The following is a 50809-nucleotide window of genomic DNA, read 5'->3' on the forward strand; positions in this document are numbered from 1 at the left end:
AATAACTAAGCCAAATTGGATTTCCTAGCAGTTGACTGATTGGCGGTGGCCAAATGGAAATGTAGATTATAGAGTTGAAATCTCCCTATTCTTAATGTCGCCTTAGGTTTGTTAACCAGTCAGCGATTTTGGCCAATAGTTTTCCACGCTCCGGTAATTGTCTACAGGAAGATCTGTATACCTTTCACGTCAAGACTCCTTGAACGGGACGTTGTTAGAAGAAGAAATCGCACCAAGTATCCTAACCGATGTCATGTGTGCATGCTAGGAAAACTATTGGCCACTCTCCGGTACCCATTAAATCTTGTGATGAGTTAATTATCACCGGAATGTACTCAAAAGCGACTATAGAGTTGAGTCAATTGCATTCCTCACATGTCACATCTTGACCGACCGGGATAATTTATTACGGAAAGGAACTGAAACCACCAGAAGTGTGCTGCAGGTAAGCTAAAGCTCGTGGAAGGCATTGCAAGTCTTTCATATATACAGTCAGTTCAGTAGCAATGGTCAATACAATAGCCATGACTAACCACAAGTCCACAAGACTACCGAATAAGCTGCTATATATCGTGTTCGTGTGGGGCGTGGAGTGACCGATCAGGAACGACTCAGGAGTCGACGGGTCAAGTGCGTCGGATACGGGCCCGGGTTGGATCTCGGACAGGCAAAGCAAAGTAAAAGGAGCCAGTGCCAATAGCGGCTGGGCAACCGCCACTTTCGATGTTCCTGCTAGTCAGCGTACCGTCCGGCAACCGGCGTACAGAACCACGCGCAAGACCACCGGGATGAGTACTGGCAGCTGCTCACACACTAGGAGAAGTGACATTTCGTCCGATACGTTAGTACCGACCACATTTAGATCCAGCATTCGTACCGAACCTAATGCTCATCAAAATTTTAATATCGGATGGTAACACCAACCGGTGCTACTAAAAGGAAAGCATCCCTTTCCAATCGCATGTGTTGTACATGAGATGATAAGGAAAGTTCGCGCGATATGACTAGAGGTCCCGGGTTAGAATCCCATGCACCGCGCACGCACATATTTCACGTGAAAAATCACGCATATTTCACCGAGGCTAGAGGGGAGAGAGAGCGGGGAGAGAGCAGGGAGAGGGTCTGCTCGGGATGAGGGGCGAGCTTACGAGTAGGCCGCGGAGAGCGATGTAGCGCAAAAGCTCTGAGCATGTAACACGCACCGATGTGAGCTGGTGGACCATCTGCGAGTGGGGGGCAGCCCTCTGCGGCTGACATGGCGGAGGGGTTGACCAGGTCATGCTTGACCAAGTCAAAGAGAGGATGTGTAACGGAGGACTGTTGGTGGATAGTCAACAAAGTTATCAAGTGTTATATATTTGCAAACCTTGATTGATGCTTCATGATGCATTATGATGACATGATTAAGGCTGTTACACCATGTGACACAATTATTTCCATAAGAGCACATCCACGAAGTCCTTCAATGAAATAATGAGGTACATTTTGTTTCGCACATAAATGATTAATGAAAATGGGGTTATTATTGTCAAGAGTTCCACAAGTATCACTCAATGGTCCAAAACTATATACATCATTCTTCGGCCTTCTCGGTTAGTTTAGCTGTATGATAGTACTCGCTGAATGTTTCTTGGACAATTGTCACCTCATGAATCTCATCATGTGCACCAAAGTCTGAAACTTATATGATGATGAAGTTATCATCCAATTGTACATTATACGCCTTCATGTCTCCATGGCAAATCGTCATCGCAACAGGTAATTGCATATAATTAAGTGCCCATGTTGCTTCCATCGCAACCCTTATACACATGTCGTCATCCCATGATAACAATTATTTGTTGTAATATTTGTTTGAAAAGTCATACAGTGTGCCATCTGATACGAATTGCAATGGCAGCTCATCATCTTGGCAACACCCAAAATGTTTCACCAAATCGCGGGGTATGATTTTAGACAAAATAACCTCATTGATGAACTGGTCCATCTATGTTTGGTCTACTATTTTGGACTTTTTTTACAGCCACCACATGTTGCTCCAATAGTCATCAGGAGTGAAGCTAGGATTCAGACATGGGAGGGTGGGGGTGGAGAGCTGTTTCCTGCTGTAAAATCGTTATATATTAATTACTGAGGTCATTATTGCCTCTCTTAGCAAAAATCCTCGTTGGGAGGGGCGCACTTGCCCCACCCCTTTCATCCATCCTGCCTTGCGTCTCTCCTGCGTGCCATGTCTTTCACTCCAGTTTTTCCAAGGAGAATATCTTCATTTTACTTTTAGTACTTAATTTGGAGAGGTCAGTTGAATTAATCAAAGTTAATATTATAGGCTTCAATTTACATAATATATTACAAATTTTATATACAAATATATACTTTGTAGAATCTGCTAGGGTTCCGTTACTAGAATTTGATATTGTCGGGCAAAAAAACGATCCTAGGATCCTGATCCTGACAACCTTGTTTCATAGGACAAGATTTTTAAAGTATGACCACACTTGAGTATGTTGGATAATATTTTCTTGAAAACATATTTTATGAAGGTGGAATATTTTCTGTAAGTGCATGTAAAACAATTTTTGGACCGAACCTTGCTCAATCTGAATCGAAGTAAAATAAAGAAAAAATAGGGAAAAAAAGAAAACGGAGCTAATAGCTAGTTGGTTCATAAATGAGAAAAGGAACTCTAGGTGGCTGATGGAGCACGAGTACATTGGTATCGTCTAATAGGCGGTCTTATGCATGGACACGTAATTTTGAGACGGTTGAGCAGACAACCCGTACAATAGGTTGTCTTATAAGTTGTCTGGTAGAGCTATATAGTTCCTTAATTTATGCATATGAAAAAAGAAATATTATGAATTGCATGGCAACAACAACTCGTACAATGTTTGTTGAGTTGTCTCGTAGTCCTAAAATTTAGCTCATGAGGTAGTTGTTTCACGAAACAACGATCTCTTTCTCTCTCCTCACTCTCTCTCCTCCACATCATAAAAAATCACATGTGTCTTTTTTTTTGAACGAATGGGCACGAGACGGTGCCTATTTCATTGATAGAGTAGGTTATTACAGTAGTGTTTCATATTATGGTATGCTTACATGATTACTCTCTAGATAGAAAGGTCGCTAAAGCTTTTGCCCCTGCTAAGATCCATGTGCCTGCTTCCTCCTTGACTTTGGCGAGCAGAGAGGTTGTTGCCATCTCTTGATGGTTGAAAATGCGCCTATTTCGCTCCTTCCAGATCTCCCATATTAGCAGCAACGTCATAGACCATGTGCCCTTTCTAGGCGCTTTGGTCCTTGTAGTCATATTCATCCACCATTCCAGAGCGGTTTCGGTTGGGGGCCATTCCGAGGGTTGTATGCTTGGTTGAGATGTCCAGATGGCCACTAGGCTCCATATTCGCTTGGTGTATCTACATTGGGCCACTAGATGATGCGTTGTTTCTTGTTGTATACGGCATAAGGGGCATGTAGGGGAGTGAGGCCATCCTCGTCGCGCAAGTCGATCAGCCGTCCATACACGGTTTTGGAGAATCAGCCATGCGAAGAACTTGCATTTCAGTGGCGCCCAGCAGTGCCATATTGTTTTGTAGTGTGGCGCAGAAGTGGATCCCAGGAACTGCGCTTTGTATGCCGATGCCGCTAAGTATTTTCCGTTAGATGTGAATTTCCATTGAATTGTGTCTTCCTCTTGCGTTTGCATTTGTGGCCTCATTAGAGCTGCTAGACGCCATAGTGTTACCAATTCTTGGAGGTGTTGTATTGTCAGTCCTTCATGGAGGTTTATGTCCATCACCCAGCTATTGTTGTATAAAGCTTCTGCTAGTTTTTTATGCTTTCCCCAGGATAGCATATATAGGTTGGGCGCAATGTCCTTTGGTCTAGTTCCTTGTCCCCAGGCGGAATGCCAGAAGCTCGTTTTGCGTCCATTACCCACTGCGATCGTTGTGCAAGCCGCGAATAATCGTTGATCGGATTCGTCACATGGTATCTCCGTTCCAATCCATGTTTTCTGCGGGGATTCCCATTTGTGCCATATCCAGCGCAGTCTCAATGCTCTAGCGAATTTGTGCAGGTTTAGTACTCCTAATCCTCCATTTTCTTTTGGTAAGCAGGTTTTAATCCAGTTAACCTTGCATTTGCCGCCTGTAAGCGTTGTGTCTCCTGCCCAGATGAATCGTTTCCTTATTTTGTCTAGGTCGTCTAAAACTTCCTTTGGTGCTTTTAGGACGGTTAGCAAATATAGTGGCTGCGCTGAGAGTACCGCTTTGGTTAGGCAGACCCGTCCTGCCTGGGATAGATTGCGACTATGCCATCCGGAGAGCTTCTGTGCTGTTTTGTCCATTAGGGGCTGAAAGTCCAATTTCCTTAGGCGCCTTATCGCGAGTGGAAGTCCAAGGTACCGTAGTGGGAAACCTGTATGAGTAATTGGCCATTGTGAAAGGATTTCTTCGAGGTCTATGTTGTCACAACTGATGGGGGCCACAGTTGTCTTTTGTAGGTTGGTTTTAAGCCCAGTTGCCTCCCCGAAAAGATCCAGTAGTTTTGTTAGGTGTGCGACGTCTGGGTGTGTCGGCTTGATGAAAATGACCGCGTCGTCAGCATACATGGAGATGCTGGTGCGTGGCGTACGCCCCCCGATCTTTTTTAGTAGTCCCATTTCCGTCGCTTTGTGTATTAGTTGGTACAGCGGATCAATCGCGAGGATGAAGAGTAGGGGGGATAGCGGGTCTCCTTGTCGTAGCCCTCGTCCGTGTACGATTGGATCAGATGGAACTCCATTTACCAGGACTGTTGAGGTTGATGTGGCTAGTAATGCAGTTATCCAATCCCGCCATCGTGTGGGAAAGCCTCTGCACTGCATCAGCTCGAGCAGATAATCCCAGCGGATAGAGTCAAAAGCCTTTGAAATGTCCAGCTTCATTAGTAGTGTCGGCGTTCTATGTCTGTGAAATCTTCTAGCCATATTCCGTACATACAGGAAGTTGTCGTGTATGCTTCTTCCTTTGATGAAGGCGCTTTGGCTTGGTGATATCAATTTCTCGAGATGTGGCTGCAGTCTTGTTGCCAGAATTTTGCTAATGATTTTTGCAATGGCGTGTATGAGGCTTATCGGTCTAAAGTCCTGGATGCTTTCGGCTCCTTCCTTTTTGGGTATTAGGATGATGTTGGCCGAGTTTACTAGATTGAGGTCGTTGCATCGAGCGTTGTAGAAGGCATGTACAGCTATTATTACATCAGCTTTGATTATGTTCCAACATGATTTGAAGAACAGACCAGTGAAGCCGTCCGGTCCCGGCGCTTTGTTTTTAGGCAGGTCGGTTATGGTGTGTAGAATTTCGTTGTCCGAGAAAGGGTTATCGGTTCCAGTTAAATCCACCTCCGGGAGTTGCAACTTTTCCCAATTTAACGCTTTGGTGCGGTTGGCTGGTGTGGACATAACGTTGTCGAAATGATTTTGGATTATCTGCTGCTTATCCATATGAGTTACGGCCCAGCCGTTTTCTTTTTTTAGTCTTTGGATGAAGTTTTTCCTCTTTCTACCATTTGCCTTCAGGTGGAAGAATCGCGTATTGGCATCACCCTCGCGCAGATAGGTTATCCTGGAGCATTGTTTCTTCCTAGCCTTTTCTATGGCCGCCCATCCTAGGAGCCTTTTTTTGAGCTTGCTCCGTAGGTCGTGTTCTGATTCGCTGAGTGTTCTTGTTTCCTCCGCTATGTCCAGGCGCATGATAACTTCTTGGGCCATGTGCAATTTTAAACGGGCATCGGAGACGTGCTTTCGACTCCATGATCGCAGTGCTTGAGCTGTTTTGCGTAGCTTGAAGCCCAACCTATGGAATGGTTCGGTGTGTCCCGTCGTCTTTGACCATTCCTGGGCGACAACCTCGTAGAATCCTGGTAATCTCGGCCAGAAGTTTTCAAATTTGAAAGGCGTCGGCTTGCGAGGACCAGATTGTTGCGCCAGTAGTAGAGGACAATGGTCCGAGTGCGAGGAGGAGAGAGCGTGGAGGATATGATCATCAAATTGCAGGTCCCATGGTTCATTGCAGAAGACTCGGTCAATTCGCGACAGCGTCGGTTGATGTCTTGCATTGCTCCAGGTGAATCGTCTGTTTTGTAAGTGTATTTCTTTGAGTCCGCAATGATTTAGCGTTGCTCTGAAGCTCCTCATTAATCTTCTGTTTAGATTATTGTTATTCTTGTCTCTTGCGCTGTAGATTAGGTTGAAGTCGCCCAGTACTAGCCATTTGGTGTCATCATCAGGCCGCATGGCGCGCAGGTGGCGTAGGAATGCAGTCTTCGCTGAGTGTCGTGATGGGCCATATACCGTCGTGAGTCGGAAATGTAAATTATTGTGTTTAACCGTCGCTGTTGCTGAGATAGAGTAACGTAGCAATGTGTCATTGTATAAGACAATCTATGAGACTACTAACATGTAGCAATATACTTCCTCTTAAAGGTTGCCGTGCCTGTAGCTAGGGCCGAAGAAGTGGTAGCCATATTCTAAGATCCTCCGAGTAGTTGCTTTCATTGTTAGACGCATAACTGTCCTTGTTCATTTGGCCACTTTTACAGCTTGGTTGATCCGTGATGACAATCTCAAGCCATACACGTACACTTTGCAGACCCCTGGATTTTATCCAACTCGAGTGAAGATCGTTTGCGTGGAACTTATAATACCCTGTGATAGAATAACCTTAACAATAGGGAGCACTTCACCATCTGGCTCTTCTATTGCCGTCTTATGTGGCGGACAAGTTTGAGCCAAAAGGATTGTATCGCATGCCCCGGTACTCCCGCGACATTCTACCCCCACGTTTGATTATTTCTCCGTGGTCCTTCTCAGCCTTCTGTCATCAACTCAACTACTTGTGCAAGCACCGATCCGATCGTCAGTATCATGGCCAAACATGAAACATGTAGAGCTCAACATTTCAAGCTTGCAGTTGCAGACCACAGCGTACAAATCAAAGTTATCCATCGAGCAAGATGCTGAAACAGATAGCAGAAACATAAACACCATTGCCGTCGTTATAAGTGGTGAAAGTTGACCTAATAGTGATGGTTCCCAAATTTAGCATGGGAGGGATTAGGGAGGATGAATCAGGTCGGTGGTCTTCCGCTTTGTAGATGCTCTGCAAGTGTGGAAAACGACCAAAGCAGCGAGAATTACAGAGGTTACTATCAATGAATCAATCAGGTCTAAGTGCAGTGGGCAAGGTGGTAGCACCCTGACTCGATCACCGTCATCGTTCCTTGGGATGGAAAACGACAACCAAAATACTTCGGTTCACGCCAGCACGCCGGCGTTCTAAAGCAATCCCAAAGGATTATATCCTTCGATAATGCACACTAACATCAGAGTCTCACTTTTGATTGAGCAGACGCATCGCCTCTCAATTTTCATAGTGAGGAGTGACGTTAGGCATGATGATTCTCCTGTGTCTTCCGCACCAGAGAAACGGGATGCTAACATAAAGACTCGGTGGATGCAGTATTCGTACAGAGCGATGGCCCAGTCACCTACGGCGTGACTATGCTAATTGCCAGGCCCTGGAGGAAATGACACACCGGCCTGAGCAATGAACAAAGCGATGGCCCAGTTTGATAAGCACTATTGATAGAACTTCCGGAGAGGGTAGCATTTAAGCATTCCTGCATTCCGTACCATGATCCCCTCACGACTGTGAATTTAGAACAAGCCCATTGCCTCTTACAGCAGGGATGTGCTCATTGGATTAGCGAAGAAGCGCTTTCTACACTTGGATGCTTCTTTACTGGGGTCTTGCTTGAACAGGCCCTGCAGCATGGTCGGAGCTGTAGGCACAGGTTCTTCGAACACCCGAACGTTAAGGTGCCCATCAAGTATCAACTTCTCCAACAGGGTCCGGCAAGTCTGCAATAAAGCAATGCAAAGCTAATCAAGCAAGAAAGCAGCACCCCAGCGGCTCAGAACATGGTTGTATTTGGCCTTTCTTCTATCTGATGAAATTTGGTTGGCATCTCTTCTGCAAGACCAGTACAAAAGAAAGTACAGGAAAGAGACAAAATTAAGCAGATACCTGAGGATTCAATACATCCATCCGATGGATAATATCTTCCTATAACACAATAAGAGCAAAGCACACAATTAGAACCGTTAAATTAAACAATGGCAAAAACAACAAATGCTTTGTTTTATTTTTAAAAATTGAATAATGGAACATTAATTTAAGAATGTTTTGGGAATAAGTCGTTTTTATCAGTGGCAACATAGAAAGGATAACCTGATGAAGACAAACGAGTTATATCACATGACAAGTATCTATAATTGAGTTGTACACATTTACATGCATCACTGGAAAATCTTATAACAGTGGAGCCAAGGTTTTCAGGATGATGCACAAGCTTACTGGAGCACTGTCCAATGGAAAAGGGAGTACAAGGTACATAATTTCAAAATGTCCAGCGGCTTACATTACGATTTGTACCTACTGAAGTCAACATATTAAGAACTAAAACATGGTGCACATGGTCCATGTATGAGCATGCAAAGATAACACGTCTACAATCTCCCATCCACAGATATTTGTCAACTTTGAGCAAATGATATTTACCAAGGGAACACCATCTTTATACTGTGTGACCAAAATGCTCTTCATCACAAAAGTGACTCTTTCAAGAGCATGCAATATACCAGTTCTAAATTTAAGTCAAGACATCTTCATTTGTATTAAGATGTCATATGAAAATAGCATGTATAGATACAAACTGGAAATACTTTCTTATTTCATAATTTTATTTGGTCAAAGTTGATGTTTTAAACCATGTCCATGTCCAAAACATCACCTTTCGTCTAACTGGAGGGGTTATTTGTGCAACTAAATAAGAAAATTGAACTAAATAATGAGCCCTAAGCACAGCAAAGGATGGAGAACACGTGTGCTGCCTAGTATTGGTCAACAAATAAAGTGGTAGAAGATTAGTAGCACTCTCAAACTGATGAGGTACCAAATACCAAGTACTATATGAAAGGGGAAAAAAAGTGGGGCTCCAGCTAACTACTCCATCTCTGAACCTTAAGCATTATGTTAGTTCTTTTATTTTTACTGGTTTCCAAAATATGTGTAGAGTACTCCCATCAGATTCTCACAGCTAAAGCGATTTTTAGGCCTGCTAATGGGGCAGGTTGAAATGGGTTTTATGGGGCGGGTTGTGACGCGGGGTGTGTTTGAATGGGTTAAAATGGGTTTTGTATCTAATGGGTTGGGGCGGGTTGGGTATATCGCAAATGCGGGTTGGGATGGGTTGGAAGTGGTTCTCTTTTTGTTTGAGTTCGTATGGGTTTCACTCATAGGTTTAAGTTTCAAGTTTCGGCTCTTGATGTCGGATCCATATGTGGATTTAGTCACAGTACTTTGCATAAAGTAGCGGACTGTCAAACTGATTCATCTCCAGCAAATTTTGATCAATTTCTCTAAAATTTTAAGGTGTGAACGCGAGGTTTTAGTTTTAGGGTCCGGCTCTTGATGTGGGGCCCACATATAAGTCCAGCCGCACTACCTTGCACAAAGTAGCGGACTGTCAAACTGATTCATCTGCAACAAATTTCAGTCAATATCTCTAAAATTTTAAGGTGTGAACGCAAGGTTTTAGCTTTAGGGTCCAACTCTTGACGCGGGGGCTACGTATAAGTCCAGCCGCACTACCTCACACAAAGTAGCAGACTGTCAAACTGATTCATCTGCAACAAATTTCAGTCAATTTCTCTAAAATTTTAAGGTGTGAACGCGAGGTTTATATAAACTCATAGGTTCATATACCAAACCCATGGGTTATATCAATTGGTGGGGCGGGTTGGGTTGGGTTTAGACAATAGAATTATGGAGCGGGGTGGGGTGGGTGAACGAGTTAATTATTGCGGTTTGGGGCGGGTTTCAACCCATTAGCAGGCCTAGCGATTTTCAGTATTCCGGATATTCAAACATCACATATGTTAAAATGGAATAATTCCAAAGGTGGTAGTAACATGTCTGGAACTTGATTTGATATCCTAAATTTAAAACTCAGGACTGAATTTGATGTATGCAAATTCAAATATCGAACATGTACACTCCTAGATAGTTTAAAACTTACCTGGTGTCTTCCTAGATGCTACATACATAAATTCTTCCTAAATAAAGGATATTGTGGCTAGGAATGTCATACAATGTAATGGAAAACTTATTGCAGCATACACGAGCAAGCAAAACACCAGTTTCCTGTTGAAAAAAAAGGCATAAAAAAAAGCAAGCATACCTCCATTACTCCAGGATAGTGCATGACATAACCAATAACCCGGCGACTTAAACCTTCATAGACAGTGCTATTAGTGCTACCATCACCATTTATCCATGGTAATATAGGCTGATAAATATGCCCTTCGCAATCATGATAGCAACTACTCTCCTTATTGTCTTCTCTTGAAGTAGATAGCCTTTCGTCATCCCCAGGATTTTTGCTGTAAATATGAGGTGAGCTCAACTTGCTTTGAACATTGATTACGGTCACCGTGTGCCCATCACCAAGCATTTTTATAGGCCCATGAAAATTAATAGGTATGGTATGCTTCTCTTTCAGTAGATTTTTGGGGTCTCCATTATCCACAACTTGAGAAGTTGGAGGACCTGAGCAGCTGCAAGGATTGCATTCTGCAAGTGTGGTTATATGATACTTTGACAAATGCAACGAGTCCACGATCTGAACACCATCATATGCATTGACCTATGAAGCAATTGAATGAATCCCACCCATTAGCTAATGGAGGACAAGTGAATAAAGAAAAAAAATGACAAGAAAGCAGCACGAATAGATTGTAGCATGCTTATAATGCATTTATAACCAGAGGAAACAACAGTAGCATTTAAATAACACCTACAGGACTAATATATACTTAATGTTACCGCTTTACCTTAATGGCCAGCTGAAATCTCTTGAGCGTATCAACAATTCTATAGACAAATTGCATGGCTGCACAGTTAAGAACAAAAGACTGTAACAATGGCTGTTATTAAGAAACTATGGAAAATCTTTGCGCGTAAGCATATTAAGTACCTAATGGATGCAGTGCCTGTGACAATTCTTTCCAAGTAACTCCTTGTTCGCCAGCTTTATGAATAACACAAAATGCATTCCTGAACAGATCAGAAGACCATGTGAACGATTCCTTTTGGTGATCTGATACTGATGGTAACTCTTCCACATAATTTTTCATAGCATCCCATGGCCATCCACAATAAGAGTCTTCCAACTGAGATTCAGACAATAAATGCCTATATGTACTTGAGTGATTTGAAAATGATGGCATGATGCATCTTTCTGCATGCAAATCACCATCCTTGTTACTCATTGCCCTGCTTGAAGTAAAAACAAGGCATTCTTTATCATGTAATTCTTGCATGTTATTGCTTGTTTGAATTCTCTCAAGATCTAGACCAACTTGGATAGCAGGGAATCCTTTCTCCCGGCGGTAGCAAAAGTCACTTTCTATCTTTGGCAAAGGCTTGTGTTTCTTAGCCTTTCCACTTTTTTGTTTCATTGTATCAGCCTTGCGCTTCTGAGTGCTGTCAACCAATCCGCTGGTGTCTACGACTAGAGGACTAGAGCTGTTAGGCTCCTCAGCCTCGCCAACTCCTTCACTAGGCAAGAAAGGTGAAACGAACAGCTTTCCCGACAAAACCAGGGAGAAAAGATGAACGATTTCTCCACATTGTATATCTGGATACAGATAAACTCCATTGTCTGTAGCATTCTTTTGCTGCGCTATAAGCCAATTAGAAAATTCAGAAGCCTTTTTCCCTGAACCAAATGGGAAGGGTGAAATACAAGCATTGGTTAAGAATTTTGAAGAAAGGGTGTATGGCTTCCCACCACTCCCAGTAACCTGTGAAATGGGGAAAAAACATGAATGGCAGTTCATGAGTAACTGGGGCTTTAAATTGCGAGTCATCATACTTTACAAAAGTAGCGCACTATTCGGCTAGGTAATAAGAATTAAATGTTCCATATCCTTCGTAAGATTATCTCAAATAGCACGAACAAAGTGTTAAATAGAAAAAATTTATGATCCTTTCAGAACAAACTAAGAAATCCTTAGAAGGTTCTTCAAAGTGGTTCAACTGTTTATACTATAAGGAAAATAAAAGCCATAGTAAACTACAATAAGAGCATAAATGTATGTTGGTATCCAAGTGTGGGCACTGAGAAAACCTAACTTAGATCCCGGTTCACTGCAAGATAAAACAAGAAAAAACTGTCTGGGTATCAAATCAAGCTTACCTTTGAATATGTATTCTCAGTTTAGCATGTAGCCATCTATTTGTCATTCTGCATAAACTAGGGGCTGTTTGGTTCAGAGCCAACCAAAACCTTGGCAAAGTTTGCTATTACTAAAACATACTGACCGCTGTTTGGAATTTGGATTGGCACCAAGTTTGGTGTTACCATGGAAAATTTGGCAGCGCAAACAATGCTAAAAATGCAGGCAGAGATCATGGCGAGCTTTTTGCTGCGCAGTCTGTGGAGCTCTCGTGGGTGATGTGGCAGGTTCTGCTATTCTGGTTGGTTGCATAAACTTTTTAAGTTTTGGATTATTACACTTGAAACGAATTCATCTTATGAAGGATATAATTGATTTACGATCTGTTTGCATCATAATATTCTTTGTAATAAAATCTACAAAACAAGAGCCCACTTGGCTATATTTTGACGAGAAAAAATTTAAATAGCCTGTGGTTACAAGATCTCACTTTGGCATGGCTACGATCCAAACACTACTTTCTCTACCAGTTTTAGCATTTCCCGCAAATTGGTATGGTATGGCTACAAACCAAACACTCAAATTTTGCCTATACCTTGGCATCGCGCGGGACCTCAAGTTTTGGAAGAGCATAGGGCTCACCTGGGTCATACACCACACATACCCCTAATGAAAATCAAAATATCTAAGTTGGGCACAGCATACTGAAGAACAAATATACCAAAGGAAACATGAGTTCACAAATACTAACCAAGAAATTTTTTTCTTTCAGAAGGGAAACTGCAGTAAAAATCTCACTCTCTGAATAAAGCTGCAGGGTTGCTGCTAGTGAAGCTTGTACATCTGATCCTGATGATCTGCTGAGGAATACTAACTTCAAAAGCTCCAATGCATTTGCAACGGGCAAGGATTCCCGTAAACCTCTTTCAATAATCTTATTTCTGTGGTCCTTAATGATTTTTTCTTGAGGTTTGCAGTGAATGTCCATGCTTTCACTTGGTTGGACTTCATTTGAATGTCTGCACATTTTTTCCTGATCACAGAACCCACTTTCTGGAACTGGAGTTTTGGTTTTACCTCGTGTAGCCTGATTATTCTGAAGTGGAAAATCATTATTAAAATGATTATTCTAAAGTGGAAAATCATTATATATATTTTGGCAGTTGATCTTGAATGTAGAAATTACTTACCAATAGTTCCTGCGAACTTCTTGTGTCCTTTGTGACATCACTATCATTATTATTGTTCTTTTCATTCTTGGCCCCAACTCTCTTGGTCTGGTCCACTTTTTCTGTCCGAATTAATTCAAGGACTTCACTAAGTGCACTCTTTATTTCCGGAACTTCGAAGTCATCCCAATTGAATTTCTCAGAATCTGAATCCAAATTAGTTTCATTACTACTTTTTGAAATCTGGGGAAGTAATCTTCTCTTTTTCGATCTCCTTTCCTTTTCAAGGTATCTAGCATAACGTTTCCCAAGAAGATTACATATACACATCACAGCTCCTCTTATGTTTTCGTTTCCCTTCAATAGTATTGCCATCCTTCTACGACATGTATTTGGTGGAGCTGGAAGATCAGAGAGAGAGTTCCAAGCTACACGATAATATCTTGCTCCAAGTATTGCACGCATTCTAATGTATATCATCAGCAATTTTCTGCAAATAATAATAATAAACAATCAGGACTATCACGCATAACCTTTAACTCCAGTATTGAGATTCAGAAATCAATTTGAAACCAGAATAGAAAAAAAATACCTATCAGATTCATACGTCCACAAGAATCTTTTACTTCTCATGCAGCTTTTTCTTAGGATAGTAGATCGACTGATCACTGGACTGCTTTCCTTATCTTCATCTGCATGGTTTGTGGAACTACTGCTAGTTCTGGACACCGGCTGATCACTTCGGTTTGTTTGGTCAGTGGGTGATGAAGAGATTGTCTCTGGTACTTCCTCATCAAGAGTAGACTGGTCCGGTATTTGTTCGACAGATCCACTTGCTTGTACTTTTCGTTTAAAAAACTTCTGCGTGATCTCATCAGCAGATCTCTTTCTTTTCTCGGAAGTTAATCTAGAACTAACTTTTTGCTGCTTTTGTTTAGCAGTAATGCTGGGCTGTTCACGAAGCCGAGATTGCCTTTCATATGAAAGGCGAAGCACCTACATAAGAAACCAATCATGTTGACCAGTACACTGAAAGGAACCATGTACGGAATAAATAGATAAAAATGCCAATCAGTAGGGAAAGATTGATAAATATAACAAATCAATCATAGTGAAAACAATTCCTTTGTCGCGCAATGTGCACTACTGGACCTAACTCTGATGCCTGAGAGGCAGAGTGAGAGATATGCAAGGCAGCTTTGCCAGCACGCTCACAAGTTCGAAGCAGCCCATAAATTGTTAGGAACTTTTGCAATTTGTGTCCAATTGTTCCAGCGATGTTGCAATTAGATTTTTTTTCTTTTCTTCCCAGTTATCTATTCTATCATCTGTAGCACTGAGTTGTTATCTACTAATTAAACCAAGCACAGATACGTTCTTGTTGCAACTTGTTCACTTGACCAGGGCATAGAGGAGGTTTCACCATGTATCCCTATGCCCTTGTCCCTTACCCAGCCTATCTCTCCCTACGTTGTAGGTTGTGGCAGGAACTGTTTCGCTAAATATACCATCTTCCCTCTCAACCTTCTGCAGCATGCATTGTACAAATGCGTCAGATAAGATGCCCCCTTGTCCATCACAACCCCACGACATGAGAAAGTAGGGAAGCATCTAAAAGGGAGAGAACAGAATAATGATACAATCAACCAAATAATACAAAGTAGCACACCCTCTGTCTCGCGTTATTTGTCTGTTTCCTTGTGAAGCGTCCTGCCACAATGGCTGGCACAATGTTTGTTAGTCAAGGAAATCAAAGATTTGGTTATTGCAATACTTCCACTCTCGACTCCTACTTTGCTGTAAGAGAATTTTGGTGGCTTGTTCCATGCCCAATTAACACCATGCTCAAATAGATGTCGTCTATGAATGTGTGCAGCCAAACTTTTGACCTCCAATATACCAATAAGTATTAAAATTTATCACATATAGTATTAGTAGATTTGTCATGAAAAATACTTCGTGCCAATTCTATTTTCAATATCTTTTATAACAAGTTCTCAGGAAAAGTAATGGTCAAAGACAAGCTGGACGCATTGTCCAAAACTCCAAATCCAAAATGAGAAGTAAGAACATGGAAGGAGTAGCTTTAAATTTTTTCCATATTTGCTATCCCCTTGGTTTGTCTGCCCGGTTGACTTACACATATTGCTAAAAAGAGCACTTGACTAGAAAAGGCATAACTGCAGCACAGATGAACCTGGTTTTTCTCTTTTTTATCCTATGGCTTCTGAATCTTGCAGGTATCCATTTTCATATCATGAAGAAACCATCAAATCAGCACACAAAACTTTCATAGTTTGATTAAAGAAATACAGAAATGCAAAATGTGATCAAATAATTATAGTACTTCAGATCACTAAATGAAAATGGGGAAGATCTCAAACACATTACACATACCTGCTCTACAGAGAGATTCAATTCCCTTGCTATTCTAACACAATCTTTAAAAGGAATTTTCCCCTTCTCGCTGACATTCATAATACGCTGTTGCAATTCCAGTCGTTGTTCAGTAGTCATGACTCTAAGTGAACTCCATGAACGAGGATGAGAAACCTACATGGAACAGAAGTATCCAATTACAATGTAAATAAAAGCTCTGATCAAGAGACAGCTTATAAACTAGCCACTTCCAGCTAGTATTGTTTCACAGTGAGTGTAATGAGGTTCAGTAATAGATAGTAGAACAACTCTGACAAATAACAAACGATGAATATGCTTGCAGCTGCAGAGCTGCCTATATATATAGTCAAAAGGTACAGACAAGAAATAGAGCAAATATGATACGAGTATCGAGGTCCTGGAAATTAGTGTTTCGAATAGGGCTAACAGTAGTGAGATTTTTGGCAACAGCACTGCAGCAGTTGGTCATGAAAAATGACTTATCAATTAAAAGCAACAGCAGCAGCAGACATGTAAGGTACTGAAATCAAACCCTGATGGCAGAAGCGCGAGGCTGTGAACTAGCAAAGATAGAGACAAGAGTCGTCCATTTAAATTAAATGCAAATACTGTTACGTGGGACTGCACTTAAGCTAGGCACCACAAGAAGGCTAGCTTGGCTCAAGCTGAGTAAGCTGGTTAGATTAGGATGCTGGCTATTTGCTTAAGAGTCAGGTTCAGTAACATGAGATTGGTTTGTTGGGATAAGAGTTTCTTTGTTAAGATTGGTTTGTTGCAGCTGGCCTTCTCTATGTAAGGATCAGTGCTGGTGGCCTGCAAATAAATCAACTAAGAAGTTAACTTCCTATCTCTTCTCTATGTCCCTTCGGTAACATTTTCCCTTGTACTGTTCTCCTCCACCATGGCTCCAGGGAGATGAGGCTACATTATCCCATCGTGCACAATTATGATCTCAGATCCAACCCCATAACAAACATGCATAGTTCAGTTGAAACTATATCAGAAGGAAGAAAGGAGAACATTTCATATAAATGCGGAATATGAAGATAATGATTAATGAAACATATGTTAAGTGGAAACAAGCAGCACTATGCAATTCGTCCAGACAACATAAAGAAGTCAAAATTTGATAAAAACATAAGTTTTTTTTCTAAGCACAGATAGGGATTAAATGAGAATGACAAGTACAAAGCTAACGCTTTGGACATGACAGCCTCCAATAAGCCATTTTGGCTATGAAGTGTTTATGGTGATATGCAAGTTAAATATATAAAAAATTCATGAAACACTTCTCATGCCAACTGCATCATAGTTGCCAATCTAACCAAAGCTTCCCGCGGACAGTAGAGCATTGAACTCCAGGGGGTTGATGAAACCCCTTGTAACCAGCCCCGGTTTGAAGCTGAGGTTTTTAAGACAAAAATCAGAGGTACGTCTCTCCTCTGGTTGAGTCTTTCTTTTCATAGTTGCCAATCTAAATAGTTATCTATATATTAGCTGTCAAAGTTGAGGAGTTTAAGCATTCAGGTTCTAAGTACATTTATTCTTCAAGAGTTCCAAGAGTTACAGGAAATCATCCAGGGACTACAAGTACAAGAAAATGAAAAGGACTGTTGGCACTATGTGTGGGGATCCAACAATTACTCATCTAAACAATTCTACAACCTACCCTACAAAAACATTAGACCTCCATCACCTTTCTTATGGATCTGGAAGTCAAGATGTAGTAACAAACTCAGAACCTTCTCATGGCTTCTACTCATGGATAGACTGAATACCAGAAACCTTCTAAAGAGGAGGCATTTCAACATTGAAGACAACAATTAGAAATGCATCCTATGCACACACAATATGGAGGAGACTGCCTTTTGTATCTTTTTCTCATATAACCTTAACAGATCCTGCTGGCAAGCCATTGGCATTGAATGGGTAAGAAATTTTGGCTTCTTCCAAATGTTGAAGAGAGACCAACAGGAATTCCATCACTGGTTCTTCATGGAGGTTTTCATAATTGCCACTTGGCACATTTGGAAACAAAGGAATAATCTCATCTTTGAAGGGAAAAGACCAGCAGTCCAAGACTGGAAGTCTAATTTTATAGATGAGGCTAGACTTCAAGCTCATAGAATCAAGGAAAGCAAAAGGCAGACCTTCCTTAACTGGGTCAACAATGTACAGATTTAGCCCTAGCTCTTAGCTTTCTTTGAGGCCTTCCGGAGGGTTTTTTATTTTTGGGGCGCTATGGTTCCCTTTGGACACTTGTCCGTGTACAGTATTTTTTTCTTTGCTTACTAATATGTCTTACCACAGTGGGGGTCTCCCCCGCTGTATAGTTTCAAAAAAAAATACATTTATTCAGAATGGAGGGAGAGTATTAGGTAATAGGCCTATGCATCAATGATGTACAACAGATGTGACAAACCTCAGGAACAGAACAGCCAGGGAAGGCACTCAACGGCTCAGCCAAGCCAGCTGTCAAATAACAGCACTCCAATGTTTCCCAATAGGCATCGACGTACTCCTGCTTTAAAAGCACAAAATCATGCCGAATTTTTCGATGATTGTTCAGTTGGGACGATGAAAGAATTCTTGGTATAGGTTCTTCAATGTAAGGCCTGAGCTCCATCGAATGTGTAGGAATCGCATCTGAAGGTACACCACCATCTTCTACGAATTCTTTTGCAAACTGAACCAACTGTCAAACACATAGAAGTGTTCATCAGTCTGCTGCACCCTAGTCACCTATGCAATTAAGTATTGAACAATGTAAAAGTACTGACAATCTTACATATGTAGCGAGTATTAGCATGTACAGAATGAGTAGCATTTCAGGTTTGTGCTTGGTAAAAGTTTTTAGGATAATGCCTAAGATTGTAGATTATCATAAGGTTAACTGCAAATATTAGAAAAGAACACCAAGTGCATTACCTTGAGCTTGTCTAAAATATTTATTAAACGTGAGAGTCGGCCCTTGGCATGGGTATCCATGAGCTGGTTGTATTCCTCGGTAGGAATTTCTGAAAGTGTTTTTCCAAGCCTACACCAAGTTATCATGTTATCAATCTTCTTTGATGATCCAACAACTTGTAGAAAGAGTTCAAGAGGCATTTCTTTTGTAGCTGCTTCCATTGAAAATAACAGGTATGATTGATTAAAGCTCTTATCATAATGGCCTTCTTTGGCACAACCAAACGCACTGCACCAATCTGGAGAAGCATTGACATATGCCCACAGAAATTTATGCAAAAGCTTTGCCCGAATCATCTTTGCATTAATGAATCCATTAGCATACATAGCTTCTAGTAGTAATGGTTTATAAACATTAACTCTGCGTGAAATCCTCAGACCAGGTATGGCAGTCATATGTTGATTTTGCTTCACTTTAGCTGCTGCAACTGCACGAGATTCAGTATCAAAGTTCCTTTGCCTGATCCTAAATTGATCCACAAGTTCCGGTGACAATTCTCCAACAGAAGAATGCAGTACTACATCAATGAGACGACTGCGAGTATAATTTGTGACCAAAGGAACACTAACTTTGATACATTTACAACTTCCCTCTTTCTGAAGCTTATTCAATGTGCGAGTCAATGTCTTCCTGTCCATTATTTTTCCGTCCTTCTTTTCAAGCCGCTCTAACCATTTATGTAACTCCACCTTTAGTACAAATTTCTTCTTCTGCAAGGGCCCAAAAGAAGGCAAACATAATGATTAAATGTGATTAGACATGCTAAAGGCACACCAAGGACTAACATGAAGATGAGCTCACAAAAAGGAAACATAGGAAGCAGAAAGCTGCTCATCGGAAACAAAAACGATAAAAGAGAATTATCTAAGTAGTCACTATCACTCCCTCAAGTTTGAAAATATATCAGGTGGCCTCCAATATGCAACTTTAAATATATATTATATGAAAACGATAGTAGAATTGTAAAATTGTTATATTGTTAGAAATATTTTATGATGAATCTAATAACACCATTTCCAAAAGACCAAATCATACAGTTTATTTAATTAGTTTATGGAAGTTGGATGCTTGGCTGCAAAACTTTTTAAACATCATATATTTACGATTGGACATAGTATTGCCTATGGCAACAAGGGCAAGAATGCATGTAATTCATCAAAGACAATAATCAATAGGGTTAGGATCTGTCTCATGATGACCACAAAAATATTCATGGTCATAAATATGCACTCCCTTAAACCTTCTCAGAAGAAATGTAATGATATAGAGCAGTCAAAATAGGTTTATTTGGAAGAAAAATATAAAACACTAGAGCAATTGTCGGCAACATATCACCATGCCATATGCAAAAAAAACAGGGCAATTTATCTTGAATCATAAGAGTCTACTGTCCCCACACCCCCAAAAAAGAAATAATTAATAAAACATACTGGATTAAGGGCAACACACCCGAAAAATTAAAAAACCATCACCTAACTTGTTTCTGCAGTTGCAAATTATGGACACTAAAGGTAAATAAGTAGCAATAACAATAAATGATAATAAAATAAATAAGACCAGCACATCAGATGTATGCATACACCTGCAACTAAAATATGAAACAGGCAGTGCATCAAATATAGAGGACAAAGTATAGAATATATAACATGCCATGAAATTCAACATCGAACTATCATAAATAGAAGAACTACATTACAGCACAGTTGCATTAGACAGAATTTTTATGCGAATAATCTTGATTGACAAATACTTGGGAACCAACCTTTAACATGTGCAGAATCCTTCTATGGCGTTGATCATCAGAAGTTAATGGACGGCTCCGACGCCTCTTCCTCTGACCCAAAGCAACTTTATCTAGGACAAAAGCATGTGTCACTTACATTGAGTTGAATAACATGTTGTCTGGAACCTAAATTACACAAAGACTAAAGAGAAGTAGTAGTTCCAAAAATCAACACACAGTATTACTTGAAAGAAAAATGATACAGATAACTACTGATTGGCTGAATAACTTTTAGATTTGTGAATCTAATAACCTACCAAAAAGCACGACCTTTGTTATGTTTGGAATTTTAAATAGGACTATTGGGGGAAAACAAGATATGAAGAATTTAAAATGGATCATATTGCTCAACCATGGGTGCATCTGATCAGATATAGACTTTAAGTTTCCTTGGATCAAAAAACATAAAGCTCTCTGGATCTATTAGTGATCTTAAAGTCGAAGAATGTCATCTTTTAATCAGTACTCCCTCCGTTCCAAATTGTAGGTCGTTTTGGCTTTTCTAGGTGCATAAAAGCTCTTATTGCAGCATGGCAATCCCAGAGATATTAACCGCAGAAGATAACAAAACAAACAGATACTTATGCAAATCTAGGTTTACCTTCTTCAACTAATTGACAAACTCTAGCAGAAGCATCAAGGTCGTTCTGGATATGATGTTCGATTGGTTCATCGTGGCTCTCTTGTTCAAGCAAGAGTAAATTGCCATGTGGGCTAGAAGAATCCAATTCTTTCGATGGAACTAGGGACCACAAATCTGGACAATCATCACAATCTTCTGACAGCGCCCCAAAATTTTGCAGAGCAGTACCAGCTTTGTAGAGTGAGAAGTTTTTTGAAGTCCAAACTCGGTACTGTGATGTCTTGTCTGGAACTTCTGCTTCCCAAGTTAGATTGAACTTTTTGAGCATGGATGATACTCGTTTATGGAGCCTTTTGGAATTGTTGTGTCCAAGACGTTTGCCGATCTAATGGGAAGTTGTATGAGACGTCTTACAAATTTCAAGATAAATAAGAAAAATATCATCACATCTCAGATGACATAAGCAAGCACCAATTTGTACACAATGATGTGTACTCAAGCTCCTCTATATACTGATAATCATAAATACATTGTGGGGTTCAAGACACGAGCTTTTGCTCATGGATCTTTTTTATTCACTAGGAAGCATACTGAGTCAGCAAAGAATGTTATTTCTCTCCCCAGGACCTTCTCTATGTTTGCATGGGAAATTATTCTTGTTTCCAGGTCTATAAATAACATAACCAATTGCTCAAACAAGTCCATAACCAAGCAAAATGAATATCTTCAATTTGGTTTTAGGCAGTAACCATAATCAAGTATCAAAGAGAATAGTAGGTAAAGTGACATGTATAACTAGAAACGAAACAAAATAGCACTGCAAACATATAATACAGAGTTGCTAAGGACTGTAAAGAGAATAGCACTGTAAACAGAGCTTCACAGAGTTGCAAACACAATAGCACTGTAAACAGAAGCACCATAGATGCTAAGGAGTGTAGCGTATCATCAAAAACATATAATACAGAGTTGCGCCAATATAAGATTTAAGAGAAGTACCTCAACAAGTGTTATGCCTTTTGTCCCTTGGGCACTGATCATATCATATATACAGTTCTCAAATGGAAGTTCCAGAACTTGATCAGTGGCCTGACCTTGTTTGCCAAATTTGTAAGTTGATGCTGTACTTTTCGGCTGAAACTCATTTGGATCAAATTTTTTCAGCAGTCGCAAACAGCGGACGACCTGAAAAAGGAAAATAATATTATAGCTTGTTGCTTAACAATGCATGTGAAACAGAAAAAATATTAAAGCAGGCATGGTGCAGTACAGACTGAATCATCTATGTAATTATAAGCCTAGCCAGCTAATCAACAATATCTTGCATCTGATTTGTTGCAGCTCTGAAAGTAGTTGTTGCCAAAGAAGCAAGCTCGGAGGGTGGATAAGATGAGTGAGATTGTGCTTTCTCTCTCATTTAGGTCTCTAGTATAACATTCCACGTATTTGGGTTGAAATCCACAAAGTCTCACCTTGTGTACTCTTTAAATCTTGCTTAATCAGAAATGGAATTGCAGATTGTTGCGTCTTCAGTGCAAAAATATATGCAAGTTTAAGGTAGAATATAAGCCAGGGTACGAAACCATGCTAGTAAACCATACTCGAGTTACTGGAAATCCTATCACGAATTAGACTTCTAAAAGCCCAACAATTTTCGAATTAAAGGTTTAAACACTTCAATCCTGACAGGAAGCACCAGGAACTGAGAGAATGAACCCCAAAAAGTAGAAAGTTGCATTAAATAGCAAGTGAAAATTTAAAACAGCAAGAAAGGTGAACATCACCTTATCATCAACTTGAGCATCAAATATTTCAACAAGTTGTGCATCTCTTAGCCTATGCAATACCTGAGAGGAATAGTTCATCTTAGTAACAAAACGAGGGGAAGTACCATCAGTCCATCATAGATTATGTAAAATAATGGCGTGTTTGGTTTGAGGAGCAGAATGTTGAATGAACGATCCAAACATAATCCACTTGTTTTGTATGAGGAATTGAATTAATTCACCCAACACCACCTCATCCCTCGTAAGCAAATGCCGAGTATAAAATGAGTAATGATGCTATCCCTTCAAAATAGTGGGATGATGAAAATGTATAGGAAAATTTGGTTCCTCAAACCAAACACTCCTTAAGTGATTTGAAGCAGGCTTACATTTCTCCATGCTCTGTGCCCATATGCCATTCTGTAGTCGAGATCGACTTTTATATCTGACACAACAAGAGCCTAGGGGAAATAATCATGCAAATCAGCAAACTGGAAAATCAAAAGCAAATACCAGTAGAGCTTCAAATGAGAAAAATGTGAGCGCAGTTGACCTTTCCGCTAGCTTCTTCAAGTTTATCACATATGGCTTTCATTGCTGGAAGATAATCATGAATAGATATATCATTCTTGGAGTTAACACCAGAAGTCCCATCTTCTTGCAAAGCATCTACATTGGTCTCTTCATTGCTCAGTAGTAGCTCTGGCTTTGTAATCTCAATTCTTTGTTGTGAAGTCATGTTCAAGTCTTTGGCATATCGAGAGAGATATAGCGAATTGGTATTGATAACCTGCTTATTCTGTGAGGCATCTTCCCTATCAGCTCCATGGTCTTTCATCTTTATGATAGTTGATTGTCTAACAATTAACCGCTGTGATTCAAGACTCTTTACAATAAAATGGAAATTGTTTCCTTTCATTTTAAAAATTTTGCAGAGATCATTCTGCGTTACACCAGAAGTCCTACAACAAAAGCAAATATGTAAGAAACTGCAAACAAAATAGTCAAAGGCAAGATAAAAAAAATCAATGAACATACCCCATTATTTGAACAAATTAAAAATTGGAAACAGTACAAACATGCAAGAAAGGCATATAGCCATTCTGTTGGACGGTGTCAGTTATGCTAATTTGCGGATTAATGAAACAACTGATAGTGTTCATAGACATATCACATAGTGTTAACAACTCCGATTTCTGAGTCATCATATGCCCGTGGATTTGGACAGTAAAACCAGATATATATATATATATATATATATATATATATATATATATATATATATATATAAATGTTAGGCTCCCTATAAAGATGCTCATGTTCCGTTGAGTCAGGCTTGGGCCATTTGAAAACTAAGCACAGGGATATAAGTGAATAAAATGAAACTACCATCAATCAAACAGAGACCAGCCGAAAGAAAAGAAACAAGGAACTATGAGCATCAACTGTGGAAAAAAAAACTACTATATAGATGGCAAAGAAATACTATAATCCATACTTAACTTCGAAGGAAATTTCTACGTGGTGTGTATGACTGTAGAAAGGTAACAAATTGCTGTGGCTTAAAAATATTTAAATTATCCTTTGTAGGGTAACCACATAGGAGTAGGCAGGTAAATTAAGTGAATTAATATTCAAAAATCTTCCATTCCATAAAACCATGAGCTCGCAAATCGCAAATGACCCAGCTTCCAAGACTGATTAATGAAATTGAAATGAAAGGCGTGACAATAATATTTGCCCAAAAGCCACGGCGGATCGCACCTGCTTGCTGCAACACACTCCAATGTCGCCTTCTGAACGGCACTCAGCTCCGTTTTCGCGAACCTGCGTTCATACATCCCGAGGAAGTTGTCCCTGATCGCCGCGCTCGCCACCAGCCGCACGCCCCGCCGCTCGGCCTCCTCCACGTCCTTCTCCGCGGGGTCACCGGCCGGGACGGGCGCCCCATCCCCATCCCCCCCCACGAGATTGACGACGTGGAGCGCGAGGAGGCGGGCCCACAGGGCGCGCTTGACGGGCGGGCCGAGCGGGAGGCCCGCGACATCGAGCGCGCCGCGGAGCGCGGGCCAGAGGTCCGCAACGTGGATCCCCGGCGCGAGGCGCGCGCACACCTCCTCCAGCGCCGCCGACACGAGCTCATCCATATGATTGTTTCGGGGGGTTCAGGGCTTTAGGGTTTTGGTTATGGCGGCATCGGGCACGGGGAAGAGCGATATCGGGGAGGAGAACCCTGCGCGACACTGCTTGGTGGTTCCGGGGAGGGAGGCAACGCCGCCGCGCGGCGAGTTCGCCGGTGACCGCGCGGGAGGGAGACGCGGCGGACACGGCCCCCGGTGAGCTGAGCTGAGCCTGAGTGAACGGTACTCTTTCCTACGAGCTCGGTGGGTCGATATGTTTTGGGCTTTCAAGTTTGGGTCCGTTCAAAAAAAAAAGTTTGGGTCCGCGATACACGACTCAATTAGGCCCGGTACTTACATTCCGGACGCGCTACAATGGAAGTACTGGGCTGCAAATAAGCTGCATCCGGCTTTTTTTACTGTTTGAACAGTAAACACGGAGAGAAATAAAAAAAAAAGCCGGCTGAACAGTCGGCTACGGCTTATTTTGGGTTATTCGAACAGGCCCAAAACCTAGCGCCCCCTCAAAAAAAAAAAAACACAAAACCTAGCGGAGCGAAACCCAACTAAACCCTCTCCTCGCCGTCACCCCGTCGCGGCGTCGCCGCCCACGAAAATGGCTGCGCTCGCGATCCTCCTCCGCCAGGGCCGCCGCGCCCATGCCCACGCCCGTGGCCTCCCCCTCTCCCGTGCGCTCTCCAACACCACAGCCAGCAGCGACCCTGGCGCCACCACGGGGTCCAGCGCCAGGCGGCGCCTCCGCCGCGAGTTCGATCCGGACCGCGCGGTCTCCATCCTGGAGACCATCGACACGGCCTCCATGTCGGCCGGCGCCACCCGCAACACACTCTCCGTCGCCGCGCGCCGCCTCTCCGTAGCCGGCCGCGTCGCCGATGCGGAGGCGCTCATATCCTCCTATCTCGTTGCGTGCACAACCGAGCCCTACCTCGCCGCCGTCCTGTGCTCCTACGCCTCCGCCAACCTCCACGAGAAGGCCCTTGACGCCTTCCGCTCCACTGCGCCGTCCCTCCCGACCCCCATCTCCGCGCTCCCATTCAACGCCCTCCTCTCCACCTTCCTAAGATGTCGCCGCCACCACCGAATCCCTGCCCTCTTCGCCGAGCTCTCCAAGGAGTTCTCCATCACCCCCAACGACACATCCTACGGCATCCTTGTCAAAGCCTACTGCATGAACCGCGACGATGCTAAGGCGAAGCAAACCTTGGATCAAATGCGTGAGCAAGGTATCTCGCCGACCACCAAAATCTACACCCCATTGATCGATTCAATGTATAAGCAGAAGAAGACAGAGGAGGCTGAGCTCTTGTGGAAGGAAATGGTAGAGAGTGGATGCAAACCTGATGTGGCGGTGTATAATGTGAAGGTCATGTATTACGGACTGTATGGGAAGCTGGAAGAGGTTATGGAGGTGATGGAGGAGATGGAGGCGGATGGAGTGAAGCCGGACATCATCACCTACAATTTCCTCATGTCTAGCTATTGCAGAAATGGAAAATTTGTGGATGCCAAGGCTGTGTATCATTCACTAGCTGAGAAGAGGTTCTCCCCAAATGCTGCTACATACAAGTATATGTTGGCAGGGCTGTGTGCCAATGGCGACTTTGATGCTGGGTTGGGCATCTTCAAGGAAAGCTTGAAGAGGAACAAGGTACCAGATTTTTTTACAATGAAAGGGTTCGTTGAGGGATTGGTAAAGGGAGGGATGGTGGCTGAGGCCAAGAAGGTTATTGCAGATATGCATAAGAAGTTCCGAGTGTCTGGGTGGAAGAAGCTTGAGAAGGAGCTTGGGTTGGACTTAGATAGCGGGGACACTTCTTGTTCAAAAGGTACATCTGGAAAAATTGTTGCTGAAGCAAAGTCTGTTGCTGCGGATGCAGAGGCACTTGAGCTTGAAGGATCTGCTGCCGAGGAAACTGCTGTATCAGAAGAATCCAGTGATGATGAGGTGCCTGTGCCTGGGGAAATTCCACGAGGTCCCACCTAAGTGGGTATTACCATGTTCTTCAAGTTTAATGTGTTTAGGATTTGTGTATCACTGTTTAATTTGTGGTTAAAAACAAATTGAATAGTAGTTCATGTCAGGAATGTCTGAAATCATTTGGTGACAGATTTGACAAAACCTGAATCACTGAATAAGATTTGGCATTGCTGTTGCCTTCTTGACATTCCTGAAAGCTTATGACAGGTTTTAAAAGCTTTCAGTGTGAGTATATTGCTCGGTGGATTTGGAATGTTGTGTTGAGTCTGTCTAGCCCATAAGCTTCCAGACTCATGCAGCTGGAAATTTTTTATATCCTACTTATCCAGGAAATTTTGGTATGCGTCTTCTGTTGTATATATTTTCTGGTATTTTTCCTGGCTTGGTTTGATTTGGCCATTTGGGTTTGCATAATTACAAGAACAATCAAATGGGGATGATGGAGAGTATGATCCATCATCAAACATTTGAAAAAAAAGAGCAATAAAGATAGTAACCTGCCAGATTTTAGGGAATGGCGAGCAGCTTTATGGATACCACAAGCAAATTCGTGTTGCTTGCTCAACATGGTGTCATGTATCTCGACAATAATCAATGCCTGACCACTGAGCCTCTCGAAGCTACGATCCATAGCGCTGTTCGCCACTGTCGCCTGCTCAGTGTCAACGATTCGCTGATCCCTGCTGCTCATGCTGAAGTAGCAGACATGGGGCTTGTTTAGCTCGCAGAGGCGGTGCTGGCTTTCATAAACTTTGCTGCGAGGACTGAGGAATGAATGATGGATGTAGGTAGGAGCAACAGATCACGCTCTTGCCTTGGACGCGCTCACTCGCTGGCTACTGGCCGGTCTCTCTGGATGGAGAGGGGTTCTGGGTTTTGACTTTTGACACAGCTAGGATGTGACGTGCTAACAGTGATGTCCCACCCCGTCAACGCCGAGCTACCTCTACCATTTTCTGTGGGTTGGTGTAGAGTGACTACAGTTTTGTAACAGCTGCAGATTCTGGTTCTTGGGTTGCCGGTATTCGGTAGCTTCCTGTTTTTTTCCTTTCTTTGAGTGAGAAGCACTTAGGTCCCGTTTGGATCCCATTAGGATTTTAAGAATCCAGATAGTTGAGAGAAATTATAAAAATCTGGATTCTAGATAGTAATAATCTAACGTGTTTGGATCCTAAGATTATAATCTGGATAGTGGGTTGGTTGAGAAAAAGAATTGTCTATAATGCCCTTAGTTTGGATGGGGAAGGATATGTCGTAGGGGTACAATTGTCCCTTTCCAATCCATAATCCCCAAATAGCTAGGTTGGGGTGGGGATAGTGGGATTATTGGAATTTAGAGGGCTAGATTCTTATAATCATAATCCACACTAGAATCCACCCTATTTGGATCCTCTAGTTATTTTTTTTATCCAGATTGTATAATCTCTGGTGATCCAAGCGGGCCCTTAGGTTCATGCCAATAAACACTGGAGCAGCGCACTTGATCCTGAAACTGTAGTTACTGCTGGATTGAAAAAATGCAGGTTTTCAACAGGTTGCCTGATATATTAGAGTGCAAAACACATCTGATCTACTCCTGCTCTTCTTTGGGGATTGAAGTGCTAAATGCCGCTTGGCGCTCGTAATGTAAGCATTGGAACATTAGTACAAGTCCCCATGGAAGTAATAGATGCATGGATCGAAGGGGTTCTAACACTTTCGGAGTTTCAGCACCCACTCGATTGTAGAATCGCAGATTCTGAAGTGGATTGGAGACTCAGATTAAAGATTCTATCTGACGATGTACTGATTAAAACAGTGAACAGGCATGGGACAGCTTTCAGATTTTTTATCGGTTTCAGTCACTTCTGAAAATAACTACTGGGTATGGAACTACAGTTCCAAAAGGTACTTGCTACGACATAGGAAAAAAGTTAGCCCCATGATCGTATGGAACTGAAAGACGATCAATGATTGTAGAAGAATTGGTAGTCTCCTCGTGTACAACTTTTGTATAGATTGATTTTACAGTCCAATTCGTTGGAGGAAGAGAATAAAACATGCCTAATAATCTTGAAAAAACAACCGCTTTTCCTCTATGAAACACGGGGGTTTATCTCATTTCCAGTATGAATGAACTTAAATGTTTCCTTTTCCACAAGTAAACCGTTCCTGCTAAATTTGAATGGAATTATTACATTCCAGACATGCTCTTACATATGTAATTTTCTTCCACTGCACCTCCCACCGGAGATGCACTGACTGAGTTCAGACGGCTTCTTCTTCTTTTTGGTTAACAGTTCAGACGGCTTCTTCATTCTGTAGTGAGACTACGGAGTGCCATCTGGGAAATTGACACGGTGACAAGGGAAGTGGTTAATCAGAACATGATCAGACAGCGGCTCAGATCAACAGAAGCAAAAGCATGATAACTAAACTGATAATTACACAATATCGAAGAGGTATCCCAAATCCAGGCATACAATTTTGATTCCCACAACATATGCAGAACATTTGCCGCTGCAACATTATATCCTATAACATTAAGGGGGGCAATAGAACAAAACGAGAGAAAACAACAAAGAAATAGTGTCTTGAATGATGTCACACAGATCAGATGATCAGCATGTAACTGGGTGATGATGACTGTCGATGACCCTCAGGCCCATGTTGCACATCCACCTGCAACACAGTGCAGACACTGATTTTGTGAACAGGTAGAGCTTAAAATTTCCAACAAAGATGCAGCATTTGCTACCTATTTGGTTTACTATGTTTCATAGTTTTTGCAGGGGAATCATAGTTTTTGCAGTGGAGTCTTTATTGACAGCAGTGTATTTGGGAACAGGGGGGTAACTTACTTCATATAACTGTTCTGCTAGGGAGCAAAGCATCCTTGATCAGTGACTATTCCACCTTTGATAAGGTACCCATTTCTCTCCCTAGCAGCTTCTGGAACAACATCAACATTGATTATCTACAAATCAGAACAATCACCGCCAAAGAAAATGTGTCTAATGCAATGCTATTACGGTTTAAATAGACGAACCACAAGTTCAGGACTATTCAGATGATCAGACTCTTCTGCTCATGACAAGAAAAATCAAATGCAACAACAAGTCTGTCCAACAATGGCAATAACAGAGCAGAGAAACAACTGGATCGGGATATGGCAGGTGTTTTGGGATGGAACATGAATGGCACATGCATGAACCGTACTGCAAGCAATCTGCATTTTCAGATTTTCTTTATTTATATTTTACAACAAAAACTAATTTATGACTCGTTGACAGCTTTATGTTTGGAACACAACTTTAGCTTGATTTCATCAGTTAAATACAGGTAAAGAGGTCAAATGAAATTTTCTGCAGGCAAAGACAAGTGCACAACGTCATAACTATATAAGCTATCTTCCATGCAAAATGGTGAAAGAACATGCAAATGTATTTCTATTTTAAATTAATGTTTTTTCAAAAATAAATGCAGAAATTGACATGGAAAAATGACATATCATTTATTAAGTACATATCATGTAATATCCCAAGAAAAAATAGAAACCAATAGATTATTAAATGTAAGAATATCAGTTTGGAATACCTTCACAATATCTCCAATTCGAGCATTCTTATCAACGGTTGCTCTTCTGATGTGTGAATTCTTCACAATAGCAATAGGAATGCCAGCTTTTTCAGCAAGGAGTTCCTTGGTAGCTTCAGTCTGGGTAAAAAGAACACCAGGGTTTGAGTTCTCTTATTGCTCTGACAGCAGCATACACATGTATATATTTTACCTCATAGTAGTCAGCACCCATTAGTGAAGTGTCCTCTACAGACACATCTTGCAGTTCTACAAGCATAAAAATCAAGATAAAGAATATGCTAAATGAAGTATACGAAATTACTTTGGAAGAAATTAAAAGGCATATAGAAATGTAGTAAAATATGCTGCATTAAAACAAAACACTACTTAATTTAGTAACAAATCCTTGACAAATAACATTGTCTTTCACATTAGCATCAAGAACCTTCGAAGGTGGCTGTGTTGAGGTTGTTTATAAATTGGAGCAGAACTGTCATAGAAACTGCATTTAGATTGAAGGCAAACAATAAATGAGAAGAGGCCAATTGAAATTGTAAGATGATATGGGGATTGATATACAGATGAGGAATGTTTTAATTCTCGATTGGCTATTCATGGCCTATGTATGGTTGTCACTTGGCAGTGCAACTTGACAAGTGCTGCCATCGCTTACATCCATCTCTTTCAGTTATGCCTCCATGCTCTTCTCTGAAAATTGTACGATTCCCCCTCCTGGAGCTGCAGTGCATCCATCATTTTTTCACTCACTATCCTTCACATGGTAGTATACCAGTGGTATAATAATATAATGAGACCTTAAGAGAAGAAGCTAAGAGCAAACATGAAAAATGATCAAGTGAACAGTTCAAAATCAAGGATCCATAAAAAAATGGATATTGATATCATCAATAGGCCTCCCAAGGATTGCAAAATTAATGAACTGCTTCAGAGTAAAGCTTACTAATTCACTATGGCATCATGAATGATCAAAGTTTTGGTATTGTAGTCAAAACCTACATCCAGATCATCTTTTAAATATCTCATCAGTATAATATGAAACCTTCATTATGTTCACATAATAGCAGCAATGGACAAAGACACAAGTAGATGAAATTTCAGCAAGCAGAGCAACAGAAGCTTGCAAGATCAGCTTGATTATCATAATAGAGTACACTGAATTTTCAGGCAGATAAATTACAAATGTAATGCGATACAATAAAAATGTAAAATAAGAAAGTACATGTGTGATTCTCACTGTGCTGAATCAATAAACAGTTGACAAACAAAGCATTCGACAAAAGTTTACAGCATACGAGAGGCCATTAATATTAAGATGGCAAGCTCGCTATTGCAGTTCTGACTCACCCTGGTCCCCAAGACCATCTCAGAAGCACTACTATCCATCACTATGATGATACAAAGAACGAAACAGGCATCCACATAAGCACAATTAAGCATTGCCAGTTGATCAACATGCGAGAAAGAACTAGAAGAACTAGCAAGGCGTGACTTGATAAAAGAGAACACAGCTATTAATAAGTACTCCAAACTCTCCTGTAGGACTGCTAAATGTTGAAAGTTCATGCAATAGTTAAGGCACTTTAGCAGCCATGAATTGGTAACCTATTACAAGCACCAACTGCTCATATCAGCAAATGAAGTTTTGAAGGAAAACATGGTAAACCATTTCCAGGACAACCTTGGACATAGATGTTACTCATTGACATAACCATCCTTGCGCCCCTCAAATCCAGGGCGCATAAGCTTTTTCTCACGCTTCTCAATCTTGCGCATCTTCTTCTGGTGTGCCCGCTCCCGGATGTTCTCTGTTCTTTTCTTCTGCTTCTCCTTCCTCTGATTGTCCACAGTTTTCTGCCTCTCCTTCCACTGAGCAGCATGTTTCTGCTGCCGCTTTTCCTCCTTCTTCAAGCTCTCCTTAATCAACTTGGGGTCATCATGCACCTTCTCCCCAGCAGCCCGTCTTCTTGCGGTATCCCACGCGATCTTGTTCGCCTTCTCAGGATCCTGCTTTGCCTCCTGCAACCGCTTAGCCTGCTCCAGCTCCTTCTTCTTGTTCTTAATCCTCCTCTTCTTCCTCCTCCTTGCTTCCTTTGGGTCAACAACCACGTTCGCATACATGATATCTGGCTTCTCCTCCGCCTTCTTGGCCTTTTTCCCATCCTTGTCCTCTGCATCCTCTGTGCCATCATCACGCTTTCTCTTCTTGCCTTCGCCCTTTCCCTTCTTCTCATTCTTCCCCTTTGCCTTCTTGCCCTTCTCCTTCTTGGGCTTATTCAAGAACTCAGGCCTAGTGCACCGGTTGCCACGGAGCTCCGCGATGCGGCGATGAAGCCGCTCCCGCAGCTCCTCGTAGGTCACCGACCGATCCTCGGACACCACTGCCGCCGGCGCAATCGGCATCTCATCCTTCTCATCCCCGTCTTCCTCATCCTCCTCTACCTCATCACCATCTTCATCCTCGGAGCTTGCCTCATCCCCAGATTCCTCGCCCTCTTCTCCTGACTTCCCCTCCTCATCGTCGCCATCTTCTTCCTCCGCCGCCTGGTCGGCAACGGACTTCTTGAGGAGGTCCAGGGTGGAGGCCGGCGGCGCGGAGGGGTCGAGGCGCGCGCGGCGAGCCGCCTTGACGTTGGCGCGGGACTGGGCCTTCATAGCCGCCTTGGCGGCCTTGGAGAGGCCCTGGTACCAGGGGCGGTCCTCATCGCCGGACGGGAGGTAGAAGCGCGGAGGAATGAGCTGCACGAGGGCGTCGAAGAAGAGGGCGTGACCGTGGACGCCGCCGCAGTCGGCAGCGGCCAGGAGGTCGGCGGGCATGGTGGCCGCGAGGGATTCGTCGTCGGCCGTTGCCGCGGTGGCGGCGGCGGCGGCGGAGGGTTTCCTGCCCATCGCCGCAAGGGTTTGGACAGGGTTTCGGCGAGGGAATTGTGCGCGTGGGTGGGTTTGTCACGTTGTCTTATGATTTCCTTGGTGGGCTAAATGGACTACGAGGCGATGACAATATTATAACTGGGCCTTCAATGAGATGTTCCTACCGTGGGCTTCATTTTTGCATCTTGTGAGTTGGGCTACTCTCTACCTTACGTGCTTTCAGGGCTAGGCCTGTAGCCCACCCTCACTGGTAGATATTTTTTAATTCTTTTATGGAAAAATCTAACCTATCGCAAGCATTCATTGGAAATGTTCCGAGCATACAACGACGGAATACTATGGTGCCGAATTGTTCGATGCAATAGGCAATAGTTTACAATCTTTGTCGAGCGATAGGAGTTACAAGTGAGACCGCAGAACTATATGCTTCCGGTTAAACCATCTCCAGCAATCTTCCTCTCCCCAATCCAACTACATTGCAAGAGTTGATAAGAAAATACCCAATAATTATTAGGACAACCCAATAATTTAACCCAACTCTTCCGAGATAAAGAAGGAGTTGTGACTCTCCCAATACAATACAATAGCTGGATTGGGATGCGATTATTGGGAGACTGCAAAAGTAACTCTCCCAATAAAAAGATGAAAGTGATATTGTGATATCCCTATTAACTTAGTTATTGGACAATATTTATTGGAAGATTGTTGGAGATGATTTTAGATGTATTTTATGTTCTAAAAATATGCTCTCAACTCCTCTTTGGTAAGTTATGTAACCTTTGAGAATATGAACTTATTGAAAACAGTTTGTTTGTCTTCTAACAGATTTTTACTGCGTTTCAATTGTGTGCTATTAATGGTCCTATGTGCCTCTATTAGATTAACTACTGCCTCCTAAACAGAAGGCTTGTTTTTTTTATAAATGTCAATTTTAATGTTGGCTTAAAAAAAATTACCCCTCCGTTAAGAGAAAGGGCTTGCATGCTTCCAAGGACGAGCAAGGCTAGCCGTAAGTGACTCGCCTTTCATGGTCGTGTTCAAGAAGGGTTAATGTAAATTTTCATTTTACGATTTTATATGTTAGCATAACATTTAAATCTTTCTCCAAGTGACCAATGGGAGTTGATGTATACGTGGAGATGAAACTCAAGTCCTATTAATGGAGTTTCATTCTAGTTTCATGGCTCTTGGTAACTGTGTGTACGCCTAGTTTCATCCTCATGAACCCAATTCTTCTATATCCTCTTAAATTCCATGTTTTTGTATTATTTTTTTTTCTATATGGCATGTTATTTAATGAGAATGAAAATCACGTGACACTTGCATTGAGAATGGCCTACTCCACCATTCATGTACTACAATGATCGCTGGAAACTTTCATGTCATGTGAACTTCATAGGAAACTTATTGTGTTAGAACCACTTGGTAGTTAGTTTTTAAAAATAAAAATCAATTTGTACTTTCTCTATTCATCTTTGCAAGACGTATTTTGTTTTGATAGGATAAGACTTTGACCGACTATTACTCCACTAATATGCTACTGCTACGATAAAAAAAATGTAACAAAAAGTAATTTTTGGAACACTGGTATAATATTGGTGATTGCCTTATCAAAGGCTCGTCATACCGATACGTCTATGTAAAGATGAATGTGGTCGAAGCAAAACTCAAATGACCTCGGTATGTTATCTTTTACTTACAACTTATCCTATGGGGACACAATTGAGTTTTGTACTGAACTGAATTTCACAAATTTTTGCGCTTGCTGTATGTTGAAATTCTTGTTATACAGCAGGAGTACTTACCGATGTTTGTTATCGCGTCTTCCCCCCACGTGACAACCAGGATCACGCACGAACTTTGCTATTGCTGCGGTTATCCTCGGCGCGCGGGCATGCTCCGATCCGATCCTCTCCTCCCGGCTCCCCACCAGGACGCGGCTACCCGGTGTAGCCTTTCGCCGCTTGCGCGAACCGAGAAGCTAGCGGCGGGCTACGACCCAAGACGGCATGGATCCCTTTCGAACGACGCATGGAGCAGCTCGCATTCCCGCGCGCGCGCGCGCAAATGCGGCAAGCAAGTTGCGTTTGAAAAACAGAACCCATGATCACGAAGCAACTTGCACGGCCTTCTCCCCTGATTTCTTTCCTCGTTTCTCTATTGTCCAGAAAACTCCCGTCCCTCTCAAATCCAGCGGCGTTACCGTCTCGATGCACCAAATCTGACTCCGCCCCGGCGCAGAGTACACGAGGTCAGGTCACGAACCCTCGTCGTCTGCTGGCGCGGTTGCTTTCGGCTGCTCGCATTCGTGCGTGACGAGTGAAAGCAACACGAACAGTGGGTTGATCGGGTCCCGCTGCGACTGCGAGAAGGTCTGGGCGAGCGAGCGTGGCGTGGCGTGGCGTGGCGTGCAGCTTCGGCAGATTCGGGGGACATTCTTCCTCCGCGATGTGGTCTGGTCTCCTCCGCCCTGCTGCCTTGTTGATCCATCGGCGCGCTGTTTTACGAATTTACTAGTGGCGGAATGAGCCCGTGGCTTGATTAGTTTTATGGACGTGAAACTCCATCGAAATCTTCAACAGGACGACATGGACGCGCCTAACCTTGTTCGGAGCAGGACGACAGCGACGCTGCAAAACAAAATTGCCGTCGACGCCCATTCGTCAGACACGACGTCCGCTTATGTCATCCTACCTAGAACTAGAACAGAGGGTACCTTCCCCCAAGAATATATCCGCCCCGCACCGTCGCTGTAGCACGAAATCCGTAGCGATCAGATGCAGATTTGCAGTGGTAGGTTCGGATCCGAGGAACAGATGATCGAGCAAGCTTAGGCTTAGCTCATCCAGCCAGGACACCAGGAGCATGGGCCGGCGCGCGCGGCGGCCATCAATAATGCACGGGCGGGCACGCGAATCCAATCCCCGATCTCGCTTTCGCTCCGGAGCACCGGGGCTGGGTATAGCATTCCTTTTCGCGTGAGAGAACGATCACGAGCAGAGTAGCGTAGCATGCCGCAGCGGTAGCGACCCGTGCCCGTGGGGCGCTCGCGCGCGCTGCCGACTGATCGCTTTCACATGCGGAGCTATCTGTCCCCGGATGAATTGAATTATTCACGAGCCGAGGAGAGGGAATTGGAAAGAAGGTAACGGACACACACACACACACTACGACCTCGACGAAGAGCACGCCGCCGCGTTCCGTAGATGTACGTGCGTAAGTGTGGCACCGGCGTTTCCCGGAGGCAAGCCGGAGAAAGCAGCGCGTTCGATAACGGAACTGGGGCAGGGGACGGAAGAACGTCCTGATCATGGGTTTGTGCCTTCCAAAAACTGTGGTCCACCGCACTGGGCATGGGTGTGGTGCACTGGTGCCCGTGGCGTGGCCCCCTGCCAGCGCTCCAGGCGCTGGCAGGCCGGCTGCCCGGCTGTCGAAAGACGTGAAGGTATTGCTCCGAGACGATATGTTTCCGTTCGGCTTCGGCATCTAAAAAGATTTGCCGTGGTGCCATGCCTTGCGGCCCTTGCCCAGTGCGTTTCGCTCTCGACGGGACAGCGACAAGTTCGCAAATGATTGCCACCAGGAAAAAGTGAGGAGATTAGCTACTACTAGAAGGTTTCATGCGATGGACTGACAGTGCAGACGAGATAAACATCGGATATAAAGGCATAAAAGCTAGTGGTGATAATACGCTGCCAGCCACGGCCTGATGTGTTTGTCCGCTCTCGGGAGCCCAGATTTTTTTTCCTTATTGTTTTGGAGCCAATCGAGATCTAAGAAGAAAAATAAAAGAAATACTGAGACAAAGGGGACAGTTCCGTTGCCCCCATTAATTAATCCTCTCCAGGTTGCCCATTAGCCCATCACGGAGCGGTCAAAGTCAAACCACGTCCATACTTCCCCCGCAGCACCCCCCCGCAGGACTGTTCGTTCCGCCGCCGTCCGATCCCATCGGACGGCCACCATCTGCCTCGTCGGTAAGGCCCACAACCCCACGGCAAGCGCACCGGCTGCTCTCCAATAAATATCGAGGACTGCACGAGTTCGTCTGTACATACAGCCACTTCACAGCGCATCATCCCCCCAGCCTTTTTCTTCCATTCTCCCGGAAGTCTCTCCAGCCCCGGCCGTCCCTCTCCAAAAGGCAGCCACCCGCACACCAACCCGAGCGCAGGCGAGCCGCCAGCCAAATGGCACCTCACACCACCACCGCGGCGGGAGGCGGCGGCGGGGGCGACGAGGAGGTGTCGGAGGCGGCCGCGTCCCCGGCGCTGCGGCACCGCCACGCGGGCAAGGGCGCGGGCGAGGCCGGGGACGACGAGGGGATGTGCGGCAATGGCACCGCCGGGGCGGGCGACGCGGCGTCGGTGGAGCGGGTGTTCGCGGACAAGGCGGTGCCGTCGTGGCGGGAGCAGCTCACGCTGCGGGCGTTCGTCGTCTCCGCGCTGCTCGCCGTCATGTTCAGCGTCATCGTCATGAAGCTCAACCTCACCACGGGGATCATCCCCTCGCTCAACGTCTCCGCGGGGCTGCTCGGCTTCTTCTTCGTCCGCATGTGGACCGCCGCAGTCGAGCGGATGGGGTTCCTCCGCCAGCCCTTCACGCGCCAGGAGAACACCGTCATCCAGACCTGCGTCGTCTCCGCCTACGGCATCGCGTTCAGCGGTCGGTAATTAACCAGTCCCCACTCCCGAATTAAGCTTCGCTAGTACTACTTCGTAATTTGCTGTCGCTACCGTTGTCTGCTTGATTGGGATTGCTCGTAGGACTTGTAGCGATCTTGCTGTTAGGAGCGGTTGTCGCGTCGATTCCATGCTCAACTTCGTATGAATCGATGATGTGTCGTTCGAATTGTTTGAACGATCAGCAGAGCAAACGCTTTATGTTTGGTTTGGTTTGTGTGTATCAGTGGCTTTTCAGATCGTTGCGCTTTTCGATGTGGGAGTATGACGCAGATAGGGAGGGTCACGGGGGGAACATAGCGTTTTGCTGTAGTTGGTGAGCTTCAAACATCATGGAATCGATTGTTCTTTTGCCCCAAAGGAAAACACCAACCAGTCGTTTTCAATGTCGACTCAAAAGTAGAGTTTCGGGCAAAGAGGGACGATTGGTAAAGAACTGGACAACCAGCGCAGATGAACGATTGCTAAAGGACTGAAAAACTCGAAATCTCTTCTTCTTCAGATTGGACTTGTAGTTCACTGTCACTGTTAGGTGGACTGAAAGGTGATTATGTGGTCTCAAGGAGTGCATGTTTGATACGATAGTCACACGACTGATTGAGTGCTAAAGTGACTAGGACAAAATTGGCGAAAATTCGTGGGTGGCTCATTTCCTGAATAAACAGTGTGTAGGAGGAGTCAACAATATATTTATATTTTTATTTTTTGGCGCCCATAATTAGGTGAGCAACTTTCGCCAAGAAATTGCCATTTGTATTCAGGATAAGCTGGAATGGATGAGCCTGCATCGGTTGACTCCTCCCCTTAAAAAAAATGCATGGTGCATGCATTGCTTTTCTTTTTCTTTTTTGTTTGGCAGACATGGCACATGCATGTGAAAGCATCGGTCGAACATAAACAACTATCATAATCTGCAGGCTTATTTGAGAACCATGTTAATTGGTACGTTCTATCATGTGGCAGCTACTGATTTCGCAGGCACACAATAATTTGAAATTTTGCAATGAGACTGTCCACATGTATAAGTTGCTCTAGCTGGAGAAGTTACTCTTATCAACAAGTTTAAATTCTATATTTTTTCCCCTTGCAAAGCGGCAAGGTTGCAACAAAGCTTCCAGGAAATTGGGTGATGAATGATTATCTGTGTTTGAAGTGGTCAGTCTGAGGAAATCATTTCATGCATGAGACAAGTGGCTTGTTTCAGTGCCTTATTTGTCCAAATCTAATCATTTTATTTATTTTATCTGATCAGCCAACTTCATAATTGCATCAGCTGGTATCTTGCAATAAAACCAAAATATTATGCAAACTGCTGGCTTATAGCTTTTGTTCCAATTGATCAGGTGGGTTCGGCAGTTATCTATTTGGAATGAGTGACAAAATAGCTAACCAAGCAACAGAGGCTAAAGATGCTAATAATATAAAGGACCCACACCTTGGCTGGATGATAGGGTTCTTATTCCTTGTCAGTTTCATTGGGCTATTGGCACTTGTGCCCCTAAGAAAAGTATGACTTTGACTTTTTTCTCCACTACATTCTAAGTACTGTATGCAAGGAAGCTTCATTTTCATCAGCTGAACTATTGTTTCAGATTATGATTGTTGACTACAAGCTGACCTATCCAAGCGGCACAGCCACTGCATATCTCATCAATGGTTTTCACACACCTGAGGGCGCCAAGCTTGCAAAGTATATATATATATACAGTTCTGCTTTTGGCAACTTTCAGCTTGCGAAAAAATAGTTCTCACCACCTGGTTCATGTTGAACAATTCCACTTACAATGATAATGATACATTTCAGGAAGCAAGTAAAGACACTGGGCAAGTACTTCGTCTTTAGCTTTTTCTGGGGCTTTTTTCAGTGGTTCTACACAGCAGGGGATGACTGTGGATTCAAAAATTTCCCAACGTTGGGTCTTGAAGCTTATAACAACAGGTTAGAACTGTGACAGATATAACACCAGTAGTGACTGTACTGTGTCCAATATCTGAAATAGCTTATACTTTATCTATCTGGTAAAACCATGAGAGCTTGCAGATTCATCTGTGTCGTCTCTTGGCAAAGGGAAAACGATGGTTATTTATGTCAAGCATCTGAAACTTGTTCAGTATTTCCATTTGGCTTACTGTTAATTCTGAGGTATTCGTCTCTCATGCTGAACTTGGCTTATTGTCTTTCAGGTTCTTCTTTGACTTCTCTCCTACATATGTTGGAGTTGGCATGATCTGCCCATACATTGTGAATGTGTCTGTTCTGCTGGGCGGTATCCTCTCTTGGGGTGTAATGTGGCCTCTCATTGCCAAGAAGAAGGGGAGTTGGTACCCAGCTGACGTTGGAGACTCAAGTCTACATGGACTGCAGGCTTACAGGGTAAACATTCATCCTGCTTATGGCTGGTCCTCTTCTGCCAAAGCTACATCACTCAGTGTCGCCTTAACAGAAATCAGTTTCCTGACCAAGAAATGTCTGCTGGTTCCTTGCTACTGCAGGTTTTTATTTCCATTGCTTTGATTCTTGGGGATGGTTTATACAACTTCATTAAGGTGCTGATCCGCACAATCGCGGGCTTCATATCAATGGTTCAGCAAAATTCAAAAAGCATGCTTCCCGTTTCAGACCATGGCAGTTCCATGTCCACTGCTGAAGCTGTATCCTTCGATGAAGAACGTCGCACTGAGCTTTTCCTGAAAGATCAAATTCCCAAGTCAGTTGCATATGGAGGCTATGCCGCAGTTGCCGCTGTATCGATCGGCACCCTTCCTCAGATCTTCCCGCAGCTCAAGTGGTACTACATTTTGGTTGCCTATGTCGTGGCACCTGTGCTGGCCTTCTGCAACGCCTACGGAAGTGGCCTCACCGACTGGTCTCTCGCCTCCACCTACGGCAAGCTCGCCATCTTCGTGTTCGGCGCATGGGCCGGCCTCGCTCAGGGCGGCGTGCTCGTCGGCCTCGCGGCGTGCGGCGTCATGATGAGCATCGTGTCCACGGCCTCCGACCTGATGCAGGATTTCAAGACCGGGTACCTGACGCTGGCGTCGCCGAGGTCTATGTTCATCAGCCAGGTGATCGGAACCGGGATGGGGTGCGTCATCGCGCCCTGCATCTTCTGGCTGTTCTACAAGGCGTTCGGCGACATCGGCGAGAGCGGGACGGAGTACCCGGCGCCCTACGCCATCGTGTACCGCAACATGGCCATCCTCGGCGTCGACGGCTTCGGCTCGCTGCCGAAGAACTGCCTCACCCTCTGCTACATCTTCTTCGCGGCGGCGATCGCCATCAACCTGGTGAGGGACCTGACCCCGAACAGGGTGTCGAGGTTCATCCCGCTGCCGATGGCGATGGCGATCCCCTTCTACATCGGGTCCTACTTCGCCATCGACATGTTCCTGGGCTGCGCGATCCTCTTCGTGTGGGAGCGGCTGAACAAGGCGAAGGCGGACGCGTTCGGCCCCGCGGTCGCGTCGGGGCTGATCTGCGGAGACGGGATCTGGACACTGCCGCAGTCTATCCTGGCTCTGGCCAAGGTGAAGCCCCCGATTTGCATGAAGTTTTTGTCGAGAGCAACCAATGCCAAGGTGGACAGCTTCCTCGGATTGTCGTGATTACAGGGAGAGCTACGGCAAGTAGCGCGCTTCATCCTGTAATTATCGGCGCAAGATGTTTTGCCAGGCGACTGCTTTGCAGAAAAGCAAGAAATGTTTTGATGTGGAGTGATCGCAGCTGGTCCGTGCAGTCTCAAATGTTAAGAGCTTGTACTCCACATCCCTATGCGGCAACGCCTTTTGAGCTCATTCATGACTTGGTGTATTTCACGTTTTTCTTGAAAAGGAAAAAAAACAATAGGCTTGTATATAATCACATTTTAGGCCTCGTTTGGAGTGCTAAGCTTTTGCAGGAATTGTAGTTCCGATGTTGCCTATCGTCTCGTAAAACTTGTGAGAGGTCTGCGTCGATACGCTAAGAATAGATAAACAAAACATGGGTGATTACACAGGATTACTAGAATGGCAAACACAACAGATGTCCTGAAGGGAGACCTAGCCTACTCACATCACGTGTCCATTACTCCATTACATAGATAATTGCAATAAGGGAACTGTACTCAGCTACACAGCTTAACCTAGCCGTTAAGCTGTTGGTTCCCTTACGAATATGCAAGATATGCGAGGCAATCCTGCAGAGTGCTCACATTTCTTGCTTGAAACAGCTCCACGCCTACACGGAGGAGCCTGACACAGGCTTGGAACATGATCAGCCATTCATGGCGGACCTGTAATGGAGATCATCGATCGTGTTGTAAATGTTGCCATCGTCAATATGTTTTTGCATGACCTCCCTGCGAAAAGGAAGCAAGATCGTAACTCGTGATACCAAATACGAACAAGACGTGTTTTGACCAAAGTATTACAGTTACAGGTTTCCTAAGTAAAAGGCATCAAACAATTTAATGGTTTGTTTGCATCATATTAACAGTGTAGACCAAGCTGAACGTATTGTGATGAAAATACGTACTTGATTACTTCCTCTGGTAGTTTAAGACGATCAATGATATATGCCACAGTTATCCCATCCTCCCGGTCTCTGCAGATGAGATCATCAGTCTATTTCTCAACCAGTATATTCTGATTATTTCCTTACAGTAATTAACTTGCATTTAAAATTTCTACTGGGAAACCAGCAATACAAGGAGAATAAACATTCAGAAGTTACTGCAAAACGAAATTTATGCAAAACCCATTCAAATAAATGCAACACAAAATTAGTCTCGGATGGCATTCATCAAAATCAGTGTCCACCAAAATGAGAACTCAAATATCCTGAAGAAAAAAAATTTATCCTTTTGATTTTCTCGTTATTTCCAGGTCAAATTGTTACTAAGTATGGCATTCTTTAGTCTTTACCATGGACAAAGCTCTGCAGGCCTGGTATCTGTTACAATACTACGAGTTTTGTCTTCTTTGGACTATGGTATTCATGAACATGAACCATGCATGCGAACTTTGTTTCATTTCACCACTCTGCAATTTCATGTGGTGCCTTTGAATAAAAGCAGAGTAAAATCTACGTTTCCAAATTTTGCTTCTTGGATGTACACAGTACCATCTAGCATAAGTAAGGGGGTGTTTGGATAGCAGGTGCTAAACTTTAGCAGTGTCACATTGGATATTCAGATGCTAATTAGGAGGACTAAACATTAGCTAATTGCAAAACTAATTACACAGATGGAGTCTAATTTGCGAGACGACTCTATTAAGCCTAATTAATTCATCATTAGCAAATGGTTACTGTAGCACCACATTATCAAATCATGGACTAATTAGGCTTAATAGATTCATCTCGCGAATTAGACTCCATCTGTGCAATTAGTTTTGTAATTAGCCTATGTTTAATACTCCTAATTAGTATCCAAACATCCGATGTGACGGGTGCTAAACTTTAGCACCTTGGAGCCAAACAGCCCCTAAGCTCAACATTAGCTTGCAATAACACCCAAACATTGATTTGATGTATGGATGGAATCACAGCGCGTTCTATTAATTTACTACTTAGGTACTGAACTTTCTAGAACAAGCACATGCCAAATGAAGCGACCGTGGTGTATCTCATTAATACACCAAATTAGTCTATGCACTGATGGTCAGACACTCAGACTGGTATGTGACCTTGGCTGGATAGTATGCAAACCAGGCCCTTTGTCATGTGGTAGGAAAACAAATGCAAATGCTAGTTTCAGGAGAATAACATGAATGGATTGCAGCACCTATAACCATATAGAGACAAGCTTTTTAAAGGATATCATCTATAGAGGGGGGGGGGGGGGTTCCAATTAATAAGCTGATCAGTGTGCTCTTCAGCAAGTGAACAACCTTCACAATTTTCCTAACAATATACCGCTATCTACGAGAACCAGGGAATTTTTCTCAATATGCATTCCATGCAATCCATTAATGAACCACAAATTGATAGGGGAAATTTAATTTTCAGCCCTACTGATTATTCATTGCTCATATGTGAAGGTCGACCTTAACATTTTTATCAAAAGAATAAGATGTGACTGAACAGGCAGATCATCACACGATTGTGTAGCCTTTTCCAACAAATGCACCATATCTGTGAGTGTTCATGCGTGTTAAATTAAATATCCAAGGCATTCAGTAGCACACCAGCAACAATAGTGGGTGTCAATGGTTAATTTACATGATTGCCGAGTCATGAAAAACACTCAAGCTCACTAGCACAGCAACAAAACGACAGGGCAGAATCAGCTATAGTTCACTTACATGATCGCTGGGTCATGAAAAACACTCATGACCAAGCTAGATACATCATTTCCAGCAGTATTTCCTGATGCCGAGAATGTTGTAGCCTGATGAAATATTAGATCAAAACTGGCAGAAATTTGTAAAATTGCACACTTAAGAAAAGCTACCTGATTATTGGGGAGTCGAACTTGGTTAGCATGTCCAGGGATTCCAGTACTAGCATTTATTTGGGACGGCAACCGCGACTACGATGAAAAAACATAATGCACTGTAAAACATAAAATTCCACCAAAACAAGATAATGGTTTGTCAGTAAGAAATTAAACTCCCAGAAGATGTGGGATCTTAGTACATTTGACTTGGTGAGCTCCAAATGCACATAAATGCAGTGCAGAAAGTGATGTGTTATATCGTTGAAGTTCGTCACACGCCTGAAAAGAATCATAAACAGTAAGGTTACAAGTTGAAATTGCTTAACTGAATTCACAAGATATTTGTCCAGGCAAGGTTAGCCTCTCTCCTTAAAGCAAGGTCATTAGCGACCCTGAATTATCCCAAGAAATCTAGCTATCGATTTTGCAGATGTCATGACAAACTTTGAGTCTGATATAATGATACCCAGAAAGCAACATTACATATTCATTAACGTGTCAATAACCTAGATGGCTGGACGCAAACTTAGCACCCACAAAAGTTGTAATTTGCCACAGGATCAGGTTTTTATTTAGTGTCAAGTCAGTAACTGAAGCAAAATGGGATTTAGTACAGTAGCATAATGGAAGAGATCAAATATCCTACATCAAGCCACCAACAGCAGACATTGGAAGTAAGCATCACCAAGTCATTGTGCAAGGGAGATTAGTATAGAGAGCTCACCGAACAGAGTAAGCAACCACATGACGCTTTCCTTGAAAACCTTTCAAGCCACCATTGACAATGACATAGTTTCCATCGCTTGTAAAACAAAACCAAAGCAAAGCTATCAGCTTTGCTGCATAGCAAACTGAATTTATTGACACATCACAAGTAGCAATTCTTACTTGACATCAGCCATTTCCTTAGTGTCAGAAGACTCATTTTCCCTTAGAAAAGGAATGCCAGTCAATTCATGAGACAATACCAAAATATGCTGATCATCAAAGACAGTATGAAGCATCCTACCAGCGATTCACATCTATCTTGCCGGTACCATCATCAAGAATGAACGCAACATCTGTGACCCGCTCAACCTTACCAAGCATGCGTCCAACAAGCCTAATCTGCAATTCAGAGCAAATATAACAGTTAAAATAACTTTGATATTCACCAACCAACCGCTCAATGCAAAACCGTCTAAAAGCAGATGAACTAGATTTTAAAGAGAAAAACAAAGAGCACACAATATAGTAAGGACGTTAATAAATATTGGAAATAAATTGCATAGGAGGAAGCATTTCATTTGAACCGACCATACCTATGCCTAATGGGGCTAGTTTTCAGCAGGACAATGTCAAATACAAGGAGCTAATTTTCTTTCGTAATGGATCTACTAATGAGCAAATATTCCGCCCATCCAGGCACTGGAAGCATCCAAAGTACAATTTTACACAGCCAGTGCACCCAAAAAAAAAAGAACTGTTGCTTTGCGCACCCCCCCCCCCCCAACACACCCACACAAAAAAAAAATACTCCAATCGCTGCTCAAAAGAAACGAACTTCCGCCAGAGAGAGAGAGGCATGATCCGTACCGTGGACACCTCGACGCTGTTGATGGCGAAATTGGACTTGTCATCGCTGGCTGCGCCGCGTCCATGATCTGCTTCACGGTGAGCGGCAGCAGCGTCTGCGCGTTCCGGCCCTGCCCACCAGAACCGACCGAGAGCACCCACGAAGGCTTCAGGGGATGGATGCCAGATCCAACGCGAATGGAAACAAACGGGAGATTAGGCCGGTTCGAACCAACCTTGGAGAGGCTGCCGCCGCCGCTGCTCTCCGGGGCCGCGGTGGACTGCGACGGCATGAAGCCCCCGCCGCCGAAGAGGGAGTTGGCGTTCGCGGCGCCACCGCCGCCATCGTAGTGCCCGCCGCCGCCTCCGTACATCGCGGCGCCTAAAGCCCTAAACCCTAGGGCTTGCCGAGGAAGGAAGGGCGGGAGGGGGAAGGGGACGGTGAGAGGGCGGGAGGAACGGTTTGGTTGGGTCTGGGCCTTTGGTTTGTTTCGGTTCAAAGGAGCTTCGAGAAGGAAGAGAAGGGGAAGCGGGGGCAAGCGGAGAGGACTGCGGGCGCTGTGCCTCTGCTGCGCGCCTGAATTGGTTGATGATCTGGGGCGCGTGCCAGAGCAGCTGGCACAGTGCGCGTTGCTTCAAGAGCCTGAGCAACACCGCGCAGGCGGTGGCGTGCACGCGCCGGTACCGGATGGCTCGGCGCCTCAGCTCGGGATGCTGGTTCAGTGGTTCGTCCCGTACTTCCGTTCTTCTTCGCTCCCCGTGGCGTTGGTTTGATTTTGATCTTCGACGTGCGCGCCGGTGCACGGTTCTGGCTTGCGCGAAGAGGTTTCTCGTACCCTGCGCGAATAGAAAAACGCGTATCTGAATTAAAGAAAGTCAGCAATGACGTACTCCTTCCGATTAAATTTAAACTTATTTTATTTTAAGGTAAAATGCACTGGAAATCCATTAACTGGATGTGTCACTTAGGTCCACGAACTTTAAAAATATATTTTTAGGTTCATATACCAGTCGTTCGACGCATGTTCCTACCCCTCTACATGGGCATCTAGCACCGACAATCTGACATGGCAGGCTAACTGGGCATCTTCTCTCTCATCCATATCGTCTTCCCCTCTCTCCCTCTCCCTCTAGCATTTCATCGAACATGTCGGCAGCGGCGGCACGGAGCTCTTCATCTGCTTCACCTCCACCCCTCCGTACCTTCACCGCATCCGTCACCATCATTGCTCAAGACATTCGACTACTGCGGCGACCGCTCGCTTTGCTCGCCGTCTCGATCGGGTGGGGCCGACGAGTGGAGGGCGTTCTCCGCCGACGCACATGGTGGTAAGAAGTGGTACCAACGCGCGCCAGCTAGCTAGCTGTGCGACGCTGCCATGGCGAGGTGTCTCTTGGCGATCCAGGAGGACGACGACGATGACATCAGCAAGGGAGTCGCCATTGTGCCGGCTGAGGAGATGATGGCGTTGGAGGGAGGACGGAGCGCTGACGATGGATGCAGCGGAGAGGCGGGAAGTGAAGCGGATGAAGAGCTCCATGCCACCACCGTCGTCGACATGTTTGATGAGATGCCAGAGGAAGAGAGAGGGAGATGAAAGGGATGAGAGAGAAGATGCCCAGTCACCGTGCCATGTCGGCGCTAGATGCTCATGTGGAGGTGTATGGACCTGCGGTGAATGACTTAACAAGTTTATGGATAAAAATTGCACTTTCAGAGTTAATGGACCTAAGTGACACCTCCCTACAAGTTAATGGACTTTTGGTGCATTTTACTCTTTATTTTATTACAGTATCTCCCTCTCTTTGATTAGCAATTATTTTATTTATATATACTCTTCGTGACACAAAGTTTATGGACAAAACTCACTTCAATTCGTATGCGCAATTCGGGAAACTCCGGCAGTCCACCACGAGGCTACCCAAAGAGAGGAAAATCTACTGCTTACAAGTTATCTCTTTACATATTTGAAGAGCCATTCATATGGACAAGGAAGTGAGCTTACTCTTTATGTCCTGAAATTTTTTCCCTCCACACCATATTCTAACTTCCATTTTTATTTAATATTTTCATCACTTCTGTTAGCTATGAAACGATCTCCAAATCATCTCCAAAAATCATAAAGCTTTTTTACCAATAAAATAGATGAAGACGAAACTATTTTCCTTAAAAACATAAATGTATGTTTGCGTTTTTAAAATTAAAAATCACCGGATTAAGCTACATTTAAAATTTATCTTAATTTTTATGGCACCTAAACACTTTCAAACAATTATAAAAAATAACTAATATTTCTATAATTTATTAAATTATTTTCTAGCATATGTTACATAGAGAATTATCAAGAATGAGGAATTTGGGGAATTTTACAAGAACCTCATAATTCTCTATGTAACTTATGATAGGAAATATTTGTATAAGTTATTAAATATCATGTGAGAAATATTAGTTGTTCTCATAATTTTTGGAAAGTATTTTGGTGCCATAAAAAATCAAATATGATTCACAATCAATCAAATTTGGTGAATTTGAATTGGGAAACTACAAAGGTATATGTGTGTTTTTAAGAAAAATGGGTTCATCTTCATTTGTTCTATGACCAAAAAAAAAGATCATAATTTTGGAGGTGATTTGGTGGTCCTTTTGTCCGACTCAATCGACAAAAGTGACAAAAATGTCAAATAAGGAATGAAGTTTGAACTCCATATCATATAGATGAAGGATTTTTCTATAAAGTACAAGGAAAATAGGGGAGAGTAAGTAGACAAAATATTTTAAAAATTGTTGGATGCAATGTTTTATTCTTTTTGCAATGGGTTGGGTGGAACGTTTTGCAACATAGGATAAACAAAACCGAAAAAAAGTTTGCAGTGAACAATAATCACAACTGCTATAAATCTAATTGGACATTAAGAAGATATTTGCTTTGAGAAATCACTTTATCCTAGATAATATAAAACTATGACGAATCCATCCCATAACTTTGGATGGGATCACTCTATTCTTCATATTTGTACTAGTTATGAGATTTTTGTACTCGCACTAATTATGAGATAGGTGAACTGAACTATTCTGTTTCTAGATCAAACTGTGAGACGAGAGAAGATATTCTTCCATGCCAAGCGCTGGCATTGGAACCGCCAAAACCAATGTCGGGGTGATTCTCATCCTCAACCCGTTGGTTCTCTTTATCCATGTTATTCTGACACAGTTGTTCCTCACCCTCCAAGCCTCCAGCCTTCCCCGTATGACTTGGGAGAGTTGTTGCCTCGTCAGAGTTGGAGGCATCGCGGCACGCCTGCACCGGACGCTCAGGAGGCACGTGGCTAATAAAGCCGATGAACTGTTGCCTCTTGGTAATCGGTTGATTTGGACACTGCAGCGCACTAAGGGTGCGTTTAGTAGCGCTCCCGCAGCTCTGCTCCGCGCGAGAATCAGCGAAGCGCTACCAAACCGTGATTTGGCCGCCCGATTCTCGAGTGAATCGAGTTGGAGCGCTCCGTTAGCTTCCACGTCGAGGAGGGAGTGGAAAAAAACTGCTCCCCCATTCCTTTCCGCTCCCCGCCTACCTCGTGTGTCCGCCGCCGGTAGCTCACCACCATCGACCTGTCTGTCCGATGGCAGCTCGCCCCCATCCGCCCGTCGGCAGCTCGCCCCCATCCACCCTTCCGTCCGCACGCCAGTCGCTTGTCCACGCTCGCCCGTCCGTCCCTCGTCCGCTCCTTCCCGCCCGCACGCCGGAGTTTGACTGAAGGTCGGTTCGCACGATTCGTGACCGCCGGAGCTTGGCCGGAGGTCCATTCACGGTTGCTGGAGGTCGAATCGGCTGCCCCTCCTCTCGATTCGTGGCCGCGCCCGCTGCATGGTCGCTGGAGCTCGATTGGTACTACCAGAGGTTGATTCGCTGCACTGAAGCTCGATTCGCATCACCGGAGGTTGATTTGTGGTGCTGGAGCTCGATTCGCGGCCACTGACCGACGAGCGTCCTCATCACTGGGAGCTGGAGCTTGGGAGCGCTACGAAACAGCTATTTTGGGGGACAGGAATGGCTGGGAGCGGGAATCGCTGGGAGCGAGGAGCGGAGCAGAGTGAAGCTAATTTGAAGCGCCACCAAACGCACCTTAAGATTGTGCATGAGACGTGCCGGCCAACGTACACCCGTGATCCGTCTCCGTATACACGTCAACAGGGAGATGCGGCTCCAAGAAAACTTCGCAAACCCTCAGCTTTTTCATATGATCCTCTTTGACCCTTGATATCCCGTTATCAGCAATTATAGGTGGGCGACAAACACGGCCACCATCAGAAGCAATGTGAATGCAAGGCTACAAAAATAATCAAAAAGTTAATATATCGCAACGTATTTGCAAAAGGAAAGTTGATATAAAGTTAGATATCCAACACATTTTGCAATATATATCAGCAACAAAATTATACTTTTCTAGACCTGACATACCAAATCCTAGGTGTGTCCTTGTTTTACTGTAGTATCATAAGGTATATTCGTAGATAAACTATAGTACTGACTTACTAGAAACCTAAATCCAAATCAGGAGAGGGTGAATAATGACCACTATTAACTTATGAAAGCAACATGACAAGATGCAGGTAGAAACCCTCAATATATATCAGCCA

The 50809-nt window shown here is 43.5% G+C and overlaps 5 protein-coding genes and 1 long non-coding RNA gene across 7 annotated transcripts; 2 read left to right on the forward strand and 4 right to left on the reverse strand.

Annotated features, from left to right (window-relative positions):
* Window positions 1-7007: 7007 nt before the first annotated feature.
* On the reverse strand, window positions 7008-25319 carry LOC101760594. Of its 2 annotated transcripts, none has more exons than XM_004953133.2 (18): window positions 24717-25319; window positions 23506-23914; window positions 23342-23413; window positions 22971-23033; window positions 22186-22371; window positions 21205-21571; window positions 20583-20674; window positions 18781-19530; window positions 18275-18547; window positions 15850-16005; window positions 14045-14448; window positions 13474-13942; window positions 13035-13379; window positions 11080-11908; window positions 10937-10995; window positions 10285-10749; window positions 8070-8108; window positions 7008-7903 (listed from the first exon to the last, which is right to left on the reverse strand). In XM_004953133.2, exons 1-18 carry the CDS (start codon window positions 25097-25099, stop codon window positions 7721-7723), a joined length of 5544 nt encoding a protein of 1847 aa, XP_004953190.1. In that variant the 5' UTR covers window positions 25100-25319; the 3' UTR covers window positions 7008-7720. The 2 variants fall into 2 exon arrangements, with proteins under 2 accessions (XP_004953190.1, XP_004953191.1); XM_004953134.3 differs by having other exon boundaries at window positions 7640-7903; window positions 20583-20668.
* A 287-nt stretch (window positions 25320-25606) lies between these two features.
* Window positions 25607-27412, forward strand: LOC101761521 (pentatricopeptide repeat-containing protein At2g18520, mitochondrial). The gene has a single exon (XM_004953136.3). The coding sequence runs from the start codon at window positions 25689-25691 to the stop codon at window positions 27075-27077; it is 1389 nt and encodes a 462-aa protein (XP_004953193.1). The 5' UTR covers window positions 25607-25688; the 3' UTR covers window positions 27078-27412.
* Window positions 27413-29123: 1711 nt separating this feature from the next.
* LOC106804407 lies at window positions 29124-30825 on the reverse strand. Its single transcript, XR_002676109.1, has 3 exons — window positions 30648-30825; window positions 29912-30002; window positions 29124-29732 (listed from the first exon to the last, which is right to left on the reverse strand). It is a non-coding gene; the product is annotated as an uncharacterized LOC106804407 (long non-coding RNA).
* A 1517-nt stretch (window positions 30826-32342) lies between these two features.
* LOC101762341 (ribosomal RNA-processing protein 14) lies at window positions 32343-33536 on the reverse strand. Its single transcript, XM_004953137.2, has one exon. The coding sequence runs from the start codon at window positions 33534-33536 to the stop codon at window positions 32343-32345; it is 1194 nt and encodes a 397-aa protein (XP_004953194.1).
* A 4030-nt stretch (window positions 33537-37566) lies between these two features.
* Window positions 37567-42094, forward strand: LOC101762744 (probable metal-nicotianamine transporter YSL14). Its single transcript, XM_004953138.3, has 6 exons — window positions 37567-38183; window positions 39544-39707; window positions 39793-39890; window positions 40005-40139; window positions 40385-40574; window positions 40694-42094. The coding sequence occupies exons 1-6, from the start codon at window positions 37709-37711 to the stop codon at window positions 41804-41806; spliced, it is 2175 nt and encodes a 724-aa protein (XP_004953195.1). The 5' UTR covers window positions 37567-37708; the 3' UTR covers window positions 41807-42094.
* Window positions 42095-42168: 74 nt separating this feature from the next.
* Window positions 42169-46889, reverse strand: LOC101763151 (replication protein A 32 kDa subunit B-like). Its single transcript, XM_012848434.3, is given in 11 exon segments — window positions 42169-42540; window positions 42717-42785; window positions 44486-44571; window positions 44635-44712; window positions 44820-44898; window positions 45344-45421; window positions 45508-45549; window positions 45629-45726; window positions 46195-46244; window positions 46247-46304; window positions 46410-46889. Coding segments are annotated over 11 exon segments (861 nt in total). The 5' UTR covers window positions 46548-46889; the 3' UTR covers window positions 42169-42455.
* Window positions 46890-50809: the final 3920 nt, after the last annotated feature.

This window comes from Setaria italica, chromosome I, assembly GCF_000263155.2.
Source record: "Setaria italica strain Yugu1 chromosome I, Setaria_italica_v2.0, whole genome shotgun sequence".
Classification (NCBI taxonomy): domain Eukaryota; kingdom Viridiplantae; phylum Streptophyta; class Magnoliopsida; order Poales; family Poaceae; genus Setaria; species Setaria italica.

Coding starts and splice junctions, on each gene's coding strand:
- LOC101762744 (XM_004953138.3), top strand. CDS start 37,709: ATGGCACCTCACACCACCACCGCGGCGGGAGGCGGCGGCGGGGGCGAC. Junction 40,140..40,384: donor CTTGAAGCTTATAACAACAG/GTTAGAACTGTG, acceptor ATTGTCTTTCAG/GTTCTTCTTTGACTTCTCTC. Junction 40,575..40,693: donor ATGGACTGCAGGCTTACAGG/GTAAACATTCAT, acceptor TTGCTACTGCAG/GTTTTTATTTCCATTGCTTT.
- LOC101761521 (XM_004953136.3), top strand. CDS start 25,689: ATGGCTGCGCTCGCGATCCTCCTCCGCCAGGGCCGCCGCGCCCATGCC.
- LOC101760594 (XM_004953133.2), bottom strand. CDS start 25,099: ATGGATGAGCTCGTGTCGGCGGCGCTGGAGGAGGTGTGCGCGCGCCTC. Junction 21,572..22,185: donor AAGGCATAACACTTGTTGAG/GTACTTCTCTTA, acceptor ACTTCCCATTAG/ATCGGCAAACGTCTTGGACA. Junction 7,904..8,069: donor TGGATGTATTGAATCCTCAG/GTATCTGCTTAA, acceptor GCTTTATTGCAG/ACTTGCCGGACCCTGTTGGA.
- LOC101762341 (XM_004953137.2), bottom strand. CDS start 33,536: ATGGGCAGGAAACCCTCCGCCGCCGCCGCCGCCACCGCGGCAACGGCC.